This window comes from Furipterus horrens, unplaced genomic scaffold, assembly GCF_987537825.1.
Source record: "Furipterus horrens unplaced genomic scaffold, mFurHor1.1.pri manual_scaffold_2, whole genome shotgun sequence".
Classification (NCBI taxonomy): Eukaryota; Metazoa; Chordata; class Mammalia; order Chiroptera; family Furipteridae; genus Furipterus; species Furipterus horrens.
The window spans coordinates 47970848-48042936 of NW_028327172.1; the positions used below are offsets into that span (position 1 = coordinate 47970848).

Here is a 72089-nt window from a genome sequence, read left to right on the forward strand (position 1 = left end):
CATAGAGCCACCCACAGGAGGCACAGAGAGATTACTTACCCTCCGATTGTCAACAACTTTCGGCCCAGTCAGCATTCTTAGCGCGTATGCCCCAACCCTCTGCGCCACCACCGAAGAGAAAGAACAGTTCTACCATGCACTGGACGAAGCGTTATCCAAGATCCCCAGAAGTAACGCTCTCTATCTCCTTGGAGACTTCAACGCAAGAGTAGGAGCCGACCACATGGCCTGGCCCACCTGCCTTGGAAACTTTGGGAGAGGAAAGATCAATGAGAATGGTCAGCGACTGCTTGAGCTTTCGTGTCACCACGGCCTGTGCGTGACAAACACATTCTTCAAGTGCAAAGAGATCCACCAGGTGTCATGGAGGCACCCCCGCTCCCGCCATTGGCACCAGCTTGACCTCGTCATCACCAGAAGAACGGATATTGGCAGCACCCTCCTCACTCGCAGCTACCACAGTGCAGACTGCGACACGGACCATGCCCTCGTGGTAAGCAAGGTGCGCATAATGCCGAAGAGGTTGCACCACTCCAAGATGAAGGGTCGCCCACGCATCAACACCAGTTGTGCCAGCAACCCAGTTAAGACCCAGCAATTCATCAACAAGATGGAAGATGCACTCGGCGAGGGAGTGGCGGCAGATGACTTTATCGAATCCAATTGGCCACGTCTCCGCGACGCCATATACAACTCCGCCATTATTGCTTACGGGAAGAAAGAGCGGAAGAACGCTGACTGGTACGAGGCTCACTGGGAAGAAATGGAACCCGTGATCGAGGCTAAGAGGAAGGCCCTACTGGCTTACAAGGTCACGCCCACTCCCAGTACACTTCAAGCTCTACGGGCTGCCAGGAACAAAGTCCAGAAGACCGCCCGCCACTGTGCCAACACCTATTGGCTAAACCTGTGCAGAAGCATTCAGGAAGCCGCCGATATAGGCAACGCACGAGGAATGTATGAGGGTATCAAGAAGGCAACAGGCCCAATCCCCTCCAAGATCGCCCCCCTTAAGTCCAAGACAGGTGAGGTCATCACTGACCAGGAACAGCAAATGCGGCGGTGGACCGAGCACTACCTCGAGCTGTACGCAACGAAGAACACCATAACAGACACTGCTCTTAACGCCATCCCAGACCTACCAGTCATGGAGGAGCTAGACACCCCACCTACTGCGGCAGAGCTCGGCAAAGCCATCGACCGCCTCGCTTGCGGGAAAGCACCAGGAAGCGACGGAATCCCTCCAGAAATCCTAAAGAGCGGGAAACCAGTCCTGCTACAGCCGCTCCACCATCTACTCTGTCTCTGCTGGAAGGAGGGTTACATCCCCCAGGATATGAGAGACGCCAACATTATCACCATGTACAAGAACAAAGGAGACCGCAGCGACTGCAACAACTACCGGGGCATCTCTCTCCTCAGCGTCGTCGGCAAAGTATTCGCCCGGGTCGCTCTTGCCCGCCTGCAGACCCTTGCTTCCCGCGTCTACCCAGAGTCCCAGTGTGGCTTCAGAGCTGGCCGATCAACAGTGGACATGATCTTCTCCCTACGCCAGCTGCAGGAGAAGTGTCACGAGCAGCATAAACCACTCTACCTCGCCTTTATCGACCTCACGAAGGCGTTTGATCTGGTCAGTCGAAGCGGACTCTTCAGCTTGCTACGGAAGATTGGCTGTCCACCACATCTGCTTGCTGTGGTCATGTCCTTTCACGACAACATGCACAGCACGGTGTCCTACAACGGCGCAACCTCTGAGGCCTTCCCAGTCAGCAGCGGAGTAAAGCAGGGCTGCGTCCTCGCGCCTACGCTGTTCGGAATCTTCTTCTCCATGCTCCTCCAATACGCCTTTAAGGACTGCAGCGAGGGTGTCTTCATTCACACCAGATCCGATGGCAAGCTCTACAACCTGGCCCGTCTACGAGCCAAGACCAAAGTCAAAGAGGTGCTCATCCGTGAGATGCTCTTCGCCGACGACGCAGCTTTGACATCACACTCCGAAGAGGGACTTCAGCAGCTAGTCACTTGCCTTTCCCATGCATGCAAGGAGTTCGGACTAGCCATCAGCCTGACGAAGACGAATGTTATGGCTCAAGGCACGGGGACTCCCCCATGCATCACCATCGACGGATACACCCTGGAGGTTGTCAACGACTTCACTTACCTCGGGTCCACCATCTCGAGCTCTCTGTCAGTCGACTTGGAGGTCAACCGGAGAATCGCCAGGGCAGCCACAGTTATGGCCAAACTGAACCGGCGAGCGTGGAACAATTCCAGCCTCACTGAGAAAACCAGACTGCGCATCTACCAAGCCTGCGTACTCAGCACTCTCCTCTATGGCAGCCAGACGTGGACCACCTACGCAAGGCACGAAAGGAAACTCAACAGCTTCCACATGAGGTGCCTGCGACGCGTCCTGCATGTCGCCTGGCAGGATAAGGTCCCCAACACCGAGGTGCTGAAGCGAGCCAATATGAGCAGTTTGCATGCAGTTCTTAGCGAGAGACGCCTCAGGTGGCTCGGCCATGTCAAAAGAATGGATGCAGGCCATATCCCCAAAGACCTCCTCTACGGCGAGCTAGCAGAAGGCAAGAGGATGACAGGGCGCCCAAAACTGCGGTTCAAAGACATCTGCAAAAAGGACATGACACAATGCTCCATCAATCTCAACACATGGGAAGTTCAAGCAGACGACCGCCTAGCCTGGAGGCTCGCGGTCAGGCAAGGTACGTCACGTGCAGAGGCTGCGCGCAACGAGGAGGCGGTCCAGAAAAGATCGAGGCGGAAGCAGCGTCAACAGCAGCAACAATGGCCATCTGCCTTCACCTGTAACAAGTGTGGCAGGGATTGTCACTCCCGAGTCGGACTGCACAGCCATTCTCGGCGGTGCAGATAGACTCTCAAGAAGCTACGCCATCGTCTCTCGAGACGGACAGCTGCCGCCGCCGCCGCCGACGATATAACTAATTATTATGCAGGAAAGCAAAAGTAATCATAAAATGTTACATGGCTCACTTGTGAATAGCATTTAAATGGCCTAATAATGCAAACAGTAAATGCTCTTCCAACCAAACTTTTGATGTAATTAAACTGGGAAGATGGTGCAGAACACAAAATGGGCATGTGGGTGTGAAAAGAACAAGGGGAGAGAGAGAAAGAGAGATCTAGAATTAGAAAATCAAGAAGTAGCAATATAAGCAAATAATTTAGAGGTGAAAGCAAGTGCCTTTGTAGAGTGGTTGTATGTGTGTGTGTAGGCTTTCCATCACAAGCCTTGAAAACTTTTTAAACTATGCATGTACAACTAAAGTTGTTGTTGTTTGTTTGTTTTAATTAAGTAACAACAAACCCCTAAGCCAAGACCTCTAGTGGCAGGAGGTCAGTCATTTTTAGCAGAAGGCTTAGCCTAACACTGACCAAATCTAAAATATAGCAGGAGAGAAACATTCTGGGAAACTCTGGGGCACTAAGCTGAATAAATGGAGTGCAATTCATCTTTTGATGGCAAATTAAAATGCCATGCCTTCCAGAGCCTTCCATGGTCTCTGCAACCTCATGTGATGCTTTCTTCCCCCTCCCCTTTATCCCACTTTTTGTTATTGTGACCATTGTCTAACTTCAGCTGCAAATCTCTAACCTTCTCTCTCCCGCCAGGCTGTGAACTCAGCCACATGGCACAGAGAACCTGCTCAATAAATATTTGCTGAATGCATTTATGGTTACTACCTAGTAAGGGCTGGGCACATAATTATGGGACAGAAAGGATCTTCTTTCTTAGAATCACCCTCATCTCTGTTTTTGGTGCAGAGCAAATCTTTGATAAATGTGCATTGCTTCAGTGGAGTGAATGTGGCCTCCTGGATTCCCAGCCTACTGTGTAATTTTGAACAAATTTCTTAACCCTTCAGAAAAGTGCCAGGATTTCCTCACCTATCAATAAAGAGAACAATCTCCTGGGTCTGGGAGGCATGACCTGGAAATTGAGTGAGGGGAGAGGAGGTGGTGATGATGGTACACGGAAGAGCCCCCAAGGATTTGTAGGTGTCCAGGAGGGTGGAGGGAAGAGTAATGGCTAACGAAAGGCAGCTGGAGAGCGCCCTGAATGGGAGGAATGATTCATCCCGCTCCCCACATCTCTCACCCAAAGCCACTTCTCATTTCCCCTTGGCCCTTTCAGTGGCCAGTACTTCTGAGTTGAGTCCCGCATCTGGAGAGACATTGGGCCAGATTCTCCCTATCCCCTGGGATTAGGTGGGTGGACAGGCCTGCTTCCTTCTGGTTGATGTATCACCAAAGACACCAGTTCCAAGGGCTCTGCAGAGCTGCCGAGTACTCACACTTACATGGAACATCAGATCATCTAGCCCTGAAGGTCTCCATGTTTTGGGTTTTACAGAGGGGTGGGTTTTAAATAAAGAGGAAGGGCAGACATACAAAAAGTTGCCAACTTTTTTTTTATCCTCACCCAAGGACATGCTCATTGATTTTAGAGAAAAAGGGAGGGAAGGAGAGAGAGAAAGAGGAATGTGGATGAGAGAGAGAAACATCCATCGGTTGTCTACACGTGCCCTGACCGGGACCGAATCTACAAACCAGGTGTATGCCCTGACTGGGAATCGAACTGGTGACCTTCTGGTTGACAGGAGGACAGCACTCCAACCAACTGAACCATACCAGCCAGGGCAAAAATTGCCAACTTTTAATTTTGCTCGGAAAAGAACATTTAAAGAAGAACCATCGCTCTAGCTGATATGGCTCAATGGATTGGGTGATGGCCTACAAACCAAAGAGTTGCCAGGTTGGTTCCTGGTTGAGGCACATTGTGGGCCAGGTCCCCAGCTGGGGATGTGTGAGAGGCAACTGATCAATGTTTCCCTTCCTTTCTTCCTCCCTCCCTTCCCTGTCTCTCTAAAAAAAAATGAATAAATAAAAATTGTAAAAAGAAAAGGACCATCATGATGTTTTATTTCTTTTTTTTTTAATGTGTTTTATTGATTATAATATTACATTTGTGCCAATTTCCCTTCCCTCTGCTCCCCTCCACCCGGTGGCCCCCCTCCCTCCAGTTGTCCCCCCCTTTTAGATCATGTCCATTAGTTGTGCATACAGTTCTTCTCAACCTCTCTCTGTCTATTCCATTCCCTCCTGCAATGATCCTTAATTCCTATATCATCTCCCTCCCTCTCCCCATTCCCCCTCCCTGTTGACCTCCCCCCAATATGTTCCCCGTACCTATAGTTCTTTTTCCACTCTCGTTGCCTGTTTAGTTTGCCTTTGTTTCAATTTCCTAGCTTCTGTTGTTTCTTGTGATGCAGTTTTCATTTTAGATTTCATTGTCTTGATCCTCCTTTTTCTAAACCAGTCCCTTTAACATCTCATATAACAGTGGTTTGGATCTAATGAACTCTTTCAGTTTTATTTTGTCCTGGAAACACTTTCTCTGTCCTTCTATTCTGAATGACAGTTTCGCTGGATAGAGTATTCGTGGTTGTAGGTTTTGGATTTTCATTACTTTGAATATTTCTTGCCAGTCCCTTCTTGCCTGCAGGGTCTCCCTTGAGAAGTCAGCTGATAGTCTAATTGGGACCCCTTTGTACATAATTCTTTTCTTCTCTCTTGCTGCTTTTAAGATTCTCTCTTTACCTTTAATTTTTGATATTTTGATTATAATGTGTCTTGGAGTGGTTCTCCCTGGGTCCAGTTTTTTTGGAACTCTCTGTGCTTCCTGGACCTGTAAGTCTATTTCCTTCCCCAAGTCTGGGAAGTTCTCCTTTATTATATTTTCACTCAATTTTTCAAGTTCTAGTTCATCTTCCTCGCTCTCTGGCAAACCAATGATTCTTATGTTGGGCCTTTTATAGCTGTCCCAGAGGTTTCTGATCCTCTCATCGTTGCTTCCCATTTCCTCTCTCTGCATTGGTTGACTGCTTGTTCCTTCTCCATATTCCGGTTTGTTGAAATGAACTCTGGATTTTATTTCCTCACCATCTGTCTCGTATGTGGTTTTGTTCCTTTCGTTATGAGTGTTTTTCGCTTCTTTCTCATCTTTTTCCAAATCTTTTGTGAATTCTGTAAGCCACCTGATAACAGTGGCCCAGAACTGATCATCTGACAGGTTTCTTATCTGTTCATCTGTCAGGTTCTCCATCTGTTGCCTGGTGAGCTGTGCCACCGCGATTTCTATAGTTGTCTGCCTCATTTTGACAGATGCGTTTTGTTTTCTTGGGCCGGCTGTAGGGGGCAGTGCCTGTGTACGCGTCACAATCCAGCGGCCGGCGCCTGTCCGCGACCTATTTCGCAGCCCTGTGGTGCTTTCTTTGGGGGCGGGGGTCCAAGATGGATTCACACAGTTATTCCGCTAGGAGACCGGGATCCGTCCTCCCGCCCCCCTGGGCCTCACTGTTCAAGGCGATGTGGTGGCTGCTTTCCCCAGCGTTGGGGTCGCGAGCTGCCGGGGGTTCGACTGCAGCCGGGGTTGTTCTCCCCGCCGCTGTCCCAGGGGCGACCGCAAACAGCTCCTCCCCCTTTCTCTCGTCCTACCTGCCCACAGAGCGCCGCTGGTTTATAACTTCATATGTTGGGCTTCCGTGTAGTTTTATTTTCTGGAATTTCTAGTTATCCTTTGTTTTGAAGTAGTTGTATTCCTCTCTAGTTGTAGAGGGAGACCTAGCGCGTCCGTCTAAGCCTCCATCTTGGCCGGAAGTCGATGTTTTATTTCTTGACCTGAATGGTCAAGTGTGCTCACTAAGTGGAAATGTACCAAGCTGGACACTTGTAAGCATGACTATTTGGTCTATGTGTTACACTTTGTAAGAAATTTACTCCAAGAACTACCACATATACCACCATTTCATCTTTAAGAAAGACATTTTAATGCTATAAAATAGGAAAGTCATAAGTTCAATAAAGGACAATCAATAGACACTAACAATATGGAAGGTGTGCTCTGGCTGGGATAAGAGATGGGACATGGTTCAGATGTTGACCGATTAAATGGCACAGGCTCTTCTCAGAAGCATCTGTGGAACAGTGGAACCTCTACTGACTTACTTATGATAGACTGTATCAAAATAAATGTTAAAAAAGGGGGAGGCATGGTGATTTTACAATAGCATACTTTATGTGTATAATAGTAAAAAGAAAAAAAATTCCAGGGGAGATATCAAAGCTTTATTTCACAATATTACTTACACGTTGCTTTTGTCAGTAGAGGGATTCAGAGGTGAAATGGAGTTCTATTATACATCCAGCCTGGTCTTAAGCTTTATCACAGTTATTGAGGAAAAGACTATTTCACTTGGTTATCTTGAGGAAAATGGAAGCCACTGAATTAGGAATGTTCCATGAGAGCTAAAAGAGGCTGAGGATGAGGTGGACGTCACCAGCCCCTGCTCGCGAAGGGGCAGAAGGCCAGGTGGTGGGACTCAGAGCCAGCAGGCACGCTGGTCACCCAGCACAGAGCAGTCAGGCTTTTGCCTGGAAAGGATGCTTCAGACCATGGAGACTTGTGTCAGGGCCCTGGACAGTCAGTCCATCCATAGGCTTTTGGGAACCACCCCTCTGTCAGACTATTATGTGAAAACTGAGGACCAAAAAGAGGAGGTAACTTACCCAAAGTCACACAGCAGGTTAGTGAAAACTTGGGGTTAGAACCCCACCCACCTGGATCTGGGGCCCCTGGGGGCCACCTCTTCTGAACTGGAGAGCTGCTCACAGGTCCTGCCATTTTACCACAACGCCTTCAGGGCTCCCGCCCAAGTGGCCAGAGTTGGGTGATGCTGGGCTGCAGAGGACCACGGTACCTGCCTGGAGAGGGCCCCCCCTCAGGAGCCAGCTACTCTACAGCTTGGCAAGGCTGGGCTCATGGAAGATGCCAGAGCTTCTATAATGGAGGGCTTCAGCCATCTAACACCTCCTTCAGGGATGCTGTCACCAAACCCAGGCTGACGCCCCAGCTCTGGGCAGCAGTGGTGGGGGCGGGCAGAGGAGGGGTGGTTGTCTGGAAGGCTCTGCCAGGCAGGAGAGGGAAGAGGTGGGGATCGGCCTTGGTGAGGGGCTTCTTTCCCACCTGGGGGGCTGTGTGCAAGCTGCCTTCTTCCCTGCTTCTTGCTCACCAAAAACATGCCCAGTCTCCATGGATTCCATAAAGAGGCTGCTTCAGGAACCCGTGGCCTGGTTTGCTCTCTGGGACTTTTATCACCTAATCTCTGACATGGCTGGTTGTCTCTCTGAGGTTCACGTCAGCACAGACACTGAGCCTTTCGGGTCAGCTCTGTGGTGGCTGGGCTCCAGGTGAGGCAGCGGGCCCTTGGCAGCCCAGGTGGCCAACCCCTGCCCTGAACAGAGGGTCAGAAACCCTGGATTTCTCTACATGTCAGAGCACTACAAAGCAGGAAGAAAGTCCAGCCAACCATATGTTCTAGGCACCTGGAAGGTCTCAATAAATATTTGTTGAATGGGTGAAAGACTATTAAGGTTCAGCTTAAAATTATTTTTTAAAAAGGTGCCAGTGCTTAGAAAGAAAATCAAAGACCTAGTCCAGCTGCCCTCATCTGACAGAGAGGAAATAGGCTCAACAAAGGCCTTTTCTTGCTAAAGGTCACATGTGGAACACACCTGGCCAGGCAGGCCTGAGCCCAGCCTTTGAGAGTTGCTCTTCTGATGGGTGAGAGGCCATTGGAAGGTCAGGGCTGAGTACTCCATGACCACCCTCATACTCAGCCCTCCAATCTGTAGCTCCAGGGATATTCCCAGTCTTCAGTCCAGCACCCTCCTGAAAATGTCTGTCATCTCTTGAGCTAACGAGCTCCCTCCATCCCACCCCAACCTATTCTACCCTCTGCTCGAAGCTATGTGACCTTGGACAAGTTGTTCAGTTTTTCTGGGCTTGCATTATTAAAGTGAGAGGAACATTACTGACCCTCAGGGGTTGTTGTGAGGGTCCTGCCCAGAAAGTGCATGATAAGGTCAACATTTATGAGAACCCCCCCCACACATACGCTCTGCCAGACACATGTAAAACACGGGGTCATTTCCTGCACAAAGTAGTGTAGAGGTTAAGTAAAAATCAGATTCATAGACAGGGCTGACCTGAGTTAGAATTCTGGCCCTACCACTGACTCACTATGTGACCCTGGGCAAGTGATTTAGCCTTTCTAGGACTCCCTTTTCTCATCTATAAAATGGAAATGATAATGCCTACCTTGCTGGGGGGATTAAATGTGAAGCCTATAAATGCCCAGTGCTTGGCATATAGTAGATGCTCAGTGAACGGAGACTTCCATGCATTTCTTCCTCCCACTGGGCCAGTCCTGTGGCTTCCTGCTAGTCCTAAGGTGAGCACTGGCCCTTGGTGTCTGGTAAGTCTTCAGTGCAAGACTGGAATCCTACTTGCATCTAACCGGGAGCACCAAAATAAAAAGGAATGAGGAGGCCCTGGGATGGGAAGCTTGGAGTGGGGTGCTAGCCTGGGCTGGCAGCCAGCAGGCCTGGCCCTGAGCCCCAGGCAGCCACCTTTCTAAATCAGATCCTTCCCTCCAAGCAAGCAAGCAAGCAGGCCCTGGTGGAGGTTTGGCCAAGCACAGCGGAATCTTTGTGAGCTCTTGGCTCCCAGTACTGCTCCCGCCTCATCCTTGCCATTGCATGCAAGGAGCCCTGGGGGGTGGGGCTTCAGGCTGGGAAGCGGCTCCCAGGCTCCTGGCCCCCATCACCTCCAGCAATCTCTGGCAGCCTTACCCCGACATTCAAGGCCCAAGAGTCTGGCCTCAGTTCCTCTTTCCAGTCACATCTCCTTCCAGCCCCCTCTTCCCCTCCCAGGCTGCTGCCAGTCTTCACACATATGGTTCTCTGTCCCTTTGATTCTCTGGAGAGGGTTGAAAAGGGCCAGGGCTTCACTCCGGGAGAGGTTAGCGCTGCCTTCCCATCCTCTCCTGCTGTTGGAGCGAGACTTTCCGGCCACCTCGGCCAGCCCTAACCACTCAGACCACGAAGTTTCCTCCAGCCTGAATGCTGCACCCATGACAGTCACTATCTTCCTCCGTTTAAAGAGATGAAATCCCTGCCTTGGGCAGGCCTTAGTAGAGCAGCTTTCTGTTTACTCAGGGACTAAAGGAGACTCCTTGGACTGTCCTTGCCCTGCCATCCCCAGTCACATCTGTACCACGTGCCTCACGGCCGCCCCGACAGCTTGGGCACCAGGAACCAGAACCCTGAAACCTCCATCTCTTTGAGGTCTAGCCTTGCCTGAATCACTGCTCAGAACTCGTCTCCTGTAGCCCAGGCCCCTGGGAAGTCCCCCCTCTTTCCTCAAGTCCAGCAGGAGAGGTGGCCCAGTGACATTCTCACTGAGCACTGCCCCACTCGCCCATAGCTGCTACCCTAGCAAAGTCTCTGCCTATCTCAGTTACCGCTGGACTCCCAGTGCCTGCCCAGGGCCTGGTGGGGGCTCCAAAACAAAAAAAAAACTGGCCTGGGTCCCCCTACCCCCTTTTCTGTCAGAACCTGAACCCAGCTTCACATCACTGAGAAGTGAACATTTCTGCATGAATAAAAAAAAAAAAACATAGTCAAATGACAAATGGAGGCCACATTTATATACAAGACAGACAAAATGCAAATTCCTTTAATAGCTGTATAAAGCAATAAAATACCTCTGTTCATATTCTTTATCCAATTAAAAAAAAAGAAATTTACAAAAAAGAGGAAAACATTTTTATACTGGTGAAAAGATGCTTAACCTCACTCAGAACAAAAGATCAACTAAAATAACATTGAAATGTACTTTTGTGAGCTATGCCCTCAGATTGGCTTAGATCAAATAGGCTGATATTTATGAGAGCTCTACCTGCACATGTTTGCAATAACAGGTTAGGTTATATTCACAGCGGCATTGTTTAGAGCTATAAGGGTCCAGATAGTAACTATTTTAAGCTTGAGGACCATATGGGCTCACTACTATGAGAACAAATAGTGGACTGTTTTTAGCCAGCAGGCCACAGTTTGTCAGCCTCTGGTTTAGATAAACAAAAGGCAAGAAAGCATCTCAATGCCCATCACTAGCGGAAAGGCTGGACACATAGGACATGTCCCCAGGATGGAATATGCATGCACAAGAGGTGTGCTTATCAGTTGCGTCCATCTGCGTTTTGAAAAGAAAGCACACACATACAACCCGCAGTGCCTAGAATCCTCTGGGAGGACACAGGAGAACTACACATGACTACCTGTGGAAGAAGGAAACGGTCTAAGGGAGCCAAGGGTGGGAGGGAAACTTTACAAAGCATAGCCCCATTGCCCTGTTTGAAATGTATGCATACTGTAAGCATATGTTAACTTAAAAAATATTAATCACCTAGTCCCTCAAATAAAGACCTTCCCTGATACAAAAGGATTTGTGGTGAAATAAATTTGTTTCATGCAGGGTTAAGTAAAGTTAAAGTGCCTTTGTTGCAGGATTTGGGGACTTTAATATGCTGCCGTGCTTCATGAATCCCGAGGAGGACACCATACATGGTGCTTCCCATGCTTCTTGGGGGACCCTGTTCCCACAGAGCACCTCTAGGGGCTCATATTCTGGAATTGCCACCTCTAGTAACAAGTGCAAATGCCTTCACCCTCACTGTTCTACACACACACACACACACACACACACACACCACTACCACCACCACCACCACAGCATTTCCTGAAGTGCATTCCTCAGGTCACTGATTTCATGAGATGCTCCGTGGTCAAATATTCTTGGGAGACACTCTTCTGTGAAAGTGGATGACAAATTATTGCTCACACTTCTCCCAGATTTTATAGCTTCTCTGTCTTTGCTCACACCATTCCTTCCATCTGGACTGGTCTTTGTTTTAACCTATTTCTGCCTGCCCAAGTTCTAGCTCATCTGTCAGGGCTTGGTCCACATGCTTTCTGCACCATGATGAAGTCTTCTTAGATCCTGGCAAAATTCTAGAGATGCCTGGCAAGTGTCCCCAGAAAGAAAGAAGAAATCGCTGAGTGAAACAGAGGAATGACTGAGGGAAGGAGGAGGAAGGGCTAGAGGGACAGTTAGGTGGAGGATCAGATTGATAGGGGTGGTTGTGACTGGGTTAGTGAGTGGGTGATGCAGTAGCTTACATGACTGTGTCCACCATTCTAGTCATCGTGGTTGGTGCAGGCAGAACTTCAGCTCCATATGTCTGACTGAGGATCCCAGAGCAGCTTGGCCAACTCTAGGGCAGTTCCAGGGACAGAGAGGTCCCTCTCTCCTAAGCCTCTTCCTTGGGCTCTCACCCCTGCCCAAAACCCCATCCCCTAAAATGACCTCTTCTGAATGTGGATCTGGGGGTGTCTTGCCACATGATGCGTCTTTGCCCTTTAGGCTGCCCCCACAGGCACTCCTGGGGAAGTAGGCACACCTTGAATTGTGTTAACGGAAAACCTGTGGGAATCTACAGAAAATGGCTGTCCTCACTGTCCTTCCAGACACAGCAGCAAACTGGACACCCCAACGCTGCCCCTCTCAGGTGCAGGATGAGGGTGGACCTGCACAGGGATCCAAGATGGAAAGGGGCCGATTGACCTGTTTTTCCTTATAAGCAATTTCCTCTGGAACCTGCAGCAAATTGCCTAACCCCTAACTGTACAATGGATACACCTACCTTCATGGCTACTTAATAGTATTAAGAAAAGTACCTGTAGATTAAAGTACCAGGCCCAAAGTAGGTACTTAGCAGCAGTTTCTTTATTCCTTTTCCCCAGTGCTGATTCTGAGCTGCTAGAGAGAAACTATCCCTTAGCTTTCTGTTGTGTGGTGTCAGGACGCTGGATAAACTGGGATGGATGGGAAGCGGCGGCTGAGGCCCAGCCTATGCCAAATACAGGTATGCAAATTTCAAAAGCAGCCTCACCCCAGGGAAGGGTTCCCTGAGTCTTCAGACGTTGCTTGGTTTTTAAATTTTATTTTTATATTTTTAAATTGATTTTAGAGAGAGGGGAAGGGAGGGAGAAAGGAAGAGAAACATTGATCAGCTGCCTTTCATACACACTCCAACCAGGGACTGAACCTGCAACCTAGGCATGTGCCCTGACCAACTGAGCCACACTGGCTGGCTGGGGCAAAGGTTGCTTTTATCATTGTGTGTAACTAGCTAGCTCTCAGTCCCCTACGCCCCACCTCCCACAGATGTAGACCCTCCTCAGGTCAGGTGCTGGGGATGACTCAGCTGTGTCCCCAACCCCTCCTTGGGCCTTGGCAGGGCAGGCTCACCAGATGGAATAGTGGGAGAGGCTAGTCTCTGCAGCTGTCACTGAAGGTCCCTTAAAGAACAATTTCACATGCTGCCAAGAGGGTGCTGAGCCCTTGGCAAGAGAGTGCAGGCACTGGGAACCCAGAAAAGGAGAGGGGATAAAGTGGTGAGAGGCAGGGGTAGACAGAGCTGGAGGAGGGGCAAGCTACTCTGTGATTTTCCCATGGGCATTCACTCATTAAACCCGGTGAGCAAATATTAACTGCCTGGTGTTGGCCAGGCTCTGCACATTCTGGCTTGCAGTACTGCAGTGTGCTGGTCAAGTGATGTGGATCTGGCTCTGCATTCTTGGGCAGGTTGCTTAACATCTCTGAGCCTCAGTGATCTTATCAGCAATATGGACATAATACTCAACGTTTCATAAGGTTGTTCTGAGAATTACATGAGCTTATTTATGTAAGTTGCTTGACACAATCATTCTCGATAACTGTTCCTTAACGTATCTTTAACAATTATATTAATTGTTATATAATAATACTCACTCAATCCAATGTGGTTAAAGCTAGGGCTCCAGCAGGCCTTGGAGTCCCCGCCAGCAATCACTTTTTCTACCTGAGAGCTAAGAAAACTGGGGCCAGAGAAGACAGAGGTGGAGCAGGACAATCTTTCCTTCTAAGCTGTTGTTTTTCCCTGAGGTTAGAGCCTGCAGAGCAGGCGTGGATGCTGATTCGCCAAGCGCTCCTCTGGGGGAAGTGGTATGTGAAGCTGGGGCGCAGTTTGCACATAACAGTGCAATAAAGGCAACTTCCTGGACTCACAGCTGAGGATGTACTTAAGGCAAAATCCACCGCTGGGCCTGCAACGTGCTGCTCTGAGCACCACCTCCCTTGGCTGTCCCTTCGGTTGAGTTATAGCTTGGCCCGGGAGAGTTTATTGCTTCACCCGAGAACACTCTCTAACTAGTGTATGAGGCAATGACAATGATACAAGTGTGTTTGTAAGATTTTCTACTGTTCCCATCGTGCCATCATCTCCTTGATTTTATTATTTGTCTCCACGTTTTCTAACAGATGGAAAAACTGAGGCATGAGAAGTTAAATAATTTATCTGAGTTCCTGCTACAGGTAATCAGTTCTTTTCAAGAAGTCTAGTGCTTAGTCAGTTACTTACAATTTGACACCTAACTGGGTACCTCCTGGAAGGCAGTCTCCATTCAAAATGCTCCGCTTGCATTAAGCTCTAGTAATCCTCACAGCCACCCTATGTGGCAGAAACGTAATGATTCCTAGCTCAGATGACAGAGGTCAAGTAATTGATCCAAGGATACACAGCAAGGATTCAAAACCAGATAATTGGGCCCTACAATCAACGCTCTTAATTTCTATGTCAGGGTTTCTTAACCTCAAGTTATAAACATTTGGGGCCAGAAAAGCCTTTGTTTGGGGGGGGGGCTGCCCCATACATTGCAGTAGCTCCCCCTGCCCTCAGCCAAAAAGTTTTAACAATCAAAATGGCCTCCAAACAATGCCAAATGTCAAGTTGCCCCAGGCTGAACCCTGGTCAGTGTGGCTCAGTTGGTTGGACATCTTCCCTCAAACTGAAAGGTCTGGGTTTGATTCCCCATCAGGGCACATGCCTAGCTTGTGGGGTCTTCCTGGGTTGGGGTGCATATAAAAGGCAACCAATTGATGTTTCTCTCCCACAACAGTGTTTCTCTTTCTCCCTCCCTTCCCCTCTCTCTAAAAGCAATAAAAAATATCCTTGGGTGAGGTTATATATTAAAAAAAAAAAGTTGCCCCTGGTTGAGAAGCACTGCTCTGTGTTCTATGATCCTAAAATGACAATATCTAGTGTTTTAAAAACATATGGCAACTCCTAATTTTAGACAAAATATATTCTGTAGACCTCTTTCCAAAATGAATCAACATTCAGATTGAAACAACCCTAACTGCTCACCTTCTATGCCCAGGCAATTTATAGACCATTTAAAAAATGAATTGATGCTTAGGGAAATCAAATGACTTGTGCAGAATAACAAGGTTAGCACGCAGCAGAACAGGAACAAGAACATTGGTCTCAAGGTCCACATGAACTTATTTTTTTTTTGATAGTATTCATTCTGAAGTGACATATGTATTTTCTCAATTCTAAGATACACTTTCACCCTACAATTGAATGATTTTGAAACTGAGATGCAACTTAATTGTATGCTAATAGCATAAGTATTTTTATTCCCCTAAAAGCTGCTACTTAATTACTACTTGAGGGCTGGAGCTCTGAATATGGGAGATGGTGATGGAGTCAGATGGGCAGGAAGGACAGCAGTAGCTCTCCCTCTTCTGGGAGGGTGCCTGGTCCTCTGCCTCAGTCATCCATCCAAATTCAGCATCCTTCCCCAGTGCTGACCCCTGTCCAGCCTTCCTGACCTCATACCACATTTTCTCTAAGAAGCCTTACCAGGTCCTTTGGCGTGAGTTCATCCTTTTCTAGTTTCATCTAGAAGCTTTTTCCTAGCAGAGCATTTCAGTGACATGATAAGAGTATACAGCTTACTAAACACTTTCTCCTTAATTGTGGGAGATACTAGCATCCCTGCTTTACAGATGAGAAGACCGAGGCCCAGAGAAAGGCAACAACTTGCCCACCCTTTTTCTCAAGAACAGGAAAGAAAAGTGAGTCTCCCGGTTCTTTACATCAGTTCTTCATGCTTGTTCGGGGATAGTTAACCACATCCCTAACCCTGGAGAAAGTGGCATTCCACACTGTGGTGAGGTTTGCCCATAGTTGCATGATGAGCAGTGACATCTGAGCTCAGAGGTGAAGTGGTCAACCCAGGGCCCCACAACCCCCAAGTGGCAGCGCTCAGTTGGGATCTCCTCACACCAGACCTCTGCTCTTTCACTGCTCCCTTCTGTTGATGTGTCCAACCCTGCAGCTTCCCTCTAGTGCTTCCAGGTCCTGCCACGCCTGCTTCCACAACCCACAGCAGGAAAGGGAAAGCAGCCTCTTCCAGGACTTCCCGAGAGAAAGAGCGCCCACCCCTGCTCTCATTGATGTCACATGGGTTGTGGTCTGGTCTCTCTAGGATAGCCCACCAATGTTCTAAGTCTTCTAGAGCTGGACTCAAGTCCCTCATCTAGCACGTGACATACACGGGCCCCTGCCCCAAGCACCAGACTCAGGACCCCAGAGCCCCAGAGCTGGGGGAATGCTAAGTTCCAATGGTGCTACATTTTGGCAAGTGAGCAGGGGACACCACCACCCATCTCACAGCTTGTTATGAAGGCTGAGATGATGTAATGTCTGCGAAGACCCTTGGTGCTGTGGCAAGAGAGAGGCTGGCTGCACGGTGTGATGCGAAGACATGGGCTCTGGCAAATAGTTTCTCAGAAACTCAGTTCTCTCATGGAAATAATATATCAACCTCATCAAAATGAGTCTTAAATGAGATTATACACATAATCACACAGAGCCTGGCATATAGGAAGCACTCAAAAAAATTTTAATTCCTTTCCAAATATAAGCATAATTATATGAAGCATAACAGAAATCAGTATCTTATTCTATTATTTAATCACCCTGATAAATCTCATGCTGTGGGCAGGGACTTGAACCTCGAACAAGCGCTGAGATCACTGATGATATTAATGCACCACCAGTCACCTTTGCATTCAGTCATCCATTTTCCAGGGAGGCTGCAGGGCTGGAAAAGGAATTGCAGTCCAGGGAAAATGCCACTGTGTAACAGAGGTGCACATATAATATAAAGTGCACATCCCTGTCTCCAGTTTCAGGTCTGCTCCCCTTCTCTATGAAAAGGCTGGAGCTGAGACACAAGCAATTTTTAAAGAGGGCAATGAAAATTACACAGGTTGTGGTTTGAGAAAGGAAGAGAAGAAGAAAAAAACGACAAATTACTTGACTTGGAAAGGAAGAAGTAAAACGGTGATAAAAAGGAGGGTATTATATGGCAGCAGAGGGTGGTGAGTCACATGCCAAGGTCGTTACTGTGGCAGGACCTGGGGGGACTAAAGAGATCATGTCTCAAGATTTGGAATACTTGGGAAGACTATACAAATCACAGATGTTATTAGTTATAATTAACAGTGACCAAATGTGGGCTTTGCCTTTTAGTTCAACCATGTTCTCATTTTCTAAATATGCCCAGAAACTTCGGCTGGACTTGGCCATACACATGTCACCTATGAAGAACTCTGCCCCTATGGCCAGTTCTCTCAGGGAAGAGGTCGTGGCTCAGTATCTCTTGGAGCATCCCCCAACCAGAGGTGATGGCCAACTCCTGAGCAGGAATTTCAAGGGTTTTCATGGGTTGGCCCCTAAAGATCTTTCCATCCTCATCTCTAGTTGCTCTCCCCTTGTCTCAATCCACCAGTCACTCTGAATTTCCCATTACCCTAGAACACATCATCTGTCCATTCATTCAGCAAAGATGGAGCACCCATTACATGCCAGGCACTGTTAAAGGCAGTAGGACACAACCTCAGTGAACGTGACAGGTCCCAGCTCTTGCAAAAGAACTTGCACACTAGTGCAGAAACACAAGTCATTTCTAGTCATCGTCGGCAGCCGTCCGTCTCGAGAGACGATGGCGCAGCTTCCCGAGAGTCCATCTGCACCGCCGAGAATGGCTGTACAGTCCGACTCGGGAGTGACAATCCCTGCCGCACTTGGTACAGGTGAAGGCAGATGGCTGTTGTTGCTGCTGCTGACGCTGCTTCCGCCTCGATCTTTTCTGGACCGCCTCCTCGTTGCGCGCAGCCTCCGCGCGTGACGTACCTTGCCTGACCGCGAGCCTCCAGGCTAGGCGGTCGTCTGCTTGAACTTCCCATGTGTTGAGATTGATGGAGCATTGTGTCATGTCCTTTTTGCAGATGTCTTTGAACCGCAGTTTTGGGCGCCCTGTCATCCTCTTGCCTTCTGCTAGCTCGCCGTAGAGGAGGTCTTTGGGGATACGGCCTGCATCCATTCTTTTGACATGGCCGAGCCACCTGAGGCGTCTCTCGCTAAGAACTGCATGCAGTCATTTCTAGTAAAAGCAGGAAAAGGCTAGTTTTGAAAGGGTAGTCAGAGAAGCTTCTCTGTGGATATATTTAAGCAAAGATCTCAGTGATACAAAAAATGAGCTAGAAGCTACCTGTTTCCAAGGCACAGCAGGTGTAAAGGTCTTGAATAAGGCTCTGTGGATGAGCTTGGGGAGTGGGAGAAACTCAAAGACCATAACGACTCGTCAGAGGGAAAGAGACTCACTAGCAGATGAGACAAGAGGTTGGCATGGACCAGATCCTATAGAGCCCCAAGAGTCATGGTTGGAAATTGGATTCTGGTCAAATATCACTGGAGGGGTCTGAGAAGAGGAGGTCCGTGATCCCCCTGCCTATTTGGTGGAAAATAAACTTGGAGGGAAAGATAAAGTGAGATATGGCAGTGGTTTGAGGTAGGGTGATAACAGCAGAGATGGTGAGAAATAACTGGGGCAAGAGATGGGGGCGCGCTGGTGAAAGACACCAGAGGTGGGCTTGAAGAATTAGCAACCTAACAACTTGCCACTAAGGTTAATGGCTTATCTTTGTGGCCAAAACACATGCGATAATGCCTGCCATGATGTGTTAAGTGGAATGGGAAAAATAATATTCTGAAAGAAAAATGTTTTCATGCAACTAATCTTGAATTTTTTAATTTCAAAATGTTCTTTCTTTCCAAGATGGGAAGAAGATACACACTATAGAAAATTTGGACAACAGAAATATCAAAGGAAAATTTATAACTTCTCATACACCCACCACTTAAGAGACAAACATTAGTATTTTGGTGTACTTTCTCCCCAGTCTTTTCATCCCCATTATTCAAAAGGTGGGTATTTCCACTCTGAGGAGCAGCCTGGTCTACCAGAATCACTTGGTCAGGGTTTAAATCCCACTCCACCACTGAACGGCCTTGGACAAATCACTTCCGGATCTATAAAATGAGGACAGCCACACCTACTGCATGCATCCTGTTATTGAGAGCCTAAATTAAATGATTCATACAAAGTACTATACGTGACACTTGGTACATAGTAACTGCTCAATATATAGTAGCTACTATTAATAAAAGGACGTCTAAATCCCACAAGATGCAATTATACGGAGAGCTTTCAACATCTCATTTTTTAGGAAAACAGCTTTGTAAATCCACATTCTAACCCCATGTATTCTTCCAAAGAAAAATAATCATACCAAGACTAGGAATTCACTAAAGAAGATGGAAGCAATACCAAATATTTTAAAAACCAAAATGTACGGTAACTCAAAACAGAAAGTGCCAAGAACTAACCCCAGACCCTGGCCTGTTTAATAAATCTCTCTCCTATAAAGCTGACATACTTACGGGATTACCGTTTACATTAATAAGTTTTAAGGGTGAGCACTACTCACTTGCCAAGAAATGACTCCTTCAGGCTTTCCATCTTCAGCTACATCTGCAGGGTTTGACAGAGCACTGTTGGGACACTTCTGCTCTCCACTGGCCTCCGCCACCACCGAGTGCTGTGATCCCAAGCAAGCGGTCCTGTCTAGCCCTCTCAGATGAGGGCTTACCTATATCACTTAACTGCTCTAGAACTCCGGTACCATGCAGATTTTAGTTTAATATATGTAATACTGGTTTGAAAAAGAAGTACTACATCTTAAGAAGGTTATCTTGAAAACCCTAATATACTGAATGTTGTAATAATTATCTAGTGTTTTTTCAAAGAGAAATGAATCACATTATACTGATATATTTCTAAGACTAACAGTCACATTTTCATTGAGAAATGAGACTAATTTTAAAACATATGGGATCACGAAATCCCACAGTATACACCATTTTTAAAGGTGTCATTTTCTCAGCAGCTTCAAAACTAACCCACTAGACCTCTCAATGGCAGTGTTGGTGGTGACCTATCATTCATTAGTTAAATGAGGTAATATATGTGAATACAAATATTGTTTTATAGGTTTCTACCCCTTAACTTCCTATATTCAACACTGACTGTTTCAGCTGCGAACTGGGAGACATGTCAAAACCACACAGGCTGGCACAGGGCTCACATATAGTGGAAGAGCCAAGCAAACCTGGAAGCACACCTAAGACCACTTGACTCCAATTTCAGGGAGAGGGTAGCCCCTGGAGAATGTGACATCTGAGGTCTGAAGGTGTAAGGGAACCAGAGCATGTCTCACCTTGCAGCTCTGGGTGCAGCTAAGGCATCACCTCTAGTCAGGCAGGGCCCTCTCCTCCCTGCTCCCTTCACACCTTGGGTTTCCTCTAGCTGTAAGCCCTGGTTTATCTTTTGCTCCAGCATAACCATACAGAGGTACACTCTCCAAATACTCTGGTTGAGACGATCAATTATATGAGATCAATTATATGAACCACATCCTGAGCCCTGCCCTGGCAGATCTCCCTGCAGGTCTGGCTCCCCCGTGTGATTCAGTTCACTGAGGTAGGGGCTCAGTCTTACCTTTGCATTCATCTCATGGGCTTCATCTCAGTGATCTTTGTACCTGTGACACCACCTCATGCCTGAGGCTACCTTCCAATGGAGCACCAGAGGTGTTCAAGGCAGTATTTGACATCAGAATGAAAAGCAAACATGAGACAAGAAACTAGATTCACAAATCTTTACACCACGTTAGAATTATGGTTCCACCTTTCACTGTGACCTAATTCTTAGGTTTTTACATGAAAAAATGGGGATAATAACGTTTTTCATAGGGTGGAGAAGTTTAAATGAGAGCACTCAGTTAGTAGCAGCTGCTCCGCAGAGATGACCATTCCTGCTGCCGCAACCCTGCTTTGTTGAAAGAAAATTAAACAAACACCTAACAAGTATCCAGCAGGGACTCAATAAGTGCATAGTACATGAATGCTTGGTCTCCTGCCAGATGCTGGCGGCAGACCAGATTCTTGGATTACAGATGCATTAATCAAAATTACAATTTAGAAGTCAAGGTTTGACTTCCCTAAGTCCAGTTTTAATAACAATTTTTTAAAAACACACCTTGTCTTAAGCAAAAAAGCACACAACAAAGGGCACAGCCGCACTATCTGGTAGCGTCCTAGATGTGTTAATGAAGAGCATTTAAACCTCATCCTCGTTGTAAACGAGCCCCTTTTAAGTTACTCTTCTGTAAGTAAGCATGCCAACTGGGATATTTGGGTCCATCTTTCTCTTTTTGAACTGTCAGCCTCTTAAGTTTTATATGATTAATGTATATAGAGAAAATTAGAAAGGCTTAAGATTGAGTCAATGGTAGTTTTCTTGATCCCGCAATTACAATATCCTCTTTGCAATATATCCTTGTTGAACATTTGGAATGAATTAAAGAGTTTAAACTTCCAGATGTTTAAACTACTACTGTAAATTCAAACTCATTAAAAAGGGCAGATTTACTACCTCTATTTAGTTTTGAAGTCTGTTGTTCACCCTGTCTAAATAATTTATGAAACCAGATACAGTGGCAGGTAGTGTATTCTATTTACATAGTATTCGTAGTGAGAAATAAGGGGCATTTCAAAAGGTCTAGAAATTAACTGCCATTTTAGCCAACCTGTAGATCACACTTATTGTTTCTAAGCTAGTAATTGTTTCCTGAAACTGATCTAGTAGAGATTTTTATGCTAATCTTTACTAAAAATTACTTTGCTTTTTCTGGCCACAAAAAGCTGGCTATGGAGGAGCATTTGATTACAGAAAGACAGCTGCACCCACTCTCATGAAATAAATGGACCTGGATGTACAGTCCTTTGTGGTGGTGTCTTGGCAGCCAAACAAAGGTGGCAGCCATTTCTACACCCAGTTTGTAAAGTCTCAGAAGTTTCAGGCTTCAGTTTTATTTTTTTCAAGGAACCCACGTGGACTATAATGAGCACATTTTAGAGATGCTGTACTGAAAGCTGGCAACAGATAAAGCAAGAACATAAAAGGAGTCCATTTCTTTTACAAACTTAAGAATGAAGTGGCTTTCACAATCAATTTTAAGATTGAAGGACTGAAGTACCTGGCTCTGGCACTTATTAGCTGTATAATTTGGGGCAATTCATTTACCTCTGTGAGCTTGATTTCTCAACTGAAAAATGGGGGGTAATACTTGCCCGAGTTTCTGAGAATTTAAATGATATATTCAAAGTGCTTTGTACGCTCTCAAGTATAACTATTAATAAACACTGCAAGTACAATTTTCCTGTTTTATGAACTTCTCGCTTTAAATAGCACTTAAAAAGTGGCTGTCCCTAATATGAAACAAAAACCAGATCCAAACGTTGCTGCAGAGGAACTGCCTCAAGAAGGGTCTCTTTCAACTCAATCTATTACTTACCTTACAGGGTTATTAAGAATTAAATAAAAATCACATAAAACTATTAATAAAGCATTTGCTCTCATTTATTTTACAAGTTACAAATTCTAAGTTAGGCTTCAACTGTGTAACTTGTCCCAAAAATGGGTGGGTATGTCAAAATCAAATTCTTTTGATTAGGTATGCTAAATCTTGAATATATTTCCTAGTATATTTTGATATTTAGATGATACATCATTTTTTAAAAACAGCACAAGGTTTTTATGTATACCTATATGCTATTTTCTTTTGCTTTAATCTCAATAATCTGATTCACTTAATTTTATAAAGTATGTATATGTGTGTGTACAGTTCAACTCTAAGCCGTAAGTTCTGAGTATAAATACATCTGTCATTGCTAGCACTTAACTGAGAGGCCTGACACACAGTAGGCAGTCACTAAAATTCGTGTAATAGTCACTACACACACCACATGCTATCTAATTTTGCAAAAATGACAATCTCCATTTCATTTGTGGGAAACTATCACTGGCTCAATCTAGCTTCAAAGGTCAGAGTTTGTGAACATGCCTCTTAACAAATTAGTTTTTAAGCTTTTAATTTAAAAAACATACAAGAATTACATAAACAAATGATGGGTACCTTAAAAGGTGCTTGCTGCCCTGGCTGGTGTGGCTCAGTGGATTGAGCACCAGCCTGCGAACCAAAGGGTCACCAGTTCGATTTCCAGTTAGGGAACATGCGTGGGCTGCAGGTCAGGTCCCCAGGTGGGGATGTGCGAGAGGCAACTACACATTGATGTTTCTCTCCCTCTCTTTTCTTTCTCTCTCCCTTCTTCTCTCTCTAAAAAAATAAAATCTTTTTTAAAAAGTGTTTGTTAACCAATGCTTATTGCATCCATATTTTGGATATATTATTATGGTAGACTGAAAATGAGGCCATATTTTGCAGCTCCTCCCACCAAGATGAGGAGTCTATTTCTTCATGCTTTAAATCTGGACCAGCCTTGTGACTTGCTTTGACCAAAAGAATGTGATGAAATCAATGTTCTGTCAGTTCTTGAACCCAGGCTTTGATACTACTGCCTCTGCATTCTTGGTACTGAGACGACTATGCCATAAGCCCAAGATAATGGACCACATGGAGAGGGCTAGCTGTTCCACCCAACCCCAGCCAATCTGCTGGCTGAATGCAGAGGGCCCGGGTGAACCACTGAACCAAGCCACAAAACTGTGAGAAATGATAAACTGTTTTTTAAAGCCACTAAGTTTCAGGATGTTGTTAAGCAGTAGCAGGTAACTAATGATAAATTACCTAACCCTCATAGCACAACCATAAGTACGGTTTTATTGTTTAGGAAAAATACCAGGTTAAATAATCTGCCAAAGTCATACCACTCTTAAGTATCCTAAGAACTAATGCAGGTATTTGAAAGGCCAGCTGAGTCTCCTTCACTGTCATCCTGCCATCATGAACCTGATCAGTTCTTTCCGCCAACGATAGAGCCCTGGCTATAAGATAAACTCTGACATATTCGTTATAACCTGCACTGGTAATGTGTCCTGATTTGACATATCTGCCAGACTTGTCAACGACGGGAAAATGCACTGCTAGCTGTCATTAAGACCTATCACTCCACAAATACATCCCATTCTGTTTTCTGAAAATCAAATAACACTTAACTTATCCCAACATAAAATAATTCAGTAACATGTCTGCAATTATATTCATTCATTTACATTTTAGCTGGCAACAATTACACAAACCCTGACAATTTATATCTGGGGCCATACAGCATATATATATATTTAAAAATTAGATAAAACCTACATTTAATATATTAATTAAAATGTCTTCATATACTCCAAGTAGTAAACCATAAACCAAAAAATAAATTAAAACCTTATCTTCAATTGTGAAGGTAATAAATATTTTTGGAAAGAAGAATCTATTTTGTCCCCACCAAAAATAAAATAACTGAACCTTAAACAAAATTCACATTTTATTTATGTTGAGATAAACTATACAAAATTGACTTTCTTCACCAAAAATAACAGCAATATTTTATCTATTATTCCTAGATAACCACAAAACACATTTTTGTAGGTTTTCCAGGCTTTGCTTATAAATCAAGACGAGGCAGTAGATATAGTCATGGAAAAATAATAAACCAGACAAATCAATTGTCAGTCTCCATGGCCTCCGATCCTGTCCTGACCATAAAACAGAAGTGTTTGACATGTATCTGCTAAAAAACTTATGAAGATATAGGCTCAACAGAGGAATGTAAACAGCAACAACCAGAGGTGGAACAACAACGGCAGGCTCTTCCATTCAACTTTTAACTGTAACTTGTTCCTTTTAAAGTCATTGAATAGACAAAATCTACACTGAAATCCTCGCTGGGCAAGCTCACGTTTCTTCCACTCTCTGGTAATTTCCTTAACTGTCCATTACAGATTTTTAATAGCATACTTAAAACTCTTGCTATTCAAAGGTTAGTCGTGAGCTTCTTTGTAAGATTTTATAAAATGTACTCCTTCCTCCCACACTTCCTCAAAATTTGTTTCTTCAAAGAATTCATTAACTCGGTACCGGACAACTGGATCCATAGTGATAATCAATGTTATATCTAAATGACTTAACAAAAACAATCCCTAAGTGCCATTAGCAGAGATCACGCGGATGTGTCACGTGGCACTTTCAATGCTATCTTCTAGAAGAACAGTTAGTTCTTCAAAGCACGAGAGTTCAAACAAGGGCCATTTAAATAGGCTAACGTTCTCAAGATATTCAGTGATTAAGTAGCCTACGTACACCTTACAGCTTTTCTATAAGATGTTTTCAAATTTCTTAAATTTTTTCAGTATCAAATATAAGAGAAAAGTCTCTCAGGTATTTTCGATGGTTTCTGAATTATCTGTAGGAAGCTCTGACTTAGTTGCATAGAGTTTGATGTATGTGTCCACCATTAAATCCAAATCATGTTTTATATCAAAATTTATGTTGAGCAAAGCTAAGTTACTTGACCTTTGGTCTGTCAGAGTGTTCCTCAGGTATGCTTTCAGACGCTTTCGTCCATTTTCATACCGTTCACTCTCAACCTTCATCACAGGAAGAATACACAGGACCTTCAGTAATGCATACACATTAGGAAAAAACTTGATGTCTGGCAGGTGGAGAGCTTCATAAATGGTGGATGGAAGCCCTATATCTTTCCCTCTGTGTTTCCACTTGATTCTCCAACAATGCAGCTCAGCTGAGAGTGTATCAGGATTGGGTAAGTCGCTTCTGTACATGTCAGCATGGTGCTCCTCTGATGTGTTGAATTTGAGCTGTCCCATGACAGAGGGTACCAAAGATAAGCATTTAAGAGCTTTGAGGTGCTGTTCTGAGAATATATCTTTCAGTTCCTGAATAATGTGTTCCACTGTTGGAACACTTAGAGCTTCTTTATAGTAACTCTCAGAGGTCAACTGAGATTCCAGGTTCCCTTGATGAGCTCTGCGGAATTTGCCAGGAAGCTTCATCTGAATATCAAGTTTGGTTGCCAAATTAGTGGCTTCCTCAAACCAAAATTCATGATAAACTTCAATATTTTCCATCACTTCATTTAGTGAATGCAGCACTGCAGTCAAGCTACTGGCTGCAAAGAATACATCAGAAGTTTGCCCTTGGAGATTTTTCCCAAAGGCTCTTGTAAAAGATAGGACATTTTTAAGAACAACAATAGTAACGATAAAATCAAAATCTGTTACTGCACTACAGAGTACAAATGCTCGGCCTGCTATACAGTTATTCCATCTAATATTTGTGTCACTATTTATACCATCTAAACATAAAACAAGTGCTTGTAGGAGATCTACTAAAATTTCAAAAGCATCATGCCTGCCTGTCCACTGAGAATGGCAAATTTCCTTTAGTTCTTTACCCCTTTCTTCACTGTTCTGAAAGAGGACAGAAATTACATTGTCGAGCTCTAAAAGCAGTTGTGGTGATTGATGAAAAAAAGAACAAACTTCCTCAATTGTTCCTAATGCGACAGACACTCCCATAACAGGCACTGATTTTGCCAACCACATATTTAAGGCACAGGAAGAGCAAAGTGTATAGACAGCTTGGGGATATTTCTCTAAAAGTCTAGAAGCGACAACTTTCATTTTAGAAGAAAATCCACTGGACACAATGTAAGCCTGGCCACGACAATACTCCATGTTTAATCCCCACTTCTCCGTTATCGTAGTGTGAAATTTCATAGCCAAAATTTCGGCATCAGCTTCATAAGGCAGGAAGCCCACAAATTCCTCTCTCAGGTTATGAGCTTCATCAACGAACCTCACCAACACAGGCAGGTGCTCTTCCCCTGCTATGTCCACTACATCATCAGTGATAATCGAAAAGAAGTGAGAGTCTCTCACTTCCCTGAGGGTTTCTTCCCGAATGCAGCTCTCACAGATTTCTAGCATCTGTTTCTGTTGTGTTTTTGAACAGAACAACGTGTTGACTGCTGTTGTCTCAAAGCGCTTCCTCAGAACCTCTTCACCAGAATTTATCCGGCACTCCAGCAGTGCTTGAAAATTATCAGGAGTAAAGAGACCTTCTGGGACTTCATCAGCTTCATGTCCATCCAGAGGTATGTTTTGTTTTCCCATAAGAATCAAAATCTCAAATAAAGACTTTAAATATTCTTTGTTTTCCTTCTCTTCAAGGGTTAGAGGTAAAATATCTTCATCCTGTTCTTCAGCCCCTTCTTCTGCATTGGGATTCTGAGCATTGCTGTTGTTTATTTCTTTATGTTTTTGTTCCTGTTCAGAAGTTTCCTCAACTGGAAAACAAAGAATTAATTTTATAAAAAGGCTTATGAGGAACTATATAGACAAAAATTCATTCTTGATTGATTAAATATTTCAAATCTACAAACTAACTTATTCAACATTCACAGAGCACCTACTGGATCATAAACTAGAATAGAGATTAAAATAAAGACATTCTAGTTGGGGAGACAAACACTGAACAGGTAGATTTTAATAGTACATGTAAATGCTGCTGTAACAGAGGAACAATCATTTATAAACTTAACAAGGCACATCATATGTAGAGCAATAAAACAAGCCAAGCCCTCAGAAAAAAAGAAGAGGAAGAGAACCAATATTTATAAGGTACTGTGTTGACATTCTACATGTATCCCACTACTCCCTCTAGGCAGGTGCTATCAACCCCATTTGGCAAATCACAGTAAATAACTGTTCAAAGTCATAGATGAGGTTGTAAAGCTGGAGGTGAAACTTAAATCCAAGCTTGTCTGGCTCCAAGGTCCATGCTGATTCTGCTTCTACAAAACCATTAAGCTATACTTTTAAATGGGAGATGAGATGCCTATAAAAACCAATATAATATCAACCATATTTGTGCAATTTTCAGAGTTAATAATAGAATATTAGAAATCTTAGCCTATCTCTTCTATTTGGCCTGCAAGCCAAGTGTCGCTGGTTTGATTCCCAGTCAGGGCACATGACTAGGTTGCACGTCAGGTCCCCAGTTGGGGGCGCGAGTGAGAGGCAACCACACAGTGATGTTTCTCTCCCTCTCTTTCTCCTTTCCCTCTCTCTAAAAATAAAACAAGTAATTTTTTTTTAAAAAAAAGAAGAAAAACTAAGGTCCTGCAGTTACGTGTCCTGCCCACAGTCATACACACAACCCTATAAGTCCTGGCCCCTGTGGTCCCCCTCTGGGTTCACTGCTAACTATCATGGGCTATTAGAAGTTCCAACAACAAAATGAATGTAGTTCCTCGAATCTGACACCTTGTTTCAAGCCACTCTACTTCTGCACCGGATACCCTTCCCTTGTTTCTTTGCCTGAGTCCTGTCTCCTCATCTTTAAAGGGGGAAAATAATAGTACATACTTCAGGGCTATTGTGAGAACTAAATAAACTGATACAAGGAAGGCAATTAGAATAGTGACTTGGTACACAGTAAGCACTCAATGAAAAGTTATGTTAATAATAATAGGAGGAGAAGGAGGTAGCTGAGGAGTAATAGTAATAACTGATAAGAACAAAAACAACTTCTAGTCCTCATCCTTTAGTGACATAACTCAGGTATCAGTAGCTGCAGAAAGGCTATTGGACTTCTACCCTCTGTAAGGCTAAGTATCCCCGCAGCATTTATTCCTTAAACAATTACCAAGAACTATTACGCACTACACATTGGATGGACAGATTCTGCTTCTGTCCTTACTGCTGCCTTTCCTTCCTATACTGGGACACCACCTGTGAGCCTGCCCCCCCCCCCCGAACCCCACCCACCACACTGAGAGCACCTAGTGAGCAGAGTGTATAGCATAGGGGCACTCAATGAAGACAAACTGAACTAAGGTTTTAGTTGCACAGACTATTCCAAACCACAGGACAATGCCTACCACACTCTTACATCATTCTCACAATAGGTTTTGGACATAAAACATATTTATTTGTCCTTACCAGGTCAAGGCCTTTTTAAAAGGCATTCAGAAGTTGAGTCATTAACACTAGCACTTACTTTTTTTCTGTTTCAGTGTCCTGATTTCATCTTCACTCTAAATGACAAATAAAAAGAAAAAACCCATCTTTAAGGAAACTAAACTCTAGTATATCATGTAGACTCACAAGTAAAACGCAAAACTGGAGTCAAATTAAATCTTTCAAAAGCATAAAATTTTTAAGAGAAATATATTCTTCAAACACAGATAGAAAAACCAGAACAATTAATTTGCTCAATGACTCCAAACTTATAATAAAATAATAGAGAAAAAAGAATACATCATTTAACTTACCTTACACCTAAATAATCTTAAGTTTGGGTTTAAGTGTTTACTGGCTAACAAAAGGCATGCAAGTATGCCAGAGCACTTGGGATCAAATCCAAGGGGTCAAACCATGCATGTCCCTCCGCCCCCGTCCCATTCTAACCCAGGAGGGTGACATATAAGAGGGAATTGCTGGATTCCAGAACCTAACACAAGAGCTATGAGAAATCCCTGGGAAGCAGAAAGTGACCCAGTGCCAGGATGGAAAAGAAATGAATGCACACAGTATAGATGGCCAAGTGGCACATGAAGGTCAGAATGAGGAAGAACTTTGCAGCTGTGCTGTTTTCTCTCCCTCTAACCCACTATGATGATTAGATCCCAACCTATCCCATTACTATTCCAGGGTAGAAAAGCAGCAGTACCAGTGACTGCTGGAAACAGCAGGGTACATGACACTGATACGAAGAAATGTCAGCAGGCTGGCCAACATGAAACTACCCCTCCTTATCCTACGGGCCGCGGAGTTACAAGGATGGCAGATCCAGAACAGTGTGCCTACTGTAAGGTGGCCGGGGTTCCCTGGAGGGGCAGAGCACAGAAAAACAAGAACTACAGGAAGGGAAGGGTTGAGCTTCTCAGCCCTGGCACACATGACTAAGAAGAGAGCTGACTGAGAGGACTGGAATGTAGTGCCAGCCTTCATCTATGAGAAGTCCCAGAAATGCAGCAAGAAATAAAAACTGAGGACTTCTCAGAACTTACAAATGTTTAAGTCTGAATATGAAAAAAACCTCACATCTAAATGTAGTTTAGCAAAACTTAACATGTTAAATATTTTTTAAAAATGCTAAAGGTTCTGAGGGAAACCAGGCAGGTCACCCAAAAATGAACAAGAATTAAGCTGGCAACAAATTTCAACAGCAACAATAAATGCAAAAAACAACAACAACAACAATAAAAACAACTACAAAGAATCAACATCACATATACTTATATATGTATATCCTATATGTATCACATAATAACGTTTGAAATAAAAAATACAAAATGGTTTTTTAAAATAAAGCCATGTCTGGAAACTAAAAATAAGAATTATCTTATGTTAAAGAAATACGGGAAATTACAGAATAATTCATAGCTAGCTAACCAATGAAAGCACTACATGTCTAAAATTGTGAGATATAACAAAAAGATACTTAGAGGCATTTATAACTTTGATATACATAAATATGAGCTAAACATTCAAGAAGCTAGAAAAAAGAGCCAAAAAGTAAGTCACTCAAATCAGGTGCGACAGCTCTACCTAAGACACAGAGGCAAACAAAGACAGGAGCCTGTCAAGGTGAGGAGACAGAGAAGTATGGCCCAAAAGAGGGAATGGATCAAGGTTCCAGTGGGACAGCTAAGTGATGAGGAGATAGCCAACCTAACAGATGTAGAGTTCAAAACACTGGTGATAAAGATGCTCACAGGCTTGACAGATATGCCTGAGTATGGCAAACGCATAAGGGAAGAAGTGAAGGCTATGCTAAGTGAAACGAAGGAAAATCCACACAAAACCAATGGTGAAGGGAAGAAAACTGGGGTTCAAAGCAATGATTTGGAACATAAGGAAGAAAAAAATAGTCAACCAGTGAAGAATGAGGAAACAAGAATTGAAAAAAATGAGGAGAGGCTTAGGAACCTCTGGGACAACTTTAAATATGTCAACATCCGAATCATAGGGGTGCCAGAAGGAGAAGAGAAAGAGCAAGAAATTGAAAACTTATGTGAAAAAATAATGGAGGAAAACTTCCCAAATTTGACAAAGGGAGTAGACATGCAAGTCCTGGAAGCACTGAGAGTCCCAAACAACCTAGACCCAAAGAGGACCACAACAAGACACATCATAATTAAAATGCTAAAAGTGAAAGATAGAGAATCCTAAAAGCAGCAAGAGAAAAGCAGAGAGTTACCTACAAAGAGGTGCCTATAAGACTATCTGGCTGGTGTGGCTCAGTGGCTTGAATGCTGGCCTGCAAACCAAAGGGTCCCAGGTTCGATGTCCAGTCAGGGCACATATCTGGGTTGCTGGCCAGGTCCCCAGTTGGGGGTGCATGAGAGGCAACCATACATTGATATTTCTCTCCCTCTTTCTCTCTCTCTTCCCCTCTCTCTAAAAATAAATAAATAAAATATTAAAAAACAAAAACGACTATCAGCTGATTTCTCAAAAGAAACTTTGCAGGCAAGAAGGGACTGGCAAGCAGTATTTTAATGTGATGAAAAGCAAGGAACTACAACCTAGATTACTCTATCCAGCAAAGCTATCATTCAGAATGGAAGGGCAGATGAAGTGCTTCCCAGACAAGGTACAGCTAAAAGAGTTCATCATCATCAAGCCATTATTATATGAAATGTTAAAGAGACTTATTTAAGAAAAAGATCAAAACTATGAACACTAAAATGACAACAAACTCATAACTATCAACAACTGAAAATAAAAAATAAAAACAAAATCCAAGTAAGCAAACCAGAATAGGAACAGAATCATAGGTATGGGGATCATTTAGAGGGTTATCAGCTGGGAGGGGGAAGGGGGAGAAATAGGGAAATGGTGCAGGAACTAAGAAGCATAATCAGTTGGTACAAAATAGGGGGAAGTTAAGAATAATATAGGAAAGGGTGAAGCCAAAGAACTTACATGCACGACCCATGGACATGAACTAAGGGGTGTGGGGTTGCTGGAGGAAAGAGGGGGTACTGGCCAAAGGGGTGCAAAGGGGAAAAAAATGGAACTACTGTAACAACCTAATCAATAAAATATACTTAAAAAAAAAAAAAACCATTAGTGTTATTCACCACATTAAAGAAAGAAGAAAAAATTGTAAACTTTTCTACTCAATAGAGGCAATGAAAGCACTTAGTAAGTTCAACAAGTTATAACAAAAACTCTGCATATGAAGGGAATGAAGGGAATTTTCTTAGCTGGACAAAAACTATCTTAACAATACCACATCGAACATCATATTTTATAGAACAAGGCAAGTTACCAGCCGTGAAGTTACTGGGACTGTTCAACACAGTAGTAGGGATCTTAACTAAACAATAAAACAAACAACAGAAAAATTAAAATTAGTAAGAATTAAAAGAGAAGGCAAATTTGTCTTTATTTGTAAATTATCCTTATTTGTAGATGGTATAATCAGCTACACAGAAAATCCAGGAGACTATTAGGGTTAATTTTAAAAACAGTCTTCAGCCCTGGCTAGTGTGGCTCAGTGGACTGAGTGCCAGCCTGTGGACTGAACTGTTGCTGGTTCGATTTCTAGTCAGGACTCATGCCTGGGTTGTGGGCCAGGTCCCCAGTTGCCAGTTGGGGACGTGTGAGAGGCAACCAATCGATGTTTCTCTCTTCTTTTTCCCTCCCCCCTCTCTCTAAAAATAAATTTTTTAAAAAGGGTTTTCAAAATTGCTGGAAACAGTCTCATACAGAATACATTATCTATACCAACAAAAACCATAATGTACTTAGAAAGTAATCTAAGAATGTACATGTTCTCTTTTAAAACAACTGCAACAACATCCCAGAAATTTTTTCAAATGTTTGACTGTTCGCATTCCCAAAAGTATTTTAATAGTCTTTTCAAAGAACTGGTACATATGTAGTTTTGTCAATGACTACTGTTACTTGATAGCCATTTTATTTTTATTTTTAATCCTATTTCATGGCTAGCACCACAATTCTGAGAAAGGAGAGTTAAGAAATAGCCCTATTTGCAAGATAGGTTACAAAGTCAGTTATAAAATCAGTGTGGTACAGCTGCAAACAAACAAATATTCCAACAAGACAGAAGAGAGCTCCCAGAAACAGCCCTGCAAAAAATGTAAACTTGTATATGACAGAGGTGGCATGTTATACCAGTGGAAGAAAGGATGGACTAACAAACCATGTTGGGAAAATTGGTTCTCTATAAAAGGAAAAATAAAATTAGATCTCTATTGGACACCATATACGTAACTCCAAATAGATTAAAGATATACATATGAAAGGTAAACAGAGACAAATTACATGTTATCTGAAAAAAAGCACATATCAGGGAGATTGAAATGACATATATTAAAAGACACTAGCATGGACACCAACAGAGAGGGGAGCGATGATAATAGTGGAAGGAGGAAAAATAAACAAAAAAAGGGCCCTGCTGGTGGTAATGGTAAGAGAAAGCCATGGACTGAGGAGTGTAATTTAGTTGGCCTAAGTTCAACAAAAAGCAGGTAGGTTTCAATCATCAGAACTAAAGGATATTAAAGGAATATAAAAGAATGTATAAATGATGCCATATACAGAGATTTAAAAGCTTTTCCTAAACTCTGTCAGTACTTAATAGGTAAAATGATCCATTTCTTAACTTTTATACTTTCCCTTTCTGGACCCATTTGTACTGAATTCTGGACATACACCTCAGTTCCACTTTCTTTATTATAGAAGAAAAGATAGTGTTTTGGGTATTTTTTCCTCCCAGGAAGGGAATGAGCTAGTGGCCTGTAATTAACAGCAAGCATGCTTTGGCCCAAGTCAATGAATATCGACTGGCTAAATTAGAGATTTTCCAATTTAAATACTAAAAGAAACTAATTTTATATCCCAGCTACTTCAATAACCATAGCATTCATTTCTTAAACTAGTACCTTTGAAAGAGAGAGTAATTTGGTTCAATTTTAACATGAATACATCTATATTTGATTTCATAGTATAATGGGGAGTGGGAAAGCTGAAAGCACATTGACATACCAATTCTTTTATTCGTTTTCTGTGTCTACTATGTGGATTGTTCAAATGACTGGTAAGATCAAATATTGTTGGTATTGCATTATCTCGAAGAACTGTCCTATAAGGACTCTGAAAAAGAAAGATGTGTTAATTCAGAGCTAGTCCTTAAGAATGTATTACACATAAGTAAAATTCTGTTAATGATTTCCCCAGTACTCCTTCAACTCCAGCTCTAATGTGTACAGAGAGACTTGAAGAACTGATGCTGTCAATCCAGATCAGCTTATTATTTATAACTCTTTGTACTTGCCCTTTTGGCAATCTTACTATTATAAATTAAGAAACTGAACTAATGACAGGCATAAAAATAAAATGTATTTTCATTCTGCATATATATTTCTAATTCAGATTCCCAGCTACTTTATTCTACCCTTCCAAGAGTCCACCAAATCTACAGCAGGCACAAAAGTTTCTCGAATAATCTATCCTCTTGCATGTTTTACAATAATTCTTTCCTCCTTTATCTGCTGTTCAGTCCACTTCTGCTACTATTTTTGAGAAGCATCAAGGCACAATGAAATAATATTGGACTGGGTCCCATGAGACTTAGAAACTAGTCCAAACTCTATCAGTGACTCACTATAAGACCTTGACAAATAATTTCCCTTTTAGACCTCAGTTCCTCTTCTGAATAAAATTCAGGTATTAAACCAGATCAGCAATTTTCAATGTTTTTCTCCTCATGACACACAGAAATTACTAAAATTTTGTGGCACACCAAAAATTGTATTACATTTTTTGCTGATCTGACAAAAAAAATTAGGTATAATTTTGATGCATCAATACCAGATGGCTATTATTATGCTATTATTTTTTTATTTCAGAATCTAAGGGAAGAGTTCAGTGACTCTGACTAAATAGTCAGGTATTGCAAGCAATGTTTTAAAAATTCTAGTGGCACACTGGCTGAAAATCACTGAATGAGATCTATATTTCTTAATGATCATGCTTGCCATTTCAGTTATGTCATCTGTATTTTTACGTGATCCACTCACTTTTTTAGTTAACATTGTTTTAAGCAATAAAAACTACAAAATAATGGTTTGATGGACTGGCTATGTTTTTAACACATATTACAAAACTTCTAAAATAAAAATTGACTCATATGCCACCTGAAATCACTAATACCATAAGCAATATACATAATCACACTTTTGCAAACACTGAACTAGGTATATTTCTAAATCCCCTTCTAATTCTAATGTTCTTATTATTGAAGGATGATTATATGTTCTATCCTAATTCCTGTTAACCTGATCCAACCTGGCTAAAAGTTAGATGCATACTTAGATTGTGACAGTTTCTACATCCAGCCCAGAAGAAGTCAGTAGGCCTTGGCCGGGTGGCTCAGTTGTTTGGAGCATTGTCCCGTACCTAGGTTGTGGGCTCAAACCCCAAGTCAATAAACATATCCTTGGGTGAGGATTGGAAAAAAAAAAGGTAAGAGTAGCAGATGTATAACAGCTACTACATCCTCCCTCCCCTTGAAGCTCATCCAAAGAGGCAATGCCATTCATTTCTTTCCAAATGTGCACTGATAAGGACAAAACACACTTCATTTTTTAAAGCTTTCTTGGGAGCAGTGACTGTTTCAAAGCTGACTACTAAAGCCTGGTCAAAATATATGCCAAAGAAAAATAACAGCTTCTATATTTTTTCACCCAGGGAAGGAAGGTTAGGAAGATATAAAGGAAAAATACAGTTTATCCTTGAACAACACTGGATTAAACTGTGTAGGTACACTTACATGCGGATTTTTTTCAATAAATAATGTAAATGTACTTTCTCTTCCTTATGATTTTTTAAATAACATTTTCTTTTCTCTAGTTTACTTAAATGTAAGAATACAGCACATAATATATATAACCCACAAACTATGTGTTAATTGACTGTTTATGTTATCAGAAAGGATTCTGGTCAACAGTAGGCTGGCTACTAGTAGTTAAGTTTTTGGAGAGTCAAGGTTATACACAGGTTTCCAACTGCATGGGGTGTCAGCACCCTTAACCTCTGTGTTGTTCAAGGGTCAACTTTATATAACTAAAGGAAACATACTACCTTAGGTTTTATCCAGAGAGCTGTTAAACACATCTGGGAAGAATTTCTATTCAGATTCAGTATTTTCTAGTTCAATCCAATGCCTCAGAAAACACAAAAAAGAAAATCTATTTCTTAATGATACCCAGCTTCTAATGCTGGGCCAACTATCCTCAACTCTACTAGGGAGTTTGAATTAGGGATTGACTCAGGACACAATCACTGAAGGGAGCAAAAACCCTATAATACCCACAGAGTTTCCTATCTTCTCCACTTAGCAATCATATCAAAAAGCAAACACACATACAGTCAACTATTGAATCCTACCAATTATTAAATAAGGAGGGAAGTATAAAACATTCTAATAAATTTTTTAAATTCAAATTAATTTGCTATCAAAAATATTACAGACGAGAAAACAGAATATATGAATGAAAAACATGCTTCTTATAAATACTTATTTATAAGTATGCATGCCAAAAAGGGCTATATTAAATTCATGTGCATGATAATTTTAACTCAGAATCAAGATTAAATCTTAAACTGCTGAATTAAGTTTTGAGCATAAAGCAGTGATCTTATATACTCTAGAATTAGAGATAACATGTGGCTTTGGTTGAACGAGCCACAAATATATACTGATGAGATTTTAAATGCCAAATTAATGAAGTCAATACTCTTATTAAACATTTGGATACAGATATCAGGTATTCCAGCTTTTAATAGCAATATCTTCTACATGAGTAGAAAAAAACATTTTCTCACATTTGCATTAATTTATTCAAGATTGAAGAATCACGTGGAAATTTAAAAAGCAAAAATAGCTCATCATTTTATTTTATACTCTGACTAAACAGGAATATGAGCATGAACTAGATTTTAAATTTCTCACATTAATCTTGTTGGAATTATATAATTAAGAAACCATATTTATTACTAAAATAAAAATACAAAAATGTATATATGGCTTGTGCATTTAAAATAATTTGGGATATTTTTATTTATTGTCAAAACATAAAAGTAGTTTGCCTTTTAACATATGAAACCTCTTATTTTAGTTGATCATTACCCTCTGAACAAAGTAAGGCAAAATTATCCCTCAAATATTTGTGATTAAACTGTTGAACCGGAATTGGCTCACCTCCCAATGACTTCACAAGTATCTGCTTCAATTAATTTTGAGAAATAAAATAACCCAATCATTCTTTAGTTTTCTGATGCCTCTGCAAAATGTATCTGAAAAAAATATCAAAATAAATTGCTGCATAACAATATACAGTGTACCTTCAAATCAAGTTTATGTCTATCTTAATATCTGGGATGATATACTAGTTATACCTAAACAAGAATAATATATGTATCAGTTAACAAAACTGTCTTCCTAACTAGCTTTTAGTGTTTCAAGTCTGCTCCACTTCAACCAAATCTGCCCTATGTGTGCCTTTTATGAATCCTAGCAATAACAAAAACAAAGAGGGTTAAAAACATAGCCCTTAAGAATGACCATGTCTAATTTCATTAGAAATTGGGGCCCAAGAGGGGAACTGACTTGGCCAAATTCACAGTTGACAGCAGTAAGATTGTTAGTAATAAGATTGTTAGTAGTAAGAGAGATCCAGTTCTTGATATGAAATTTCAAACTATTGATGGAAATGTTTTTACATTGATTATATGATCTGCTTCCTGTTGTATCTAGCACATAAAAATTAAGGGTTGGTTCTAACAGTTACACACAAATACAAAAACATGAAGACAAAGAGCTCCATTCCTCGATGAAGATTTCACTCATAAAATAAGCTCTAGAAAAGCTACTCCAAATAAAAACACCAATTTTATCTTAAATAAATATACACTTTTATATTAGCCTACAATTTTCTGAAGGCTACACAGGTTTAAAAGTGGCTACCTCTGGTGAGTAGAATGGGACATCAGAAATGGGGGTAAAAAAAAACACCAACAGGTTTTTAAGAACAAAATAGATACGATTCAGCTCCAAATTTGTCTTCAACTTAAAAAAAAAAATAGTGCCGGGGTATAAGGATACCCTCCAGCATTAATAAAGATTTACACTTCCAAGCAAATAGTGAGTGAGAAAACAAAAAACCTAAGCCCTCTTATTACTTACAGTTCTACAGATCATAGAGGTCTCAAAGTGCTTGGCACATAATCGATAATGTTTATTTAGTTGATCAGGTGTTTTATCTTCTAAGTCTGCTCTCCTACAATTTTCCACCCACTTCTGGCATCTAAAAATAAAACCAAAATACAATTATGGAATATGAGCAACATTTAAATTTCAGCAGTTTCAAGGCAAATACATATTATGAACCATGGATTCCTGCTTCCGCCTACCCACAGAACATAATTTAGTGAAGCTGATTATTAACAAAATGAGGGCTGAAAGAAACTTTAGATATTATTTAGTACATTCAATTACAGACAAGATTAAGAACTTGCTCAGTCATGTACAAAATCAGCAGCAAAATTAGAATTTAAACCGGAATCTTTCAGCTCCCAAGACTTCAAGCATCAGTGAAGACTTAATCAGCAGCTGTACAAGTAAAAAGTTTCACAACCATGAGGTCAATGGCCTAACATTCCCCTCAGGATTTCAACTTAAGCATATAAAGCAAATTAGTAAGTATATGTTCTATAAATAACTAGGTTCTTATGGAAGCATGACAATCTTGCTACACACATGATTTATTATTTACAATATGTACAGACTAGATTTCATGCTTGATGAATGTAGTGATTGGTATCTACACAATCTAGCTGAATATAGTGAATAAGACAAGATTCATGTCCTTTTGGTGCTTACTGCAGAAAAACAAATAATAAGCACTTATTATGAGCCAGACACTGTTCTAAGTCTTTTCCAAAGGAGGCACTATTATTACCCTCTTTGTGCAGATGAAGAAATGAAAGCCCAGAATTTTTAAGTGATTTGCTAAAGGCTTTAGATCCTTCTCTCATTCCTGAACTTTCTAAGAATAAAATTCTGCCATGAATAAGTTCCACAAATTTGAAAACATTTATATTTTATATTTTATTTTATAATTATTTATTTTATATCTATTTTCTTATGTCTCAACATTACCCTTCACCCCTCCACACACTAATACTAAGCCTCTCCATTCCCAATATGTAATGTAACACCATGGTGAAATGTTGGTTATCTAACCTAAAGCCATACCTACATTGTACAGCATTTCATTCAGCCAAGAAGTATGACTACATACAGTAATGATGCCTAAGGTGTCTGTATTTTAATCATATGTTTACACAGTTGTGCAATATGATTATAAGCATTTTATGTTTCAACACCCAAATATTTGATATAAAAACTGTCTCACTATAATAAGATAATGTGCTATACTCATACAGTTAAGTTTGTTTTTAATTCTTAAATCTCTGAAGATCTTCCACATGGAACTCTACTGTATACAGAGTATATATATATACAGTAAGTTGAAACAGCTTTCTGATACCAAGGGCAATCAAATTCTCTACATTTATGTTTTCTATATCAAATACTGAGAAATAAATCTAGTGCAAGACTTCTAATATAAAACAAAATTTTAACTTAAATAAATGGAGAGAGCTACAAGTTCATGGGTTGGTACACTGAATTCTAAAGATATCAATTCTCCCCAAACTGATCTACTTATTCAATACAATCATAACCCAACAAGTTCTTTTATGCATATGTGTGTGTGTGTGTGTGTGTGTGAGAGAGAGAGAGACAGAGACAGAGAGAGAAAGAGAGACAGAGAGAGAAATAACAAGATTTTAAAACTTTTTATATATGATAGAAATTCAAAGGAACAAAACAATCTTGTTAAAAAAAAAAAAGTTGAAAGACTTCTACCACCAGACATTAAGACGTATTGTAAAGCTTATTATTAAGACAGTATGGTACTGGCATAGGATAAAACAATGGAACAAAATGCAAAGTTATAGATATTCAAGATAAAGGTACCATTGCATAGCAATAAAGACAATTTTTAGAAGTGCCGAATCAGTTGGATATCAGTATGAAAAAAAAATTGACCCCTATTTATTTTTAAATCCTCATCCAAGGACATTTTTTTATTGCTTTTAGAGAGAGAGGAAGGGAGAGAGAAACATCAATGTGAGAGAGAACCACTGATTGGTTGCCTTGCCTCTTTATGCACCTGGACCGGGATTGAACCCACAACCTAGGCATGTGCCCTGACTGGGAATTGAACCCACAACCTTTTGGTTATAGGACAATACTCCAACCAACTGAGCCATACTGGCCAGGGCTCTTGACCCTTATTTTTATACCATATATACAAAAATAAATTCCAAATGAACTGTGGTTATAAATATGAAAGGTAAAACAATAAAGCTTCTAAAAGATAACCTTGGAATGGACAAAGATCTCTTAAAGATGACAGAGCACACAAAGAGGAAAAGATGAATTAATTAATCTACTTTAAAGTTAGTAACTTCTATTTATTAGAAGAAGCCATTTAAGAATGAAATGGCAACCCACAAAATGGAAGAAGGTACCTGCAATACATATATCCAACAATGGACTCATCCAAAATATATATTAAGAACTCCTACAAAAATACCAGACAATCCAATGTAAATATGGGTGAGACTTGAACAGGCAATTTGCAATTATTCAGATAGCCAATACACATTTTTAAAATGCTCATAAAGAACTAAAGAAAAAAGCCCTGGCTGGTGTGGCTCAGTGGATTGAGTGCTGGCCTGTCAACCAAAGGGTTGCCAGTTTGATTTCCAGTCAAGGCACATGCCTGGGTTGCGGGCCAGGTCCCCAGTTGGGGGCGTGCCAGAGGCAACCACACACTGATGTTTCTCTCCCTCTCTTTCTCACCCCCTTGTCTTCTCTCTGAAAAGTAAACAAATAAAATCTTTTTTAGAAGTTAAAGAAAAAAAAAAGCTCAATCTCATTAGTCCTTAAGGAAATATTAATTAAAACCATAACAAATATTACTACATACTTAGAAGAATGACTACAATGTAAGAGATCATACCAAATGTTGATGAGAGGTGGGACAACTCTGCCTATCAACAGTAGAAGGAATAGACTGTGGTAGACTATTCTACATGGAATAATATTTGGCAATGGGAATGAATGAACTTAGCTGATCTCAACAAACATAATGATGAGAAAAATAAGCCAGTCATGCACATTATGTGATTCCTTTTATATTAATTTGAGAATAGGCAAAACTCATTCATGGTGCTTGTGCAGAAGAGAGTTAACAGAGCAGGCCTGAGATTGCTATCCTTAGAAAGGCTTGTTTGTAAGATTGGCCTTTTGGTTGGTGTCTGAAAACTTGTCTAGTAAATAGTTTCCTACACTGACATAAAGCTTGCCCTAGCTGATAAAGTGATTCACTGTGCCTAGAATGTGCAAACAATATGGCTCATACAGAACACCTGACTTCCTTCAGGGAGTCTGGAATTTTATTATATGCTAGGTAGGGAGTGTCTATGTGATCAGACTCCAATAAAATGTTCAGGTACTATGTCTCTAATGGACTTCTCCAGGCAAAAACATGGCACACATGTTCTTGCATTTTCACTGCTGAGGACAGTGGGAGGGAGAACATAAGGCAGCATACATATGGATGCCTCCATACTCCACTTGCGTTCTTTCTCCCCTTATGATCTGATGTGTGTTCTTACTACACTGCTGTAATAAATTTAGCTGTGAGTCCTTCTAGTCAATCTTTGAATATGAGGGTGGCCTTGGAGACCCCCAATACAGTGATGATAGTCAGAAAGTGGATATATATGGGGAGAAGTAACAAGTAGAAATGGACAAAGAGAATGCTTCTGAGGTGCTGATGTTTTGTATCTCGGACATTACCTGGATATGTTCGTCCCATAAAAACTCATCATGTTCTAGACCACCGTTTTTGCACTTTTCTCTATGTATGTCATATAGCAATAAAACAACTTCCCTCACTCTTCCCCCTCTCCTCAATAACCAATGAATCTAATGTGTGTGAAGTCTGACAATGAAGCCAGACCACTGGGGAGAAAGAATTTGGGATGTTAATAATATTCTTTATTTTTTTTAATCCAGGAAAAAGTTTCATGGACATGTCACTCTGAAAATCCAACAAGCCATACACTCATAATTTGTGATCTTCTGTGTATATGTTTTATATTAATACAATTATAAAAATTATATATGACCACAGTGTCTTTTTAACATTTATATGAGGTTTGTCTGAAAAAAGTCCAGCCATTCTTGCTATAATGAGAACAGTTTGCACCACATTGATGTAACCTTGCAGCCAAGGACAGCGGACTAGAATGTGAATGTGTGAACAATGACAACTTCACTGTACTAGTCAGTGGGGGTGGTAGACGCCACTGAGTGAGCATGTGTACCGTGTGGCCATCACATTCAAAATGACTGGGCGAGTGGAACAAGGAATCTGCATCAAATTTTGCATTAAGCTTGAATATTCCTCCACAGAAACTATTCATTCTTGTGATTCAAAAGGTCACAGCTATGGGCAACTGGTGATTGGCAGCTTCATCACAACAATATGCCCGCTCATGCACCACATTTTGTGCAGACTTTTTTGACAAAACATCAAATCACCCAGGTGACTCAGCCCCTCTACAGCCCAGATTCGGTGCCCTACATAACTTCTGGGTTTTCCCAAAACTAAATGACCTTTGAAAGGGAAGAGGTTTCAGACTGTCGATGAGATTCAGGAAAATCTGACAGGGCAGCTGATGGTGATTAGGAGAACTGTGTGGGGTCCCAAGATGCCTACTTTGAAGGGAACAGAGGCACTGTCCTATGTACAATGTTTCTTGTCTCTTGTATCTTCTTCATAAACATCTTTATTTTTCATAGTTTGTGGCTGGATATTTTCTGGACAGCCCTCATATATATTTATGTACATGTATATACTTATATAAATATATATATATACTTATATAATTATCTTTTTTTTTTTAGCAATATTACCCCTTTCCTAGCTCCTCCTGTCACGTTCTGTGCCCTGTACTCAAGACTCTGTAGCCTTTTCCTTTAGCAGAATAGAATGACTTCCCAAATTCATTTACTTTTCAAATATCTTTGTCCTTCTCTAACTCCTTCTCCTTGCTGCAGAGTAAACGTTTTAAAAAGCCAATTTGAGAATATCTTTCCCTTTGTGGCTTCTCATTACTCTTAGGGAAAAAAAACCAATCCCTCACATGTCCCAGAAGACCCTGCACAATCTAGACCTTATCCATTACTCCACCTTCATATCACACCACCTTTCCACTCCCTCTGTCCTCCTCACAGGCCTTCATTTTTGTGAATGCATTGTGATCATTTCTATTCTAGGGCTCTTCCGCATGCTGTTTATTCAGCCTGCTATCCTCTTCTTAGTGCTTTTTCACTGCTTTTGCACAGGAAAGCCTTTGCAAAGATCAGCCTTTAGCTCTTAGCTCAAATGTAATTTCTTGAGTGAAACTTCTGATTCAGATGTGTATGTGTGTATGTATGAGTATGTATATACACACATCCAGATAGTAAGTCTCCCCTGCCCCCCAACTTCTCTATATATGGTCTCTCAACATCCTATATTTATCCTACCAGTTTGTTACCAACAGTATAAACAAGTCCTAGTATCTCCCATCTTAAGAATTCCTTAACCCATTCTCTACATAGCAAAACTAGTTAGAGTCCATTTTCACTGTATCTACTTTCTTATCTCACAGTCTCAACTCAAGGAGGCTTCTGTTTTATCCTTTTTCCGCTGAAACTGCTCAAGATTATTAATGACTTCCATTCTGCCAAATACAATGGTCATTTTCTGTTCTCATCTTAATCACACTTCAGTACTATTCAACCAATATTTACTATTTCTTTTTAAGTTTTGTTTTTAATTTTTCTTTCAATGGTCTCATACCAACATGCAATATTTCTAAACACATATTCTAAGGACCACTTTTTAAGCAAAGGTTTAATGGTCAAAAAAGGTTTGGGTAACATTACATAATTATTCTACTCTTGGGGTTTTAGATATTCCTGTGGAACTTTGAACAAATTAGCTAACCTTTCTGTGCCTGCTGTGGTTCTCTAAAAGCAAGGACTATCTCAAAATTTATTGCAACTGTTATATGTTTGGAAGATTAACAGAGATCATGTAGAAATACTTTAAGATACTATTTTATATAAGTAATTCTCAAACTTCATAGTTTCAGGACCTTTTTACATTCTTAGATTACTGAGGACCTAAAGAGATTTTTTATTTATGTGGGTTTTATCTATCAATGCTTATAATTACAGAAATTAAAACTGAGAAAAACTTAATATTTACTAAAAACATGTATTTAGTGAAAAGAATGACATTGTTTTCCATCTTTCTAAAACTCGTTTAATGTCTAGCTTAATAGAAGATCACTAGATTCTCACATCTGCTTTTAAATCTGTTGCCATATGTTGTTTTGTTGAAATATATTAAAATCTTCCATTGCACTGACATGCAGCTTAAAAGGTTATTAAAATAGTCTTCCTTTTCCACAGAATTGTGGATGTTCTTCTTTGATACTACACCAAAACTCCACCAAAAAAATCTTTCTTAAATATTTGCTGCAATGTGGACTGTGACAACAGTCCAATAAGCTTTTTCATACTCTAGTAGTTACATTAAAGTCCATTGATCTATCTTGTACTTTGAACAGAGCTCTTATCTATTTATGTCTTTGTAAAAATCACTTATTGGTCAATTTGAAAATATTATTTCAGTGAGTTATGCAGACCATCCAAATGGCAACATATTTCATTAGTCAATACACTTAAAAAGTCACAGCTATCAATATCACCACTGATCTCATCAAAAAATCTGTATTAGCTGTCAAATTCAAGGTGGTGCATATATGTTTTCCAAAATCCTAATTTTTGTTCAATGTCAGTTGTTTTCCTTGGAGGGGCAAGCTTATTTCACTCATTTCTGAGAAAATATCAGCTGAACACCGGCATCTGAATAATAATACTCAGAAAGTTTTAGAAAATACAATATACAACTCTTTAAAGCAATGATGTTATTATATGGTATATAGCTCTGAAATACTCCACTGTATACTTTTGAGAGAATGAGCATGAAAAAGGAAGTAATGTCAGAGTGTTACTATAAAAATAGGTTTTACCTTGTGGATTCTTTGAAAGGGTCTTGGGGACCCTCATGAGTGCCCCCAAGGCATTCTATATTTTACATAGTAGAGTACATCAACTCTGAATTATCTTTAAGTTGGTAAAAGAATCTTGGAAGACTTCACTACATCTAGGGTGAATTTGTACTAACTGCCTGAGGAGGAAAAAAGAGTTTCAATTGCCCAACTCAATCTAATAGGAGCAATTCATAAGGTCTACTTGAACCCTCTCACCTGGTCTGGGTATGATCCACTGTGAAGAGTCCCCAGTTCCTGCCAAGCCTTGGCATTAGTCAAGCCATTCTGGAGCAATGAAAATTTGGGCAAGTTTCTTTTTCTTTTCTTTTTCTCTTTTATTTTACGTAATCTATGACCTCTCTGCCACTGCTCTATGTGAGTTGATTCTAATGTTTTATAGTAAAAGAAGAAAAAAAAAAAAAAGAGTACATTAATGTCACTTCTTTTAAACCAATAAGAGCTATTGTGATATGAAAGTAGTGTGTCCTTTATTAATTATCCTCTTCAATTTTAAGTGATTTCTAAGTAGCTGTTTCTAAAAGTGTACTTGGAATTTATAAATATGATGAATGGGAAATGAACTATTTAATAACATTAAATATATTTATCTTTGTTGTTTAAAATGTTAACTTTTGAAGAATAGATAGGTTAGCAATGCCACCTTTTATCAACCTACCCTACAACTCATTTACAGGAAAAAAATTAATTATAACTAATAACCCAAAAATACTGTTATTAATTTAATGAACCTATCTAGGCCTACTTCTTTATTATAATTAACTGTAGGCACAGTAGAAAAGAAATCTTGTAAAATACATTAGAACTTGAGGAGATTTGGTTTGGATAAAAAGTTAAGACATTGAAGACATTACATTAAATAAAATAAGCGAGACATAAAAGGAAAATTATTGTTATCACTCCATTTATATGAAATACATAGAACAAATTCATGGAGACTGAAAGCAGATCCAAAGGACAAGGGGGAGTTATTGCTTAATGGTTAGATAATTTTTGATTGGGGTAATTAAAAAGCTTTGGAAATATACAGTGGCGATGGTCGCACAACAATGTGAATGTAATTAATGCCCTGACTTACACACTTAAAATGGTTAAAATGGCAAATTTTATGTTATATATGTGTTTTACCAAAAAATTTTTAAAAATTAATAATGTAATATACCAAAAACCACTGAATTACACTTTTTAATGGGTGAACTGTTTGGTATGTAAATTATATCTCAATAAAAATGTTTTTTAAAAAGTTTTTAAAAGTTTATAATTTGATCTTGAAATACTCAAAAGACTTGTTACATGAAAAGGGCACAGGCTTGCTTAGTATGACTCTGGGGACAAAACTAGGACCTCCAAAACATAAATTGCATGTTTCCACTTAAAACAAGGAAGAAAAAACAGCCAAAGCTGTCCAGAGTCCTCAAATGTCCCCTCACAAAACTGAGAACCATCACTAGTGGATTTTTTTAGCAAAGGCCCACCTGTCAGGAATGCACAGGGTCCCTAAAGCGTTCATAAATAACTTGAGCATGGAATGAAAAAGCATGTGTCTATGCTTTTTCTTAAGAGTCCTTATGTTGATTCTCCAAGAGGACAATGGCCCCCAAAATGGTTAAAAACCAACACTACTATTCAGAAAATTCCATCATTTCAAGGGATATTGCACTAGATCTAAAAACTTCTAAATCTAAGACTATACACCCCTACAGGTCATACTCCCTGCCACAGAGTGTAATAAAAGAGCATTTAACTACACATGGACACAAATGACCTGTGGTCCAGAACTGACTAGCAGTGCCCTCATTAGGCAAGTGAAATATATTCTCCAAAATGCCCTTGGGCTAAAATTTAGGTAAAATGAAGATAACGGTTATTGGGGTAAGATTACGATGCTCCTCTTGCCTGCTCTCAAAGAACCAAAAGCTATTCCCTACTCTCATGAGCTAGTCCAACTCCCTGAACTTTAAACACTAGAAACACCCCAGGGCCCAACCCTCAGACCTAGTTACTCTGCTTTATTTACCTGATACTATGGCTTTAAATATCCTCTGTAAACTGAGAACACCCATATTTACAATCTTCAGTTTGGAAGTCTCTAAATCCCAGACTTGTATATCTTTTTATGTTGTTTTAACTTAAATATTTAGGTCACTGATCTAAATATGGGCCATTCTGAGTTTATTTCTGGATGTAGTATGAAAAAGACATCTATTCTTGAACACATCTATCAGGTCTCTTAAACTTCACAGGTCTCAAACCAAACCTTTAATATTCCTCCCCCGGGCCTGGCTGGGTAGCTCACCCAGTTAGAGCACCATCAGAATACGCCAAGATTGCAGGTTTGAGTCCTGGTCAGGGCACACACAAGAATCAACCATATGAGAGACTAACACAGAAAGATAAGGAGACAGAGAAGTACGACCCAGAAGCAGGGGCAGATCAAGGTCCCAGTGACGCAATGCAATGAGCAGATAGCGCACCTAACGGATGATGAGATAGAGAGCTTAACAGCAGCAGAGTTTAAGGCACTGGTGATTAGGATGCTCATAGACTTGACAGCAAAGATTAAACAGGATGGGGAAAGAATGAAGTCTATCCTGGCTGAAATGTAGGAAAATCCATATGAAACAAGTGGTGCAGTAAAGGAAACCAGGGTTCAAAGCAACAAATTGGAACATAAGAAATAAACAGTCAACCAGTACGGAAGGAGGAAACGAGAAAAAAAATGAGGAGAGGCTTAGAAACCTCTGGGACAGCTGCTATAAATGTGCCCACATCTGAATCATAGGTTTGCCAGAAGTTGAAGAGGGAGAGCAAGAAACTGAAAAATTATTTGAAAAAATAATGAAGGAAAGCTTCCCTAATTTGGGGAAGGAAATGGACATACAGGTCCAAGGAGCACAAAGAGACCCAAACAAACTGGACCCAGGGAGGACCACATGAAGACACATCATAATCAAAATGCCAAAGGTTAAGGATAAAGAGAGAATCTTAAAAGCAGCAAGAGAGAAGAGAATTACCTACAAAGGGGTGCCCATAAGACTGTCAGCCGATTTCTCAAAAGAAACTTTGCAGGCAAGAAGGGACTGGCAGGAAATATTCAAAGTGGTGAAAAGCAAGGACCTACAACCAAGACTACTCTATCCAGCAAAGCTATCGTTTAGAATGGAAAGGCAGAGAAAGTGCTTCCCAGACAAGGTAAAGCTGAAAGAGTTCATTATCACCAAGCCATTATTATATGAAATGTTAAAGCAACTTATTTAAGAAGAAGATCAAAATTATGAACATTAAAATGACAACAAACTCACAACTATCAACAACAGAAGCAAGGGAATGGAAACAAAGGCAAACTAAGCAGACAGCTAGAGTGGGAACAGAATCAATAGGTATGGGGAGCATGGCGGGGGCGGGGGGGGTCAGCTGGGAGGGGGAAGGTGGGAGAGAGAGGGAAATGGTACAGGAATTAAGAAGCATAACAGGAGGGTGGGGAACGGACAGGGGGTTGTTGAGAAGAGCTTTATGCATAACCCATGGACATGAACTAAGGGTGGGGAACTGCTGGAGAGAGGGGGCCTGCTGGGTAGAGGGGGGCAAAAGGAAAAGAAATTGGGACAACTGTAACAGCATAATCAATAAAACATACAAAAAAAGAAAAAAAAAAAAGAATCAAATACATGGAACAACAAATGGAAAAAACACGTATATATTCCTCCACCAAACCTGTTCCTCCCAAGCTCAGATTAAAAATCTTAACTTCTCTTTTTTCTCTTATAACCTACATCTAAATCCTTAACGAATCCTGTTAGCTTCACCTTTGAAACATCTCAAATGCAAAACTCACTGCCTCCTTCTCTACTAACCTGAACTATTCCAATTGCTTTTAAGTGCTCTTCCTGCTCTCACCTCCGTTTCCCTACAATCTATTTAACGAGCAGCCAGTGACCCTGTTTAAAGTAAGTCTCTGCTCTAAACCCTTTGATTACTTTCTAACTGACCCAGAATAAATACCCAAAGTGCCTTCCATGGCCTACAATGTTCCACACAATTTGCACCCCCCAAAACACACATACACACACTTTTCTGGCCTCATCTTTTCCTTCTCCCTCCTTCCTTAAACCAGCTCTAGCAGCCCATGGACTTCTTCTGGCTGTACCTCTAAGAGCATGCCCTGCCTGCCTTTCTTTGCATTTACTGTTTCACAGACTGAAATGCTCTTCCCCTAGATATCTTCGTGGCTAGTCCCCTCACCTACCGCAGGCCCTGGCTCAAATTCACCTCCTTACTAAGGCCTTCTCTAATGGCCCTATTTAAAATAGAAATTACACCTTCCCTGCTACTTCTTATTCCTCTATCCCACAACATGTGCTGTTCCATCATGGTACTGTATTTATCACCATCTGACATGCTGTATATTTGTCTATTTTCCCCCACAAAAAATGTAAACTGCATGAGAGCAGGGACTTTGTGAATTGTTCATGTGTACACTCCCAGTGCTCAGAACAATACCCAGCACATAGTAGGCCTTCAATAAATATCTGTGGAACTAATAAATAGCATGTTATATTACAATTGCCTGCTTATATTCGTCTCTTTAATGGACTGAGATTTCTGCAGGCTGCAACATTCACTCACTCGCGAATTTCCAGCACATAGAAGGTGTGCTGATCTGAAATGACTAAATCAACCAGAGAGGCCAAGGAAAAACCCTCAGCCTTTCAAACACAGCCCCTATGCAATCACTTACTCTTGGAGTGTGTAAGTTACCTCAAAGAAGGTTTCAATACCAATTTTCATGCCTTCACGCGTGCTTTCCCCCACTCCCTACCCGCCCCCCACGCCCCGTTATCCCCATAACCAAGCAGATAATGAGTAAGAGCCTGAACCAGAATTTGTACCAGAAGCAAGTCCGAAGAAGAGAGCAGTTGTGACTTGACTTGAGATCAAAGAAGGTGGCCGGACTCCGAAAAGAAACACCGTCCCGGGGGTGGTGGCAAGGACAGGAAATGGCCCCGGTAGCCACAACCATAGACTCCAAGTCCCTCTTTTGACAGCTGAGGAAAGTAAAGCCCAGAGAAGAAAGCGACTCGCCCGAAGTCACAGAACAAGCTAACCAGAACGAGAACCTACTTATCCCTCCTGTGCGCCGCCCTAGTTGCCTCTTATGTTCAGGTGGTGCCCTCGGCGCCGAACCCCCGCCGACGCACGTGCTCCGAGGACCCCGAGTGCCCACATGCCCACTGCTCGCAGTCCGCTCCCCACCCAGGTCCGAAGCTGGGGTCGAAGACTGCGCCCCGCACACACACACACAACCCTCTCAGCCTGGGACCCGGGCACCGCTGAGGTGGGCCCGGGCTGCCAGCTCTGCGCCCGCTGCGTACCTGGCTGGATCCCGCGGGAACCTGAAGAAGGCCAGGTCCGACTGCGTGCTCTTCCGCGTGCAGTTGGGGGCCGCGCAGAAATTCGGCATCGTCTCCCGCCGGCACGCCGGCCCACCGCTCCCCTCCCCGCCTCCTCAGGGCAGCCCGCCCGCCCGTCGGGGCCGGGGAGGGGAGCCAGGCCGGCCGGCCGGCTCGGCAGGGCCGGCGCGCCGGGGGGAGGGGCGGGAGGGAGAGAAGTCGCGAGGGGCAGGAGGGGCGCCGCAGTCCGAGGCCGAGCTGGGGATGCAGCTCCACAGTGCTGTGAGCGGCCGGGAGGATTTACCGCCGCCGCCGCCGCTGGTGCACCTCCCGCCCGCCCGGGACGCTGCCGCCTCCTTCCCACAATGCACCCTGGCGCCCGGGGGTGCCCTCTCTTCCCTTAGCCTTCCTCCTCCGCCCCTTCCTTTCCGCTGACTTTTCCGCAGGCGGGCACGCGCATGGAAACGCGCCTGCCCGGGTGTGGCGAGGTGGAGGCGGGGCCTGGAGTGGGATGAAGTGCGCCTGCGCAGGTCTTTCCCTGGACGGGAGGGAGCTGTGTATGCGAGTCTGTCTCTTGGCCTCTAGAGCTGATGAGCACAGGGCCCGCTCCGGTAGGTTTGGCGTTCGCGGAATTCTGCAGATCTGGGGCGAGTTTGCACGTTACATCACTGGTTGCATCGCTCCTTGCTTGCTTAAGATTCTACCACTTAGGCCTCTGTTGTAGAAATCACCACAGACTTTTAAGCGCCGCGGAATCGGGACGACTTTCGTTACTGATTTGTATACTCCCGGCATATCTGCGTGCACTGAGTTGGACTCAGTCGTGGGTTGTAGGAAATTTCATTTTCCCCAGCTTTGCGGCTACTTTTTGGCCCCATTAGCTTCTCGGAACGAGCTTCCCCGGCCCTGACTGAAAACTGTGGCCCAAAACTCAGAAAAGCAATTACTCTTTCCTGGTGAGGCTAACAGAGGATCAAGAATAGCGAGCGACCTGATTCCACCTGCAGCTGTGTAGAGATTGATCCTTCTGTCTTCTTCCAATTGTAGCCTGTCAACGTTCCTGTGTTAAGTGCCACAATGAGTGACCGCTATCTAGAACAAAGGATTAGTATAAAATTTTGCGTGAAATTGAACAAGTCTGCAAGTGAGACCCACTGTCTTTTAAAAGAAGCGTATGGGAATCAAGGCATGTCTAGGGCCAGAGTTTTTGACTGGCACAAGAGGTTTAAAGAAGGGCGGGAAGATGCTCGAGATGATGCCCGAAGTGGCCGTCCAGTTACCCATCGGACAGATGAAAATATCCAGAAGGTCAAGGACTTGATTTGTTCAAACAGGCAGTTAACAGTGAGGATGATGGCTGAAGAGTTAAATTTAGATAAAGAAACTGTTAGACTCATTCTGAAAGAAAACTTGAACACGAGAAAAGTTTCTGCCAAAGTTATATCTGCTATTTTGAAGGATGACCCTAATCCCCGAAAACTTGACTTTTGTTCTGATCTTTCCAAAAAAACTAGAAAAAAACGGCTTGTGTGTGAAGAAGAAGGTAACATGTTCTGAAACATGGTGTCATCATCAGTGTGAAGCTGGTGGGGAAATGCTTCTGCCTATATCTCATCCCAGAATCCACTGTCCTGCCAGCCAGCTTCTCCAGGCCGCATCTTCAACAAGCCTTCCCACCAGGGCAGCTCAGGATTGGTTCACACCTTGGTGAAAGGACTGTGAGGTAGCTGAACCTGAGTTAGAAAGCTGCCTCACTGTTAGGCACCTCCATTTGCTGCTGGTCTGTTTCCAGTCACCTCTACCATCCCTCCCTACATGTCATGGCTCCCCTAGTTACTCTGCTGGACTGTTGGACCATATGTTCCTTGCTGTTCTCCACAACTTTAAAGAACTTTTGGCTGTTGATTTCTGGTTCTTACTTGCTCTTGATTTCTTTTGCTTAACAGGTTTGGATCTCTTCACTGTCCAGACCTCAGATTGGGTGGCTGTCTTTTTCCTATGTTCTCAACACTCTGCCTCAGGGGATCATACCAGTGAAAGGTGGGAACAGGCTCTCCTGGAGTCTCTATCTGTGCCCAGGGAGGCATACTCTTCAGGGAGGACCCCAAGAGAAGGCCTCCAGTTCCAGCCTGCTTCACAGTCAGGGCCAGAGGTATGGTACAGAAGGCAGTGGCATGCTGACATAATGAGCAATGCTAAGGGCCAGTCCAGCCCAAATGATTCAGTGGGAGCCCCTCAAAACTTGGGTTGGCCAACCCATACTGAGCTCACAGACCTAAACCTCACAAAAGATCTGGGTTTGTTTCATTCTAGTCCTGTACTTTGGATTTCCGCCCCCCACCCGCCCTCACTCATTTGGATATCTCTGCTGGAAGAGGAGAATCTGGTCCTTGAAAATATGAACCAGAGGACTCAGACCCAGGCTGTGCTGTGTGGGGAGGAAGACCCAGTGACACTAGACCAAACATTAAGGGAGCCAGCTGCCTACGTGCTGATTCCCATATGGCAGCCTGATTTTAGTAACTATCACCAACATTGTCAAGTGCTTTTTGAGCACCTGCAGTTCTTAGAACACTCCTGGGCATTGACAGTGTGAAGCTATAAAACAACCACCAAGGACTGGGTAGACTTCATGGATGAGGTGGTTCTCGAGCTAAATTCATAAGGAAAGATGGGACAAGGGGCTAGAAAATTAGGGAAAGCTTCACAGGTAGGTGGAATAGCATGAGGCTTTGAAACCTACATCAATGAGAAAATGATGGCACTTTGGGCTGAAATAGCAAAGTACAAAGAAAAATAATGGTATTGGAGAGGATGAGCAATTTAGGATCCTTTGCTTCCTCTCCTCTGCCCCCAGCTCTATGCCAGTTGTTTATAAATTGTGGATAGGTTTATAATAACTCACTTATTTGATTATCTAAATTTCCCAACAATAGCCCCCCCAAAAAAGCAGTCTATATAAGTTCAAACTCCTTTATGTCTTCCTGCCTCTTTGCCAGGATTTCTGGAATGGAACTTTCCCCAAGTAGGTTCCAAATAATACCACATAGACTGGAAACATCTCAGAATGACTGGTGGAGCAGGGGTGGGGGGTGGGGGGGAGGATAGTTAGTAAGAGCATTTCACAGGATTTGCCAATGTCTGTGTTTTACCCAAGGATTTTTACACATAACAGCCATTATTTCACTAGTAAGTTAGTAAACAATATTGGTTGATAGTGGATGCCCAACACTTACTTATTCAACAGTCATTTTAAGTTCTGATCTTGCACTAAAAAATTACAAGTTCCCCACTAATACCTGTCAATTTTGAGACACCCTGAATCCTAGACCTTATCATACAAATAAAAGATATTGTGCAAGAAAATTCAAACCAGCTTATAGACTTATAGACTTTACCTACTTAGCAATTTCTAGACATTCAATTTCAGGACGATTATATCTACATCAGATGAGGCCCTGGGTTCCCCACAAGCACTCCACATTGCACTCTGGAGCAAAAGCCCCTGTGGCTATCTATTAAAACTGTGGCTGATCTCATTAAAAAAAATTTTTTTATTGAATTTATTGGGATGACATTGGTTAATGAACCTCAGTAATCCTTGCTCAAGCCTGGTGATAACTGTTGCAGAATCGTGTGTTCCTGGGTGAGGGCCAGATCCCTTAACAGTACCTACAGGCATTACCTTCAACTTATTATAACACAGAGGTCCTAAGAAAACTTATTTCTGGACTTATTCCTGTCCTGTGCACAGGACTGGAGTGATCCTTCCAAAGGTGTCAGACTAGCCATGCTGGAGTATGGGGTACCAAGAACAATTTTGGCCCATACAGGATTTGAACACAGCAACCGGATGCAGGTAATCAGGACTGTGAATAATGAAAGGGACTAAATTTAATATCTTAGATCCTGTCCTGAGTAGAAGTCGGGCTGAATGACTACTTGAACCTGATGCAAGGTTTCCCAGAAAATAATGAGATGATAACCCTGATGTACCTCAGATTTTGGAGAAGTAAAATTACTGCCTGAAAACTCATCCAGAGCAAACCACACATGGGTGCTCAGAATCACTAAACTGCAGGCTAAAGTATGATTTGGGAGAGTTCAAATTCAACAGTACCTCTTATGTCCCTACCACTAAATCTGTTTTTACTGTGGACATGAATTTTGCCCTGTCTTGCACCTTGCTGCCCAGGACTCCTGAACCTAGTCTCATGGATCTACCCATCATCATGCCCCAGGCTCTGGTCCTTAGCTTTTCTCAAACATCTCTCAGTTTATTCTCCACCAGTTTGCTCTTGCTTCTGTTTCCCTGGTTCTGGACCACACCTCCCTCTGCTAGCTGCTTTTGGTCACTTTGGTATGATGATCTTGAATTGCCTTTTTGGCGATGGCTTTTTACTCAATTTGCAACTATCTCCACTCCCTCTGATTTATGGATCCCTCATCCAGCTCTTATTTCAGTCCTACAGTCCTCAATAAGGAAATTGTTCCAGCCCTGGCCCCAGGTTACCTTCCTATCCTTAGGAAGTGGTGCGGGCAACAAGTGGCAGTGTTTTCTTGTTTTGTTTTTGATAAGGGACATACAGAGAAAAACTCCCTTTCTCATCCTTAACCACCAGGGGTTCCACGCCCCAGCAGCAACCAGTATTACAAGGTTCTTAAGGAGGTAATTTGGTTACCTCTGGTGCTCGGGAGTCATGAAAGTTTTTCAGAGATATAACATCCAAATTCCATTCTCCCAGCAACTACATTTTCTCTGGCAAGAGAAGCTCCACTTAATGGTAGGAGATGAAGCCTAGCTTTCTGTAGGATGTCAGGAGGAGAGCTGGCCATCTGCAAGCCATGAACATATTTCTCGTGCTTAAAACAATCAGTTAATGAATCTCTTGACTTTCAGGCTGATCTCCTTCCCCATCCCCATTCTGGTTCAGAATCCACATGGAATGTTACTTGCCACTGCTGGAAGTCCTGGAGGAACAGACACCTTCCAGGACAGATCATCGCTTCATTGATTTTATTTAATTTTTCCTCCACCCATTACCCCACCCTACCTTACTCTGCCTGTCCCACTGATAAGACTCAAGAACAGAAAGAATAAAATGTTCACCAATATGATTTTGAAACACATGTGGCTAGTTCTGCAGTCTTACAAATTCTGCCCCTGGCTTTGAATCCTCATTGAAATGTGATTGTGTGGGAAGAATGTGTACATGGGACCTGCTTTTCAGAGCCCTCCTTTCAGATCCACTTCTTAGTAAGAATTCACACTTGCCATTGGAGATACCCAGATAAATCTGGGTGTTAAATGATTTGAGGGCATCTAGTAAAGAAGTGTGGTACCATTGGGGAACCATCTCACGATCACAGTGACAGCTGTTCAACCAGCCTTCTATTTGCAGACATAATTGCCAGCAAGTCTCACTAGCCTTGGGGTTGCATCTCACCAGGGTCCCATGTGGCTCAATTAGTAAGAGCTTCCTTTGCTGCTGGACTATATATGGAACCCTGTGTTCTACTGATTTTTAATTGAGTCACCTCTAAGATTTTACAGGCCTTACATCCTATCCCAGACAACCTTGCCTATTTATTTTCTCTACTTTTTGCCTTATTAATCCTTGCAAATACTGTCCCAAATGTATCACCCTTCTCCTAGTATTCATATTCAGAAATCAAAAAAATCTGTAGTAGGAGACTTCAATACCTCCAAGGACCCATTTGAGTCTAGTGAAGGGGTCATAAAGGAAATGTCTTAGGATTTGTGGGCCATACAGTCTCTGTTGCAACAACTCAACATTTTATTGCAAAACCAGACAGCTAATAAGGAAACAGATGAGCATGGGTCTGTCCTGAAAAGAAAAAAACAAAAAATACTATTTATGGATACTGGAATTTTAATTTTACATAATTTTTACATGTCATAAAGTATTATTTTGATATTTTTAACCATTTAAAAAGCTAAAAACATCATTTTTACATTCCTTAACTTGCACACTGTAGAAAAACAGATGGTGGGCCAGATTTGGCACATGGACCATAATTTGCTGACTCTTGGTCCAGTGTATATAAAGTGTATATATAAAATGACAGATGATTGATTATTTTCCATCAATAACCTTGTTAATGCTAAGTTGATCTGGTGATGTCTGACAATTTACAGTATAGAAATTATGGAATATTAAAGGGGATCTTTTTGGTGCCAGGATCATGAACTAGAGGTGAATGATTAACTACTTTAACCTGACCCTATTCTAGTTCACAAAATAAATTCTGTGCTCTTTTTGACTCAGAATGATATTACACAAACTACTACCTATATATGCCCTGTAATATCTCAAAAACAATTTTGTCAGTATTACAACCAGCGATAATAGAATGAACTGAAGTTGGTTCCAAAATAGCCTTGACCTCGGCCAGCATTTGAACAAGTTTGTCACCTACGAAAGTGACTACTATGGAGTCAAAACTCACTGAATTATATTTTTTGCATGCTTATAAAAATATATATATATTTGCAATCGGTGCCAAGGTATGTCCTTTTACATGTGTGTACTTATTCCTAAAGAGGGCTGTATTGTATCACCTTCATTTAAACTGATTTTCCAAAGTTGAAATAGACTGTCAGGATTGAACAGACCTTTACAAGAGTGACCCAGCTAGTCATGTTTCCCTTGAATCCAGGAGTGACTAAATCCTACAGTTGCTGAAAAACTGCGTCTGAAAGAAGATTTGTATTGAGTGGCTGTATTTGCCAGGCACTGTCCTGTGTGCAGGGGTACAGCAATGTACAAAACGGATACAGTCCTCAGATCTGACAGTCTGAAACCTAATTATTTTACTCCACTTCTACAAAACTTGTTCCATGAGCTCACAATAACTCATTGTTAATTGCATACCTGAAATAGATATGACCTTTGCCACAGGCCTCTGTATGTTCCACTTAAATTTTATTATCCTTTAGACAGATCTGTCTTGGTCAAAAAATACGCTGGCAATGTTGGAAGTGTAAATTGGCAACAGCTTTCTGAAAAGCAATTTGGCAGTATCTATCAGGAGTTTTAAAAATGTTTATATCTTCTGATCTTCTAATTCCAATTCTGGGAATCTGTCCTAAAGAAATAGTCTAAACTGTGGGTGGAATTTATGCTTAACAATCCAGAAGTCCAACAGTAGAAAATTGGTTGAATAAATTATAGTATGACGGCCGTCATTATAATTAATGTTTATGAAGAGTTAACACTGCCTGGCAAAATGTTTATAATAAAAGAATGATATAAAAAAATTGTATGTATAAATCAAAAAATGTTTTTTAAATGACTAGGATTGTTGGAGTATGAGTATTTTCTAAAATTTCCTATTTCTTGTCTTTGAAAAATATTTCCGAAGTATTATTATCAGAATAAAACAACAGCACCAAAAGTTGGCAATGGAGAGAGAGAGGCCAAAGCACTAGTTCAGTCCATGAACAATTAACGGGCTTAGTCAACACAGGCTGTATGATAACTGTGTTGGCACCAGGAGTGGGACAGAAGGGAAAGGGCTTGCCCCAGAGGAGAAGGGGATGTGACCAGAATCCCTACAGAAAACCCAAGTGGTATGAGAAGACAGCACAAGCAGCATGCTCCTGTTACGTAGCCCTAGGTAGGTAAAGGAGCATGGAGGGATCAGGTATATTCTGACAAATGGAGAAAGATATGAAATACTCTCCTGGGTAAAATTAACCTTGTTTGGACTTTGTTCTTACATTCACTCATACAAAGTGAATATTCTCAAGATAAATTTTGTTACAGCTGACTCACTGAAGAATCCTTGAGCCATCCACGGAATTTCTTTAGGATAGGAATGGCTTTTATTGTGTCAAGTCTAACTCCTCACATACTAGGACACAAGCAACATGGATGTGCACCTGAATATTTGGTATTCCCCACTGAGAATACCACATGCATATTTTGCTGTAACTTACAAAACTCTAAGGTTTGCAAATATTATTTTGTCAGTGTCAGAATTACTGTGCTTTTTTCAATTTATGTCTAAAGAGTAATCATGTTATGGGGTTTTAAAGTGAGAAATGATATAGATAATGACTATCCATAGATGAAATTGCTGTTATTCTGGGAAAATGTGCCCTTCATTGTTGCCTTAGCAAAATATCATTAAAATGCTAGATATACCTCCTTGGTGAAATTTCAGACTTTCAAATGAATGAATACATGAGGTAAATACAGGTTTTATAGGCATATAGATTATGGATTTGTCAAGCTGAACGAGTTCTTCAATATTAAAGTATAAGTCTAATTAAATCCTTTGGTCATAGAAAGAACAAAAGCATGACACTTAGGTTTTAGTTCCATTTCTTAACAAAGCATGTAACTTTGGACAGTTCATTTGCACCATTGGAACACTTTTGCTTACTCATCCCTAAAAGAAGAATAACACCTGTTTCATGAGTTGTTCAGTTTGTTTATTCAACAAATATTCATTGAGTGCTTATATGTATCTGTCACTGTTCTAGACACTGAGGACGTAGTAATAAACAAGAATGAAAAATTCCGCATGAGTGTACATTTAAGTGGGGGAGATGAGCAAAAAATAAGTTAAATGAGTCAAAATATAGTATACAGTAGTACCTCTCTATATCACGGTTCACTTATTGCTGCCTCCCTGTATTGCGTGATTTTTTAAAATATTATATTTAATTATTTATTGCGGATTTTTCGCTATAACATGGGATTTTGCAGTACTGTATACGTAAGTTGTTAGTTACGTAGGTTTAAGAGTGTAGAATAAATGTAAGGTTCCTACTTCACGGGGGGCGGGGGTCTAGAATGTAATACCCACGATAAGTGAGGGAATGCTGTATTAAATAGCGACTATTAGATGTGAGGCTTACATTAAATAATGTATATGAGGGGCCTAGCACAAGACCTGACATGTAGTAAGAACTCAATAGATAGTAATTTCCTTTGCTTCTCTGGTCTTCCTAACAGCTCCTGAATTATTCTACAAGATGGTAGTAAATTGGCAAAAAGCCTGATCCATTGCCTTCTATCTCTTGCCAGTTAATAAGGACTAAACCTGTTTTCACTTAAAAACACAAAGGAATTCTTACAGAGTGTTTTGTACTTCCTGCATGGCAGATTAATCAAGGTGGCGCCTAAACACCGTTTGTAAATGGCCTTTTCTATAAAGCCAGTTGGCAGGGGTCCTTGCCTGAGGCTAGATTGCAGGTGTTAAGTCCACAAAGACAAACGTACAGTGTCATTGCTGTTTAAGCAAAACAGAATAGGAGACTGTAATTGCTGTTTCTCTTAAAGAAAAGATGTGTTCCCTATGTCCTGTTCCAAACATTGGAAAACTGGCTGAAGTTTGCATTATTTATGAGAGACCAGACATTGACAAAAAGCCAGAAAAAAGGAGAGTTTAATGCTTGTGGTATGTTTATATTTCTGCCCATTGTAGAAAATTTGGAAAGTTCAGAAATGTTTAAAGCAACTGCCAAAAGTTCACCACTAGGTTTCAGGTATTTCACCAGACCCATCTCTCTGCCTCAGCTTTCTCCTTCAGAAGCATCCAATGAACAGTCATTCACTGAATTCCTTCTTTGTGCCTGGGCCTGTACTAGGCACAGAGGGTACAGCCCTTGCCCTTGGCAGTACCCAGTCTTGTGAGATAGGCACAGGACCAGAGATGGGAAGAGCACCAAGAATGGACTCCTACCTTGAACTGTCAATTTTTCCCAGAGGACAACTCCAAAGAGCAAGCTTTTGTAAAGAATTTGGAACGAAAAATTGGAATGATCACACTTAGGGTGTTTGTGAGAAGGAGAAAGTGGGTAATGAAGATGCGAAACATGGAACAATAGTAAGTGGCCTGCTGGCTGTACCAACCCGAGTTTCTCTCATGGACCCTGGGCTCTGTCCACGGGATTCAGTGTGCAGTTTTACCTCCCAGAAGAAACCGGACATTAGGCTGTGGGCCAGTACCCCTGTACCTTACTTTAAGAAACTAATAAGTGAAAATTCAGAATTACAACCCAGATTAGATGAGGAAATTGGCCCAGGGAGGTTGAGTGACTTTTCTTGAATCACACATTCAGTTGGCAGAGCCAGGATAATAATGAAGGACCTTGAATTTCACTCAGTCCGGTGAGGTTTTTCCATTACTCCATTGGTAATAATTTCCTCTACTAAAATGTACATTCTTAAGGTATCTTTAAAATAGCAGTAACCATTACATTTGATAAATCTGATTTACCAACAGTTGATTTACATGCAATTTTTAGGGAACACATTTATGGCATAGAAGGTGCTACAAAGGTTTTTCCAAGTTTCCATAAAGTGTCCCAGCTCCCCCCGACCCCCAGTCCTTCTTCCAGAGGTGTGTATTCATAAGTAAATGTTGGCATTCTGTCGTTCATTTTTTCCAGATGTTCTTCCCAACTAGTGTGTTATGTTTTGTGTTTTTAATATTTCTCATATACATTTTTTAAAGCTGGGCACATAAATCCTAATAAAGTTCTCAACTATCTCCTCTATGCTGTCTAAAATTTCCGGGTGTGTTTATATTTATAACACAGTGTCTGAAGGCATGAACACTATCACATCATTAGGGCTTATATTCCTAAACCCTAGACTTGTGTTTCAAGATGTTCTGAAAATTCTTTACACCTCACTTGTAAATGCCACTTTACTGTGCCATGACATTTCCATGGTAACATATACTTCAAACAGGAAAACAGAGGAAGCCCAAGGAGAAGGGAAGTGAGTTTCAAGGGCAAAAAAAAAAGTGTATGCATTAAAAATAGTAGAATACATAAAAAGAGGAGTGTTAATTCTAGTTTGATGTCCCCTGAGAACAAAATGTCCTGCAGGCCCACCTTAGGGACCGGCAATATCCACCTCCCACAAAGTGGCCCAATCTTGGAGTCACACTTTTCTTTGCACCTCACATCCCGTCAGGGCTATGCCATTCCCCTAACATTTCTTAGTGTCACCTACTGCATCCAGACAGGGGTGGGTGGTCATCCACTTGTCACCTCATTGTCCTGAAGTCTATCCTCTACACTGCTGAACACGTGCTATTTGGTTTGGGGGTTGCTGAAAGCCAGAAGCTTTTTGACATCAGCTTTTTGACCTGGTTCAGGTCACACCTTCTGCCTGAAATCTTCCTGCTGCCATCCGCCAGGTAAACTCCTACTCACCACTCAAGACTCAACCTGACCATTGCTGTTTTCTACCCCTAACCCCCCCCCCCCCAAAGCAGCCACCATGGTGTACAATGCACATTCAGGGACACTGTAGCACTTAATTGAACTTGTTTGTAGAATGTTTTTCTTCCCCTCCCAACCCATAGACCCTTCAAAAGCCAAGATCATATCTGATAAGCTCCATATTCCCTGCATCCAGAATAAACTTGTCAGGAACTGTTCAATACATGTTTGATAGATGAATGAAAGAATAGGCTTTTATAGTAATTGCTTTTTTACTATGGTAAAATTCACCATTTTAACCATTTTAAAGTGTACATTTCCATGGCACTACATTCACAGTGTTGTGCAACCATCACCACTATCTAGTTCCAGAACATTTTCTTCATTCCAAAAAGAAACCTTGTATCCATTAAGCAGTCACTCCCCATTCTCTTTCTACCCCCAGGTCCTAGACACTACTAGTCACCTTTCTGTTTCTATGGATTTGCCTGTTATGGAAGTTTCCTGTAAATGGAGTATTGCAATATGTGGCCTTTTGTGGCTAGCTTCTTACTTAACATAACGTTTTCAAGATTCAGCCATATTGCAGCAGGTATCTTCATTCTTTTTTAAGGCTAAACAATATTCCATTGTATTGATATACAGTATTGCATTTTGTTTATTCATTCTTCCATTGATGGACATTCGTCTTTTCTCATTTTGACTATCGTGAATAGTGCTGCTATGAACATGTATGTACAAGTTTTGTTTGAACACTTGTTTTTAATTCTTTCATGTATATAGCTACAAGAGGAATTTCTGGATCCTGTAGCAATTCTGTTTAACTTATTGAGGAACCACCAAATTCCTTCCACTGTGATTGCGCAATTTACTTTTCCTCCAGCGATGTATGAAGTGAGGGTTCCAACTTCTGCAGGTGCTTGCCAACACTTATTTTCCCTTTAAAAATTTTTTAAAAGTTATATCCATCCTGCCGAGTATTAAGTGGTATGTCACTGGGGTTTTGATTTGCATTTCCCTATTGACTAATGATGTTGAGCATCTTTACATCTTTCCACATTCTTTTTGGTCCTGTGCATGTCTTCTTTGGAGAAATGACTATTCAAGTTCTTTGCCCATTTTTTATTTGGGTTATTTGTCTCTTTGTTGCTGAGTGGTAAGTGTTCTTTATATATTCTGGATTCTAGACCCTTATTGGGTATATTATTTGCAAATATTTCCTGCCATTCTGTGGACTGTCTTTTCACTTTCTTGATAGTGCCCTTTGATGCCCAAAAGTTTCACATTTAGATGAAGTCCAATTTATCCAGAAGCAGATTAAGGTTGGTTGAGGCCCCGGGTACAGAAGAAAATATTGGGCCCCTTAAAAAAGAGAGAGAGACTGGGAAAATAAAAATACGTGTTAAGCATATTTTAAGCAGCATAGTAATGAAACCAAACTTGATGTCATTAGAAAAAAAGTGTAAAGTTGGGGTTTTGCGGGTGCTTCAGAAGCCGGGGCCCAGGGTGCGTGCCCGGTGTGCCCGCCATTAAATCTGCTTCTGAATTTATCTATTTTTTTCTTTGGGTGCTTGTGCTAAGAGACCATTGCCAAACACAAAGTCATGAAGATTTATCACTATATTTTTTTCCAAGGATTTTATAGTTTTAACTGTTCTATTTACGTATTTGATCCATTTTGAGTTTGTTTTTCAATATAGTGTGAAGTGTCCCACATTTTTTTGTATGTGAATATCCAGTTGTTTTCCTCATTGTCACATATGCTTTTACTAAACATGTTTTTAAAGATTTTATTTACTTATTTTTAGAAAGAGGGGAAAAGAGGGAGAAAGAGAAGGAGAGAAACATTGATGTGTGAGAGAAACATCAATCCATTGCCTCTCACACATGCCGCAACCAGGGACTGGCCCACAAACCAGGCATGTGCCCTGACTGGGAATTGAACTGGTGATCTTTCACTTTGCAGTATGATACCCAACCCACTGAGCCACACTAGGCAGGGCAAAATAATTTTAGAGCTACAGAAAATTTGAAAGATAGTACAGAGCATCCCTATATGTGCCTCATCCAGTTTCAGTTCCCCCTAATGTTATTATCTTGCATTATTATGGCATAGTTATAAAAACTAAGATACCAGCATTGCACATTACTATTAACCAAATGCCACACTTTTTAAAGATTTCAACAATTTTTTCATTAATGTCTTTTTTTGTTGGTGGTGTTCCAGGAACCAATTATGGAAATCACATTTCACTTAATTGTTATGTCTCTTTAATCTCTTCTGACCTATGACAATTTCTTAGTCTTTTTCTTATTTTTCATGACTTTGAAAGTTTTGATGAGTACTGGCCATGTGTTTTATAGAATACCCCTTAATTTTGGGTTTGTTTGATGTTTCTCTCATAATTATTAGACTGGAGTTAGGGGTTTTGGAAAAGAATAGCATAGAGGTGGAATGTCCTTATTACATCAAATTAGAGGGCACATGACATCATTGGTGATGTAAACTTTAATCACTTGGTTAAGTTTAGTTTTGCTAGATTTTCCTACTGTGAAGCTACTCTTTTTCCCTTTCTATACTGCTCTTTGGAATCAAGTCATTCAGTTTAGCCCATACTCAGGGGAGGGGAGCCATTAAGTTCTATCTCCTAGGGAGTATCTATGTATATTATTTGAAATTCTTCTGTATGGAAGAGTTATTTTTTGCTCCCTTATTTATTTAATCATTTAATACCTATTTAAACACATGTATATTTATTTTATATTTTGGGTTATACAGTACAATTTTATTTATTTTGTTGCTCAAATTGTTCTAGACTTGGCCATTGAATGCTCCTTGTAGTGGGCTTTTGTATCTCTTTGACATGCTCCCTCCCATTCTTTGTTTGTTTTTGTTTGTTTATTTCTGTTTTTGTAGCACTTGCTTATGCTCTAGTACTACAACATGCTCCAGGATCATCTTGTATTCTCCCTGCCTCTTATCTGAAACCAACTATTTCTCTAAAGAGCCATGGTTCCTTTTATTGGAAAATGGTATTTAGAAACCAAGATATGAACACTGAGTATGTTTGCTGTTTCTGGGATTTGGGGTCTTTTTTATATTTCCATTTCTCTACTTAACAAGCTCAGTATTTTCTCTAGCATCTTGATTACTGTTTAAATGTCCTATCTATCATTATACCTATCTTCGTTAGTTTCAGTTGACTGATTTTTTTCTCCTCATACAGGTCCTTCTGTATGGATCCTTTACCTTTTTGGAAATAGTTTTGGCAATTACTTTCACCGGTGTTAGGTGGGACCAAGATACTATTAGTCTAGGGCTAATTTTGCCCCGCTATCAATGTGAAGCTCACTTGAGGGCTATCAGGTAGTTTTGGCTCTGAGTAATCAATCAGAGACCACTCTAGAATTAAACAGCGGATTTACTCAACGAGGAAAAAAAAGAGAAAAGGAGGTGGAGGAAAAGGAAGGCTCGTGGACCCACTTAGGCCTGCAGGAGCAAGAGAAGGGCAGGTAAGTGTGACTTTCGGTCTACCTCACGGGCCCGTGAAAATATTGGAAAAAGAGATGCAGAGAGATAACCGTAGTGATGGAAACACCCAGTCATCCACACAGGTCCACAAATGCCGTCTCCACACTTTGCCAAACACACATTCCGGTTAGGGTGAGCCCGCCCATCAACACATCCAGAAGGTCATTTACATCTCCCTACTTTTCCCTCACCAGGTCAGTCAACATATCAGGCTAAGTCCCTCAACACTTCCTCTGGGGAGGAGCAAAGTCCATTATTATTTACTATGGGCAGGGCTAGGACCAGAAATATTTGCATATGGTGTATTTGCATACGTCAAAAGTCCAGGTGGGCATTCCAGCTGCCTCCATGTTCTGACAATGCCTTGTGAAATATGTCTTGGCACTCTGAATGTTGGGAATAGAAACTAGACCTATGCGATCTCCAAGAATTGCTCCTTCTAGTCCTTTTAGGTGCTTTTTTCTCTGGCCTCACAGTTTCCTCATATGCGTACTGAAGACTCAAAGGGAGCCCTCAGCAGATAGCCAGAGCTTTCTTGTTGTGCAGCACTCTTCTCTTTAGTATTCTTCCCTACGAACTCTTGTCACCTTGACCTCCCCAGATTCCTAACTCTGTCTCCTCAACTCAGGGAAATTATTGGGTTCTGCCTGGGTTTACTCCCTCAGCACCACAGCCTAGAAACTCTCTCCAGAAGGTAAGCAGGGACAATCGTAGGGCTTATTTCACTTGTTTTTTGTCTCTCAGGGATCACTGTTCTTAGTTGCCTGATATTCAATGTCCTAAAAACTGTGTTTCATATATTATGTCCAGATTTTTAGCTGCTTCAGTGGGAAGGTAAATCCAATTCCTATTAATACATGTTGGCTAGAAGCAACAGTATAAGCATAAAAAATTAATAAAGCCAGAGGCTATGATTAGCACACAGGTATGCATGTCATAGGATTTAAAGAGGTAATACCGTATAGTGATTAAGAGTAGGGATACGGAACCAGACTGCCTGGGTTCAAATTCTGGCTCTCCATTTTCCTAGCTGTGTACCCAGAACCAGTCATATAACCTTTCTGGGCCTCAATGTCCTTGTCTTAAAATGGGGATCATATCTCACTGGAATTAGATGTGGGTTAAATAGATTAATACATGAAAGCATTTAATAAATATGAGCTATTATTATTCTACATTAAATGGCCAGTAAATTTAGCTTTGAGTTTTCTAGTGATCTTCACAAAGCGGAAATACCAGTACATGATTTATTGTCCATAAAATATATACAAACTGGTTGTACAGGAGAAGTACAGATTTCAGAATACCCCTCCCCCTGCAACATTTCTCATAAAGAGAATACTGTATGTACCTGAAACCGTACACCAGCCAGGAAAAGTTTCCCAGGGTTTTGTCTTTACCATCCCTGCAGATAGCCAATAGCTTCACACCAGAGCTCAATTCAGTAAAAGTGATACCGCCATGACTGAAATATTGTAGTACTTTTGGTCTGGCTTAAACCAAAACTAAAATTTATAACATCAAAATGAAACTACTGAACCACATGCCATTTGAGTAATTCTCCATAATATAGGAGGGTCAATTAGGAAACAGTTACAGTGGTTCAGCCAAGAGGCAACTAAAGCCTGACCCAAAGAACTAGCTATAGAATGAATGACTGTTGGCATGGAACCAACCCACCGTACTGTGAGAATCCACAAGGCTTTGCAACTGACTCGGTGTACAGCAACAGGGAGGAAGAGCTTTCTAGGCCTAAGTACATAAGTTTGGGAAGATGGGAAGGAAAAAAAGCTTGATTGTTGTGTTTGTGTTGTTCAAATCTTCTACAGCTTTACAAGTATTTTATCAATCTATCAACTACTGAGGAAGGTGTATTAAAATCTCCCACTAAGACATGAGAAGCCATCTGGCCAAATCCCTGCATTTTATAGGTGAATTTATACTTGCTATGCCTTTGCTCAGAGGTCACCGATGAGTTAAGTGTGACCTTTACCTTGAGTCACTATGTCCTTGTGATGAGGGGTAAATCATGTCCTTTTGGTGCCAGGTCTCCTTTAATGAAACACAATCCTGAATTGGGATGGCCAGCTAGTTTTTTATATTCAAAACAAAATTTACATTTGTTATTCAACAGTGTTTCAAATAAAAACAAAAGGGAGCAAGGGAGAGGGGCAGGGAAGGGACGCTTCCTTCTGCCCTTCAGTTCTTTGCTCTGCCTGGGAATCCTGAGCCTGGGCAGGCAGTGAGAGCTCCAAACACTATAGGTTGCTTTTCCTTCCTTCGGGGCAACTGCTCTCGGGATGGTAAAACAAGAATCATTATGTAAATATAATGTATAGAATCCTAGTTCACGTATTTTAAATTTTAGCTTTCTTAATATTTAAGTATTAACCAAAACAGAACATTAAATTTTACTTATTCCTGTTTTTAAAAAAACTCCCACTATATAAATTTGTTCATTTCTCCTTATAATTTTGTCTTATATATTTGGAGGCATTGTTTCCAACTGGTACAAAGATGTTCTGGGTCATCGTATCTTCCTGCTGAACTGCCCCTTTTATCACTCGAGTATATGACTCTCTTCCTAGTAGTGCTTTGTGCCTTAAAATCTATTTTTGCTGCATTATTTTGTTTAGAATTTGTCCAGTATGTTTTTTCCCGTCATTTTGACATTTCTGTGTTATTACCTTATGCATTTATTCTTATAATTAACATACAGCTGGATTTTTAAAAGTCCAATCTGAGCATCTTTGTCTTTTCTTAGGCATGTTCATATTTCTTATTATGATAATATATTGGACCTATTTTTCCCCATTGTTTTGTTTTTTTTATATGCCATGTGTTTTCTTTTCCTGCCGTCTTCTGACCTGGTTGTTTTCTTTACTATTTTCATTCTCACTTATGCTTTGAAAGTTATAATTTTAATTTTATCATTTTAGTGGGAGATCTTGCATTATTAACGTGTATACTTGACTTAGCATTGTTAATAACCATCTTGTAACAGAACCCCTGGGCTGCTCCGATTGAAACAGAACCCACGGGCTGTTTAGTTAGGGGCCCGATTGTCCGCCGCCAGAATTATAACTCTGAACACCGGAGTTTGGTGAAAAGAAAAAGAATTGTTTATTTACACATGGTTCTGCCTCCCCCTCCCAGACCTGGCCAGTCTTAGGAAAGTCAGAAACACCGTTTCCCTACTTCCTAGGCACAGTTCAGCGTTACCAGTAGCTGCCAGTCACTCAGTTCTGATTGGGGAGGTCCTTTCTATGCTGTGGTGCCCTCCAGCTCTCAATGCAGGACCGCCTGGATTCTCAGCCTCCTTGCAAACTGCCTTCTTCCTGCAAACCGCATGGATCTCCTCTCCTTCTCAAAACTGCCTGGCAAGAGTCTCTTTTAAAGCAGCCTGGAGATCCCTTCTCCAAGCCAGATGGAGGGAGTCCACAAGAGCCAGAGAGTGAGGGCGTGAGGTCCAGAGAAAGCCTGAGAGAGAGAGCCTCCTAGAGCCAGAGTCAGCCCAAAATATGTCCGCAGCTGCTTCTCTCTTCCTCCCTGCCCCGCCCCCCTCACGCAGTGGGTGTTGCAAACCCTCCTGACCATTTTACAGAACCCTAAGTGGGCTCTGTCTGCTTCTTCCTTACCAGCCCACAGTCCAAGATCTCTCCCATCTTCCTAAGTCTTAGAAGTAAAGTGGATCTTTGCAACAATGTTTCCAGCCACTAGCTCCAGGCATGCAAGGGCATCCTGAAAGCTGCTCTTCCTGCTCCCTATCTCCCAGCCGCAAACTCTGGGGTTTGTTTTTGGACTCCCCTGTTTCTGTAACAATCTCTAGTCATTGTGAAGATTTCAGGAGCCTTAGAATTCTTTAATTCTGATCTCCACCCGCTTCTATCTTCAAAGTAATTTAGTTTTTAGTATTTTAGTTCCAACCTATTTTTAACCACTAACCCTTTCATTAGATGTTTTAACAGCCAGTATTTATTTAGATTTACAAACTTGTATATCAATTTATTTGCCTACCTTTCTTTTTATTAAAATATATTTCACATACAATTAAATTCACTCTTTTGAAGTGTACAATTAAATCATTTTGGGTAGATTCACAAAATTACGCAAGCATCACCACTAATTTTAGAACATTTTTATCATCCCCAGAGAAATCCCATACCCATTACCTCTCCACTCCCCCGCAACCCCCAGCCTCTGGCAACCAGTAATCTATTTTCTGTCTCTATGGATTTGCCTATTTTGGATGCTTCATTTAAATGAAATCTTATAATATATGGTCTTTTGTGTCTGTCTGTCTGTCTTCTTTGACTTAGCATAATGTTTATAAGTTTCAGCCATGTTGAAGCAGGTATCAGTACCTCATTCTTTTTTATCTCTGAATTCTATTCCATTGTATGGATATAGAGATCTATTTATCTATTTATCAGTTGATGGGCATTTGGATTGTGTCACCTTTTAGCTGTCATGCATAACGCTGTTATGAACATTCATTACAAGTGTTTTTGGTGGACATATATTTTCAATTCTCTTCGATATATACCTAAGAGTGAAAACCAATTTCTTGTATTCAGCGGTGTGTTGATAAGTATTGAACGTTCAGCTCTCATGTGGTAAGGGGCAGTGGAGACCTGATCTGCAACATTTGTTGGTCTCTGGGGTACAAATACTCAAGTTAGCAATGTGACATCACTGAATGCAGAGATGGGAGGAGATGCACAGTACCACGACATGGTACAATAGTTCTACAATATAGATACAGAAGATATAAATAAACTCAAAAGCACAGATAATAACAAAATTATAGTAAAATAATTAAGAAGTAATGCATAGTAAGGGATTTTTACTTTTATTTTTAAAAGAATTCATTTGTAAGCTTATATAATTTAATTTATTATAATGACCATGTTTAACAATCAGTTCATAAAATTCCTGGACTTTTAATAGAGTTTATGTGAAGTAAAATTGTCTTTGCTTTTCTGAAAACGTCTGAAAATTTATCTCTCACTTATAAATTTAACTGTGTATAGAATTTTGGTTCGAGATTTATTTTCTTTCCCCACTATAAAGATGTTATCCTCCTGTGTTTTAGCTTCCATTGTTGCTGATGAGAAGGCTGCTATCACAATAGTTTTCTTCCCTTTCGATAATCTGTCCCTTTTCACTGGAGGCTTTTGTATTTTTCTCTTGACTATGGTTTTGCAGTTTCACTGGGTCATGAGTAGTTACGAAATTGTTTATTGACCATCTTGGTATGTTTCTTCAATTCTGGAAAATTATCAGACTTTGTAATGGTTGAAATTAGGCGTCAACTTGACCAGATATTTGGTCAAACATTAAACTGTATGTGTCTGTAAAGATGTTTTTGGATGAGATTAACATTTAAAACATAGACAGAGTTTAGCATGTTACCCTCATAATGTGGGTGGACTTCATCTAATCAGGCCTAAATAGAGCAAAAAGGTTGACCCTTTCAAGAGTAAGAAGGAAGTCCTCCTACCTGGCTGTTTGAGCTGGACATCGGTCTTTTCCTGCCTTCAGACTCAAAGTGAAACATCAGTTCCTCTTGGGTCTTGAGCCTGCTGACTTTCAGACTGCAGACTTATACCACTGGCTTTCCTGGTTCTTGGGCCTTTAGACTCAGATTGGAAGTACACCATGAGGGTTCCTGGATCTTCAGCTTGCCCACTATAAATCTTGGGACTTGTGAGCTTCCATAATTGTGTGAGCCAATTCTTTATAATCGATAAAATATATATACATAGACATATCATCGTCGTCGTCGTCGGCAGCCGTCCCTCTCGAGAGACGATGGTGTAGCTTCTTAAGAGTCTATCTGCACCGCCGAGAATGGTTGTGCAGTCCGACTCGGGAGTGACACAGTATCTGTCTCCTCCCGTGTTGAATCGACATCTTGTGATGACGCTGGAGTGTCCTCTCCAGTGAAGCTGAAGCTACAGAGCCTGGGCAGGGTGATATGGAGGGTCTGCTGTTGCCCATGCAGCAGACCCCCCCTCTCTTCACAGCTGAAGGGTCCAAGGGAAAGACGGAGTCAATACAGCTTGGCTTCAGGTGCGCCGCAGGAGTTGCCGGTGTTGACTACAACGTCAAACCGCCTTAGGGACTCCGGCTCCGGATTTTCTGTCGGGGTTTACTCCCTTAGCCTTTCCCCTGAAGAGGTGTGCCGCAAGGCAGCGGAGGTTTTTTGGAGTCAGAGTTTTCCTTCTCTGATGTGCCCTGACTGGAAGATCGAACCAGCGACACTTAGCTCGCAGGCCGACGCTCAATCCACTGAGCCAAACCAGCCAGGGTAATATAGACATATATACCTACATATATACATACATATACAAATATATGGAATAAATATTAGATTTTTTTTCATACACATGTGTTGGTTCTGTTTTTCTGGAGGAACCCTGACTAATACAGCTATAGTATTTTAAAAAGTGATTTCCCACCATTCCCTCTATTAAATCTTTCTGGAATTTCTATTAGGCATATGCTTAACTTTCTCATTATATCCCTCATATCA

The 72089-nt window shown here is 41.3% G+C and overlaps 2 protein-coding genes across 4 annotated transcripts; one reads left to right on the top strand and one right to left on the bottom strand.

The window, feature by feature from the left end:
- Window positions 1–24557: 24557 nt before the first annotated feature.
- Window positions 24558–51175, bottom strand: THAP12 (THAP domain containing 12). Of its 3 annotated transcripts, XM_090265647.1 has the most exons (6): window positions 38339–38401; window positions 37355–37449; window positions 36235–36317; window positions 34138–34245; window positions 29114–29150; window positions 24558–27398 (listed from the first exon to the last, which is right to left on the bottom strand). In XM_090265647.1, the coding sequence occupies exons 3-6, from the start codon at window positions 36265–36267 to the stop codon at window positions 25465–25467; spliced, it is 2112 nt and encodes a 703-aa protein (XP_090121773.1). In that variant the 5' UTR covers window positions 36268–36317; window positions 37355–37449; window positions 38339–38401; the 3' UTR covers window positions 24558–25464. The 3 variants fall into 3 exon arrangements, with proteins under 3 accessions (XP_090121773.1, XP_090121756.1, XP_090121764.1); XM_090265630.1 differs by lacking the exons at window positions 36235–36317; window positions 37355–37449 and adding an exon at window positions 50793–51175 and having other exon boundaries at window positions 38339–38459; XM_090265638.1 differs by lacking the exons at window positions 34138–34245; window positions 36235–36317; window positions 37355–37449 and adding an exon at window positions 50793–51175 and having other exon boundaries at window positions 38339–38459.
- Window positions 51176–51243: 68 nt separating this feature from the next.
- GVQW3 (GVQW motif containing 3) lies at window positions 51244–52715 on the top strand. The gene is given in 3 exon segments (XM_090265652.1): window positions 51244–51421; window positions 51858–52325; window positions 52327–52715. Coding segments are annotated over 3 exon segments (684 nt in total). The 5' UTR covers window positions 51244–51400; the 3' UTR covers window positions 52522–52715.
- The last annotated feature ends 19374 nt before the right edge of the window (window positions 52716–72089 follow it).

What these genes read in the sequence shown, in the direction of transcription:
- THAP12 (XM_090265630.1), bottom strand. Translation starts at nt 50,881, where the DNA reads ATGCCGAATTTCTGCGCGGCCCCCAACTGCACGCGGAAGAGCACGCAG. An exon ending in TTCCCGCGGGATCCAGCCAG is followed by an intron (nt 38,460 to 50,792) that starts GTACGCAGCGGG and finishes TTTTATTTTTAG; the next exon opens with ATGCCAGAAGTGGGTGGAAA. An exon ending in GAAAACGAATAAAAGAATTG is followed by an intron (nt 29,151 to 34,137) that starts GTATGTCAATGT and finishes TTTGTCATTTAG; the next exon opens with AGTGAAGATGAAATCAGGAC.